Source organism: Cervus canadensis, chromosome 25 (assembly GCF_019320065.1).
Source record: "Cervus canadensis isolate Bull #8, Minnesota chromosome 25, ASM1932006v1, whole genome shotgun sequence".
Classification (NCBI taxonomy): Eukaryota; Metazoa; Chordata; class Mammalia; order Artiodactyla; family Cervidae; genus Cervus; species Cervus canadensis.
Genome location: NC_057410.1, coordinates 5,210,894 through 5,282,982, shown reverse-complemented (window position 1 = coordinate 5,282,982; position 72,089 = coordinate 5,210,894). Strand labels below are relative to the sequence as shown.

At 37.1% G+C, this 72,089-nt stretch overlaps 1 non-coding gene and 1 pseudogene across 1 annotated transcript; both read left to right on the top strand.

Moving 5' to 3' along the window:
- Window positions 1–48,422: 48,422 nt before the first annotated feature.
- On the top strand, window positions 48,423–48,493 carry LOC122427875 (annotated as a pseudogene).
- A 136-nt stretch (window positions 48,494–48,629) lies between these two features.
- On the top strand, window positions 48,630–48,702 carry LOC122427874. The gene has a single exon (XR_006265574.1). It is a non-coding gene; the product is annotated as a small nucleolar RNA U2-30 (small nucleolar RNA).
- Window positions 48,703–72,089: the final 23,387 nt, after the last annotated feature.

Below are 72,089 nucleotides of genomic sequence, written 5' to 3'. Positions count from 1 at the left end.
GTTCTTTCCTCATAGGACAATTTCCAGTAACAAATTATCATTATTTTAAAAATAATATTGATCTGTTAAATTGTTTTCCTGGGGGATGTGTCTACCAATCTTTTTAGTCTGACCTTCTGGAATTTCTGTCCTCAGTCTAATTTTTAATCCAAACATACATTTTAATCCAAATATATATTTTACTGCCTTCAGTAATGAAATGTTCATTCCTTCTTCATTATTATTCAAACAGTGTACACAATTAATGCTTCAGATGTGTTAGGTGAGTCATTGATGGTAGAGATTCAAAAGTGATTCAGATTATTTTTACTGCTTGTCTCAGAGTTTAGAACCATCTGGGAGACATACATGCATGCATACTATACAAAGGATAAGATTACAGATCTTCAAGATGTCAATGGCTGAAATAGAGTTAATACAGATCAAAGACTTTCATAAACCCTTGAGCCAAACATGACATACTTAGAAGTTAGAGTAAATTACTCCTTAAACATTACAAAACAGGAAATTAAAATTCCCCTTCATGAGTTACGTTGAAAATAGGAAGTATAGATTGCAAATAGGGATATGCAAAGATATCTTAAACAGAAATGGATATCTAAACAGAAATTAGATTTTCAGCATAATTTATTAATATCTATGAAATGCATATGCAAGAATATTTAGAGACTCCAGGAACATAGGAAAACTGTTGATGGTGATGATTGTAAACAAGTAGATCCTATATATATTGACAATATCATTTCTGGTGTTAACATGAAATATGGATAAGAAAATTTTAGTCACTAGTTTTTATTATTTTTTTTATTGACAAGACATATTTATTGTGAGATGGACAGTGTGTCTTAGCCTAGTTACTTTAATATTTGATTCAGTTAAATATCTCCTTGTGTTTGGTCTACCTGTTCGTTAAAGGACTTAGGATTATGATCTAGATTCCCATGTAGTTCTGTCTACCAGGTCTGAGCTAACTTTTCTTGTTCACACATACTCTATAAAACATGCTAATTTTATTTCCATTTTATAATTATAGGTTTATATTCAGATTTCATGTATCATGTACAGTTTTGAATAATATGGGCATGCCTCTGACAAATGAAGATATATTCATTATGATGATAAGATTAGGTTTCTGTTCACATAGAATTTCATGTTAGATACTAGATTATGATGAATGAATCATGGTAATGCAGAATGCAGGATATCTTGGGAGAGAGTGAATTGCTCGAATTCCCTTAGAAAACACACTTTACTCGGCACAAGGGAAGTGTTCAACTGCTTTCTTGCTTAAAATCTCTACACAAACTAAATTGATAAGTTAGATGATGATCATCATCATTTTGAATGCTAAGGTGTCTCAGGTTCTCTGTTAAGTTTTGTGCACCTCTCATTTAAACTCTAATACACTGGCAAGATAGTTTATAATGAGTTGTGAATTAACTTCCCCTTTTGCAAAAATGTAGGATGTTGATTTCTCTGTATGTTTCTGAGGTTTTGACATTAGTGGATTTAGCTTCCGTTGAACTTTCAGTTTCTATTTTAAAGCTTTACTTTTTTTGAGCTTGTCTGGTTTGGTTCCTTAGTGGATAAGTCATGTAAGCATTTTGTGAAGTCTTATGGGAAGTTAATATAAATTAGTTCAAAAACCTCACATTCAAATCAGGGGAACGTGCCATGGAGGATACTTCCTGAAATTTACCCTTGTACACATGTGAAAACATACAACACACAAAACCGATGCAAATATGGATCTCACCTGCAAGTGGAAATGGACATACATATGTGACACCTTCAAACTGACAGAGCCATGAACATATGTGTACAAGCAAATGTAAACTCAGATGTGTACATTAAACACATACAAACATAGTTAAACATATGGGCATAGACACATATATATGCATATACTCCCAAACATGAACATACCCCAGACACATAATCACATTCAAACACAACTACATACTCAGGCATATAAGTATATGCAGACACATGTATATATACACTTAAAATTCACTGTGATGTAATGGATACTTTCTAGAAATAAGTAAAAAAATTAAATAATTTTGAAATATAATAGAGCTTACATATTTAAATAGTTCATATTTTCTCTGATATTACCATTTTAATAATTACAGTAAAGAATCTGCCTACAGTGAGGGAGACCTGGGTTTAATCCCTGAGTCGGGACGATCCCCTGGAGAAGGAAATAGCAACCTACTACAGTATTCTTGCCTGGAAAATCCCAGGGACAGAGGAGCCTGGCAGGCTACAGTCCATGGGGTCGCAAAGAGTCAGACATGACTGAGGGAATAACACTTTAGAGGCCTCAACCTCTTACAGAGATATTTAGGTTTTAGAAGATGGTATTCTTACCTCAAGACCTATGTCCTGTCATTCCAAACTCAAGCCAAATCACAAGAATCAGAGGACTTCCCTGTCATCCAGTGGTTAAGAATTTTCCTTTTAATGCCAGGGACGTGGGTTCCATCCCTGCTTGGGGAACTAAGATCCCATAAGCCTGCATGCCAGTCTGCTTGCTGCAATAAAGACCCGGTCATAACAAAGTTATTTCCTTTTGTGGGAAGTGGTAAGATAGATCTGTCCTGTATGTAGCAAACAACCAAAAAGTGATTAAATCACAAAGTGAACAATAAAATTCTTAATTAAAGAATGGATTGTATTTTGTCTTTATGACTACACTATGTATAGCTGTAGGTAATTTTATGTCATATATGTGAAAAGTTTTACTTATATCAGAAGTGAGTGAAAAAGAGCAGTTAGAAATGAACATAAAAGGAAAAAGAAAACTTTATGAGTCAGGAGAATTGAAACTGGTTCCTGTCTTCCTTAAGAAGACACATGCATTCCTCATGGTCCTTTTCTCTTAATTAGGGTGTTGCTGTAGAGGCACTAGTAGTAAAGAACCTGCCTGCCAGTGCTGGAGACATAAGAGATGTGTGTTGGATCCTTGGGTGGGAAAGATCCCCTGGAGGAGGGCATGGCAACCCACTCCAGTGTTCTTGCCTAAAGAATCCCGTGGACAGAGGAGCCTGGTGGGCTTTAGTCCATAGGGTTGCAAAGAGTCGAACATGACTCAAGCAACTAAGCACGTACACACATTAGAATAATTTAAAACATCTCATGTCTTTTGCACATTTACTGGGAAATACGTTGAACCAGTCATGGCCTCCAAGTAAAGAAACGCTAGGTTAATAGAGAACTGAAAACCTGTTTTTCTCTTGTCCACAGTGTTAAAACTGAAATATCAACAAAGAGTATCAGCAGCAATGAAGATAGTGGAAAATTAGTTAGAAGATAATATTTTATGTAATTTCAGGGATTAACATATATGGTCAAGTATATTCTATCTATCATATACTTTTTCCTCTAATGTTGAAATGACTAATCTTATTTTTCTGAGAAAGTTCTTCAGGGAAGATGATTCAATGATCAAGAGAGCTTTAAAATGCTCAATTCCAGGTTAAAATAACTGTGACACTTCTGGGTAACTCACCATTCAGTGGCATAATTATTTTTAGTCAGTGCATTTTCAGAGTATAATTTTCAAAGAGTATTTGCATAAAATAGGGCACAGTGAAATTGTAATTAATGATACTGTCATTAATATAAGGAATCAGCAGTTATTCAGAAGAGAAGGTAAACAGGAACAGTTTTGAGTCAATGTAGGCCTACATGGAATTAAAATTTAATATAACAAGTATGCTACCTTTTATGTAAAACTGTTTCATGTTTAGTCTGTCTTCCATGACCACAAAAACAATATAAAACAAAACAAAAACAAGCTAAAACGTTTCTAGATAGAATGTGCACCTGTGATTTTGTGTTCAGGCAAGTGTTTGCTGTTTCTGAAAATGACTGTAGATGCTAGGTTTATGTTATCTTGATTCAAAATATGGATTCATTGGTAAGTATATTTTGAACTTAATTAAGTGACACAATATTTTTATTGTGCCTTTTCTCAATATTTTTGGTAACTAATCTAATTAATTTTAGCACTTGGAAATGATTTTCATCTGTAAGATGCATGTTTATATGTTGATCTCAATGCAATTGCCCTAAAAATTTAGAAACATAGGTTTTTTGGTCATTCCAGGGGCCTACTTTGTTGAGTGCCAGTGGTCATTTAGCTGCCAAAATCAAGTAGACTTTTTAGTGCCTACTATCTTAGTATTAATATTTATGCTCTATTTTGATACTTCTGTGCACACTCAGCTCCTTAAAACTCATCTGCTTTTCTTGCTACTGCATTTTTCTAGTTTTCCTGTGCTTACCAGATTCTTTATTTCCAATATTTGTCATTTTCTGACCTTCCTTTTAATATTGATGTCTCACAAGGCTTAAGTCTTAAGACTGTTGGTGTTTTATACCCTCCCTGGATAATCTTATCCATTCCATTCTCCTTTCCTTTACTATATTTTTATGATAATGATTTTCCTAATTTTATAGCATTTCAGTCTGAAAATATATACCTAAATTGTGTATTTAAAAACGGAATCTACATACCTACCCAATAACTGCACAGGCTCTATTTTGTCAAATTGTTACCTCAGTTGGAAACTCTCATAATCAGTTCTGATTTAATGTGTTGTTTATTTACTACGTCATATTTGCATAGATTATGGAAAACCTGCCTCCAAATCTACTGTGAGGAGATACAAGTGAATGGGACTTTCACTGTGAGGAACTAAAGGGTAAAAGAACAAGAATTCAGAGAAGCTCCTTTCCTTCTGTTGATCCTTGTGGCCAGAATGGTGATGAGTTGGGTACTCTTTTTGAGCAATCTGCTTATCTGTGTCTCTCTTTTCTTGTATTTAAATGGCAGAGCCGCAGTGGCAGCGGGTGTTTGCGGGGAGGACAGACTCATCCTGTAGCCTTGATTGGCTCTAGATTTCTTAGAACACAGTGAGGAATTGGAGGTGGAAGATCTGGGGTAGATGAAGAAGGAAGACTCACAAATTAGTGGGAGAGTGTGGCAAAACTCATGGATAGCCCCCACAAATACAGCAGCTTAAGTAAAGTAAAGGTTTATTTTCTTTGGATAAAAGTACTCCAGAGTTGGAGATCCAGGGCCAGTTGGGGAAATTCTGTCATCTCCAAGGTCATGGTGCTCATTTTCATTTCCCAGCCATTGGGAAACAAGATAAAATTACCCTTAAAGATGTCTGTATACAAGTTGAACACATTGCTATCAGTTATAATCTCATTTGTCCTGAATAGAGCCACATGAGTATAACTAGCTACAGGAGGCTCTGTGAAACACATTTTGTATGTAGGTAGTCATGAGTCCACTAGAAATGCAGGAGTTTCTATTACTAAGAGTACATTGAAGGTAGTTTACTAACTTCATCTGAGCAAGGAACATGGGAATATACCAGGTCAATACCTAGTCAGGAAAAATATAAAATCACTGATAGTTCAAATAGAGAGGGAATTAAAAAGGGGAATTTATACACACTTTTTGAAAAATCTGGAGGGCCCACAGGGAAAAAGAATATCTTATGTTGAGACTAGGAAGCCCCAGTCAGACCTGAGATGTAATGCAAAGCGGGGAGGTTGTGTATAACCCAGATGGAGAAGTTACTGTTCTCGTGAGCTGAAGGTGCAGAGTGGAAATAGAATGCTGCCCTGAGAAGAGGAAACGGTCACTGTTCCTGGGTTGGAAACAACAATCCCACACTTCTAGAGAAGTCGCTGCCAGGTGACACCAATGCACCCTGTTGTAATGGCTGGAGCTGCAGTCCTTGTTGTTAATACTACGGAGCTTCTGTCCCCAGCGCTGCTGAGATCACAGGCTGTTAGTATCTGTCTGTCACGAGTGGGCCATGGTCCCTGGGATTGTTGAGGCTCCTGCCGTCACTGGAAACATTATTCAAAAGTAGAGTGATTTCTACCTTCCCACCTTCTAATGGAGCACAAGTTGCCTCCCAAGAAAGAAACAAGCAAGAAGCTGGTCTGGCGGTGAACTGAGATACATGGTTTGGAGGTAATTCAGCTTCGGCCACATAGAGCTTGAGTGTAAAGCTGTGAGCTAACGGTTAATTCTGTCAGAGGGCTGTAGAGCTTTTGTATGTTCAGTGACCAGGAAGAGCATATGCAATGAAATGACATTTGCACAGAAACCTCAATGAAATTAGAGCCAGAATCATGTGGATAACTAAAGAAGAAAAAGAGTACTTGAAAGAATGTGGGGTAGGAATGTGCGTGGCATGGTGGACAACATAGTTGGACAACAGTGAATAAGATATTAAAGACAGAAAGACAGTTGAGGCTGCAAACTTCTAGGACATTATGGTTCATGGCAAGGACTTTGGATTTTATTCCAAGTGAAATGGGAAGCCATTGGAGGGAGGTAAGGACACTTTTTTTTCAGTTAAGGTAAGGAGGTGAGTCATAGGATCTTAACTTAGTTATTCACATGTATTACAGAGATTCAATAATGTTCCCATGTTACAAAATATCAACATGTAAATGGAATAGAAAAAATATGAAATAAATACTAGAGCACATAGGAACGTAATACATGAAAGATAAAAATATTATAATATTGAGATGACTGAAAATGGGAAATTATCTCAGTATAGATACTGAGTATACACTATAGATACAGTACAAATTGGCTAGACTTTGGTGTCCACTTATTTGGCCAAGCACTAGTCCAGATGTTGCTGTGAAAGGATTTATGGATGTGATTAGCATTTATGATCAGTTGACTTTACATAAGGGCTTCCCAGGTGGTGCTAGTGGTAAAGAAATCTCCTGCTACTGCAGGAGACCTAAGAGTTGCAGGTTCGATTCTTGGATTGGAAAGATCCCCTGGAGGAGGAAATGGCAACCTACCCCTGTATTCTTGCCTGGAGAACCCTATGGACAGGGAGCCTGGTGGGTCATGGTCCACTGGGTCTCAAAGAGTCAGACACAAGTGAAGTGACTTGGCACATACACACGCACAACTTTGCATATGTAAATTACCCTCTATCATGTGGTGGACCTCATCCAATCAGTTGAAGGCTTTAAGGAAAAAGACTGATTTTCTGAAGAAGTAATTCTACCTCAAGACTACAACACCAACACCTACCTGAATACATATCAAGACTGCCCGTCAGCCCTATCCGTTTCAGACTTGCCAGCCCCTGCAGCTGTGTGAGCCAGTCCTTAGAGTAAACTCCCGTCTCACTCTTTTCTTCTCCCCTTTCTGTACATACCCTGTTAGTTTTGTGTCTCTGGAGAACCCTGTGTGCGGTCTTAGCTCCGCAGTCACGTCTGACTCTTTGCGACCTCGTGGGCGGTAGCCTGCCAAGCTCCTCTGTACGTGGGATTCTTCAGGCAAGAATAATGGGGTGGATTGCCATGCCCCACTCCAGGGGGTCTTCCCAACTCTAGGACTGAACCCAGGCCTCCAGGAATGCAGGCATATTCTTTGCCATCTGAGTCACCAGGAGGCCCCTGTAGAACCCTAAGTAATACAGTTCTTCTCTTACACACAAACCAAAAAGAAATTCAGATGAAGTAAATAGTTAGATGTGAAAATGTAAAATTGCAAAACAATTAGTCACATGTATTCTATTTACAATAAGCTTCAGCGTGGTTTAAATTGAATTAAAATGTGGTTTAAATGTGGAGTAAAAGAAATCACAAGTAAAAAGATTAATCTACTTGACTAAAATGTAAAAAGAAGAGTAATCATTGTAAACATAAAGCTAACAACAAATGAGAGAGAAGGCCAAAAATGATTAATATTTTTAATATATTAAAAACTGCTAAAAGTTATAATATACTAATATTAAGAATTTACAATATACAAATAGAAAGGCTTAAGGGCATACATAATCTCTAAAAGTATGAAGATAAATTAGTAATAAAATATGATAAACATGGAATGTCATATAAGCAATTATATGAGGTGTAATATTCTTGACATATACTGTTGGTAGTGTTTTAAATGGGTGCCAATTTTTTGAAAAGCCATTTGGTAATATGTATTAAGGGCCATTGACACAATAAATCTGCTTTTAGAAATATGTCCTAAGGAAATAAACAGAGATATAGACAAAGACTTATGTATAATGGTATTCATGATAGAATTTTATAATAGTACAAAATTGGAAGCAGCTTGAAATAACCAACAACATGGAGAGTGTTAAATAAATTATTATACTTTCAAGTAAGGGAATATTATAAAGACATTAAAAATCATGCCTCGGGGAATATATATAATGACATGGGAAATGCACAAAATCTAGTTAATCGAGTTTGTTTTTTAAAAAACGATTCTGAAATTGTCTGAATCAAGATTGTGATTTATGCTAACACATTTAATTGCCTTTCACCCAAGTTCGGATTGAAAAGAACAAAGAATATAAGGGGTAATAATTTATTTCAGTACTGAACAATTGGGAAGAGAGCAGGAAACTGAACATTTTGTGTCAAGACATAAGTATTCATGTGAAACTTAAGTTCTCTTTCTTCAGTTTTCCTGTGTTTTTAGTTTAGATTTCATACTGCCATGGTGGGTGGGGTTGCAAATCCCATCTTTTACTAGGATAGAATGTAAATGTACCTCTAGAACAACAACAACAAATTGTGTTTCTCAAGTGAGTGCTTTCTCTGGACTTAAGGAAGAGCCAATATTTTTCATTATTACATATTCAGGTACAGATTAATGTGTGGCTTTCCTCTTCCTGAATATCCACTGCGAGTTACTATGGAAAAAAGAAGACGAGAGAGAGAAACGTGAAAGGGAGTGTGTAGGTGACTTGTTGTTTAGTCACAGCCGCCTTTAAATGCATTTGTACCAATGTGTACTGAAGTTCTATGTGTATGTAGTGGTCATTCAAATCATCTAAAATCTTCCAGTTTCTCTGACTCCCAGCTGGGGTCCTAACCATGTGGATCTCCATGGGTGGATCTAAACCCAATATGGAAATCCAATCAGTTAGGCTATTTGGTGGAAAACTAAAAAATTAGTTGTAGCTTAGAGCCTAGAATCAAATAAAGCCAAAAATATTATCTTAATTTTTACCCACAATCCTTCTCTCCCCAGCTCCAACTGCATACTTAGGCAATGAAGAAAACAATAGCCCAAACAGATCAGCAAGCAAAGGTGGCAAAATAAACAACCAGATCATATGTCATAATGACAAAGGCCTTTAAACGAACCCGTTCATGACAAGGCAGCAACTGCCCTTTCTAAGTTGCTTGGAAGAGATTTCGTCCTCAGAGGATCTATCATTCCTTTATTGATCATTTAATATTTATTATTATTGCTATGTGCCAGATGGTGCATGTATATGATAGTGAATAAGACAGATATAAACCCTGCTCACCCATGGTCTACAGGCTAATGTGAGATGTAAGTAGAGTAGGTGATGATGGTAGTGTGATAACAACTTTGGAATCATACAAAAGACCAATAGGAAATGTAAAATCATTTCAATTTTCTTTTCAATGCAGTAGGAATGTATTGCCTTGATGGAGTTTATCCAGTAGAGTATGAAAAGATTTTCATTATCCAAAGATCCCTCAGGCTTCCATGTAGAGGATGGATTAGAGTGTGGAAAATGGAACCAGTGAACAAGGGCGAAACTTAGTAATCCAGCTGAGAAGTGGTGATGGCTTGATTTAGGACAGTGGCAGTCAGAATGGCGGGAAATAGAGGCTTTAATATATCCGTAATAGAAATAGTTACCAGGACTTGGTAATAAGTTTAATGTGGGAAGAAGGAGAGTAAAGGTCAAAAGATATCTTCCAGGTTTCCGATTTATTTATATATCCCTACATGAAATATCCTTACATGAAATATCCCTACAAGGGGCTTCCCTCATAGCTCAGTTGGTAAAGAATCTGCCTGCAATGCAGGAGATTCAGCTTCGATTCCTGAGTCAGAAGGATCCCCTAGAGAAGAAAATGGCAACCCACTCCAGTATTCTTGCCTGGAGAATCCCTCGGACAGAGGAGCCTGGCAGGCTACAGTCTATGGGGTAACAAGAGTAGGACATGACGGCAAGTAAACCACCACCACCACATGTAGTGATTTCAATGAAAAGGGAAAAGGTAGGTGGAGGAACAGAGTGGCATATCAGTACTTCATGGGAGTCATGTTAAGATGGGATGCTTATGAAATATTTTAAGTGTATTTGTATTGGGTTGGCCAAAAAGTTCATTCAGATTTTTCCTTACCATCATGTGGAAGAACCCATACTAACTTTTTGGCCAATCCAGTATATAAGGTCTAAAGCTCAGAAAAAAGATTGACGTTTGAAATAAGTGTGAGGGTCTTGTCATATAGTTAGTGTTTAAAGCCATGAGAACAGATGAAGTGAGAAGATCTAAGTGAGACACGAGACCCAGGGGGATTTATATTATCCCTCTATCCTTCCTAAAAATGTTAGAGAAATCAGATGTCTCTAACAATACTCTCTAGTAATAGTCTTAATTCTTGATGAGGCTGTGAACATAGTTAAAGGTTCAGTTCAGTTCAGTTACTCAGTCGTGTCCGGCTCTTTGCGACACCATGAACTGCAGCACCCTGGGCTTCCCTGTCCATCACCAACTCCCGGAGCTTGCTCAAAGAGAATTCAATCATCTTTCCTTAGTGAACGTTTATTAATTGTTTTTTAGATTCTCTCTAAACTTAGTTTCATTTATATCATTGCTTCAGAATTGGTAGGAGTATTTTACAACCTTCCTAATTCTGCAAGGTTTCTATTAATTTTCTTGGTACTTCCCCAAATTGTGCTTTTAAATATTCTGAGATTATGTTATCCAGCCGTTAAGTCATCATAGCTGTTTGGTCCTTCTCCTATCAAATGACAATCCTTGTATCTCTGCCTTGGATACTCACTTACTCTTTCTATTTTTTTCAGGGGACCACCTTCTAACATCCCTCCTTCTTTTCTTTAGCTTCTGCTACCTCTCTCTTCTCTACTGCGGCGTTTGAACATGTTCAAATTTTTCTGGTCCTCAGAAACAAGCAAGTTAGTAGTGAATTCCTTCCACCGATCCCACGTTCCATTCCTGCTGCTGAATGCGCTCTTTTCCTTTGCAGCCACAATTCTTTTCTCTAACACCTTTTCTGTCTTTTGCCCTGACCACTTTACTAAACTGTGTTTGCAGAGTCACTCTGGATATTGCTGTTACTAAATCCAGTGGGCACATATCTTACTTGACATCCCTGAACCAATTCATAATTCCACTTTGGCTTCAGTTCCATTAAACTGTCAACTGTTTTCTTCCTGCTCAATTTCTCCAGAGTTTCAAACACATAGGTAGGGAGAATGGACAGTTTTCCCATAATTTTCATAAAGTCTCAAAGGGTCATCATTAAAGCCCTGTATTTACATTTTCTGATAGTCAACCAAGTCAGTAAAAAAATTCAAATCTTATGCAGATAGCACTAGGCAGATACTGATATTGGCTCATTTTGAAAATTATTTTATTATAGATGCTACATAAAATTATCAGTTTAAGTCAGTGTTTATTAATGAGTATGAGTTCTGTAACAGGCTTGAAATAATACACGCTTGTGAGATAGTTTCAGATTATGACAGCAACTAATGTTCATTTTCGTTATCTTTATATAGACATGTATTAAAATTAAGTTTTACTTGGATTAATGTTCTAGAAATAGCTGATTATTGTTGTGCTTCATGGTTTAGTGTACATTATTTGAAGATGATCATGTCAGAGTGCTCCAGAATTCAGTAATTGCTCCCTGCAGAGTGATCGCTGGTTTTTCTTTTGAAGTAGCTTGTCTTAGAAAAGTGTATCATGCAGAATGCATGATCATTTCCTTTTATTTTACTCATGAGTTTTAAATGCATGCAGTAAAGTTAAAAGTTGTGTTTTTATTCCAAAGCAAAGTGAAATGTCTTTTAAAAAATATAGGAATTCCAGCTATCACTGTTTGGAAGGGCTTGATTTTCTTTCTGAGATCATGAATCTTTGATAAAATATGCAAATAATTATAATTGTATGTAATTGCATAGCAGTTTTCCATAACTGTTTTTGATAGTTCATATTTTTACTACTCTCCAGTTGTCTGTGATTTACTCCTCGTACTTTTAATTATTAATGCATACTCAAATGTAGCATCAACATTTTAATATAAAAATTTTCACTTTGTTTTTTCTGATCTATTATTTTATGAATATTGAGATAATTTTTATTTATACAATTGTAAATATCTACAGAAAACACATACCTCCATCCTGTCAGGATCTACCACATTCAAACCATAAATATTGGAGGGAAATAGGACAATATATCCACTAAAATCCTATTTGGAATCAACACAGTTTAGAGTGAAAGTTATTATTCACTGTTTATTAAAGCCATTTGTGAAGATGGAAATATTTTAATAAATTACTGTAGCCAGTTCTCATACCATTGAGTCAGAATCTTTGATTAGCAAGATCTAGATGTTACTGTTAAAACAAAATCCCATAGATAGTCTTAATGTGCAGCAACTTTTGAGATATGCATAGCTTTACTTTAATAATAGAACACCTAAGTATTAAAATCAGGTAGAGCTTACCTTTAATTTAATAAACAGTAAGTGTTATTGTTATTAGTGGCATTGTTGTCATCATCATCATATCATCATTCTTCAGTTGTAAATTATAAAAATGAAATTTTTCATGTTAACTGTGCCACAGACATGCGTGAAATTGTTTTAAAAATCAGACCTATATGTGGACGTATTTATATATGTGAAATAATAGTATGCCCAGTAGAAAAAAATCTGGGGTAAACATACACCCATTAGGTGCATAGGGCTTCCCAGATGGTGCTAGTGGTAAAGAATCCACCTGCCAATGCAGGAAATGAAGGAATGTGCAGGTTCAATCGTTTTTTTTAGTGTTTTTTGCTTATTCTCTTTGTGTGTATCCTAAGATCCAATAGCATCATACATTTATTTCTCACTTGAGTTTTCAGATCTTATCTGTTTTAATTGAAAGTGACAGTTGCTCAGTCTTGTCTGACTCTGCGACTCCATGGACTATATATAGTCCAAGGAATTCTCCAGGCTACAATACTTGAGTGGAAATCCAATTCCCTTCTCCAAGAGATCTTCCCAACACAGGGATTGAACCCAGGTCTCCCACACTGGAGAAGGAAATGGCAGCCCAATCCAGTATTCTTCCCTGGAGAGTCCCATGGCAGAGGAGCCCAGCAAGGCTGCAATCCATGGCATCTCAAAGAGTCAGACACAACTAATGCATCTGAGCTCCCACATTGCAGGTGGACTCTTTACCAGCTGAGCCATCAGGGAAGCCCAAGAATACTGGAGTGGGTAGCCTACCCCTTCTCCAGAGGATCTTCCTGACCCAGGAATCAAACTGGGGTCTCCTGCATTGCAGGTGGATTCTTTCCCAGCTGAGCTACCAGGGAACCCTTTATCTGTATTAAGTGTGGTATGAAATATCCGAGTTATACATTGTGACTTTTCATTGGTGAACATGGCACATCCTATAATCTGTTATTGTCACATTAGACTTTAATTTAGGGTGGAGCAGATATTAAAACATTTATATTTGAGGATGTAAAGCCAATAAATGTGTAATGACTGAATAAATGTTTTTTAGGGCATTCTATTATGCACAGGAAGAAGACAATTCTTACTCTCCTTAATCCATCATATACACAAATGACGAGGAAGATTCAATTAACACACCTCCACTGGGAAGACATTAAAATCTGGAGAAGGAATGGTGTCATAGTAGTGTCTAACCAGAATGAAGCCTATTTTGAGAAATGAATATTGATTTTTATGTTTATTGGCATAGTGATGAGTTCTTCAAAATGCATAAACTGAAGAATTCATCTCGATGGTTGAATGTTATCTTTTTGAAGAAAAGTTAGTGCCCTCCAGCTTTATCGATTGTTGGTAGGGAATCAAAATCAAATATCTTATGACAAATATCAAAACATAAGTTAAAAATGAGGATGATACTTAAGAATAATTGTAAAAAAAAAAAAAAGAATAATTGTAAAATCTCTTTAATTTGCAACTGAAAGATGATTGATAGTACATACAGATTTGAAATTTAAAAATTTGAATAGATTTTTGGTAAAAATCAGTATTAATGAAAAAACACAATATTTTAAAGATATTTTTCTGCTCCCGTTATTATGTTTAAAGCAATTAAAAATATATAGTACCTATAAGTGTGTCTTGCACCCTCTATACTGTCAAATTACTAATATAGTAAATATCAAATCACTAATTTTTTAAATAAATTCAAATGTTTCAGTTAGCAGTATGGTTTCAAGTCCTGGTTACTTATGAATTCACTATGTTTCTTTAACTCATGACACTGGTTTTCCTTAGTTGTAAAAAGAGGTTGAAATAACTACCTCATAGCATTTTTGAAAAGATAGGGTTTAATTCTAAATTCTATTATTTTCTATGAGGGTGTTACATAGTCAACAATTATGCTGCCACCAAACATTGAAAAATTATCAGAATAAATGAAATAACTCCTCTTATATTTGAGCATCAGAAAGTGCAGAACCGTGATACCAAAGAGAAGAGCATCAAATGAGGCAAGCCCTATGAATGCCCTTCCTTTTGTGTGGAACTTTGTTCAGAATGATGTCTAGAGAACAGGAATCAGAACATCTCAATGTCCTTGGAGAGTTTAGGAGAGAGAGATTTAAATGAGGGAAGATACCTCGAGAGGAGAATACTTGAGTGACTGAAGCTACAAATGAAGATAACTCCAGAGACCTTCAGAGGGGTCTTCAATGAATACTGAAATATGAAGGCCTGAAGTGATACTTGATTTTGCCAAGGAGATAAAGGAAAATATCTGCTGAGTGGCATGCCTCAATCAATGAATTTGAGGTGAAATTATGTATGTGTTTATAAATATGCCTATTAGTGTAAATAGTTTAGTTGGGTTAGAGAAATCATTAAATGGACTGTGAATTTATAACTCTAATGACCTGTAGGTATGGAAATGCACATTGAGGGACACATACAAATGTTTTTGCTAATGAAGGATATAAAAACAGTGAGAATTATTAGACAGTGATAGAAACAAGCAGTAAAAGTCTTAAAAAAGAAAAAATAAGGGGGGTATTCACCAAAGAAAGATTTAAAAGTAGCATTGAGTGTGCTGACTGAAAGCATGATTTCAATTTAAGATTTACTGTGGGTGAGTCTGAGAAAGAAGCTCATTGTGCTTAATAAATCTACATAGAGGAATGGGAATTTACATTTAAAGAGATGAAATGTTGTTAATAGAAAATACTTATGGTCTGTTGGGGGGATCATTTATTCCTCACTCATGTTCCCATAGAGAGGGACATTGTTTAAAATGATCGTTCTTGTTCTCTCCATCTTATTTAATCTAGTAGGTTGACCTCAGTGAGTCAACTTAGGAAAATGAGCTGGATGTGTGTGTTGAGCCTCCCTCCGACCTCTTGTTTTGGGGACTGTCCTGGGCACAGACTGTGTACCATGGCCACCTTTGTTCTTCTGTATAGTAAATTTCATAAGATAGGTCCTTGGAGAGAAGTGTACAGTTGTTCAGTTCAATGTATAACTAGGGTGCATAAAACTAATTCTGGGTTAATATATTAGTAGACTCACTTGCCTGAAGGTCTTAGCACCATATTTTCCAAACTTGCTCTAATAGTTGGATCTCCAGCTATGTTACTTATATGTTTATCACACAATATTTTATAAATTTGAATATGAGGAAAGGGTTATTATTACTGTTCTCAAATTTCAAGAAAGACAAGGACTAAGGAGAAATAACTGGGGAAAAATAAAAAATCAATAAACATCTTATGAAAAGTAGGAGAAGAGTGAGTTTTGGGTTCTGGAAAATGTTGGAAGAATTTTGTCAGTGTGAGCTTATGGAAGATAAAAGGAGACTGGAGGAGAGAATATTTCATATTCTAGAAAATAATGGCCTCTTGAGCCTCAACAGAATTCACTAGAGACTTGGGAAAAGTTGTCAACAGTTTGGTTGAGTCATGTCTGCCGTTTTTCCTTTGGTCTGCAGTGGTGATGGCATTTGCCTGTGAACCTTGTCAATCAGTGGGCATTTGTAGATTAGAAGGGAGAGTGGGCAGGAGCAGTTGAGCATGAATCTCGTGGTTCTCTTCAAGACAGGGAACCAGGTGGAAACGATTCCCAGCTTCTGAAGGTTCAGTCTCTGTTAATATTTCCTGTCCAGTCAGTATTCTGAGTTAAGTGAGTATTCCTTAGAGACCAGGATGGCATCTTTAGAATAAAGTCCAAACTCTTTAATATATGAAAACCTATTAAACTCTATGCACTTTGACCTCTATTTTTCTTCTTCCTTTCTGCTACCTATGCATAAACCTAACTGAACCAATTGTGTTATCCTATTTCAAAACCCACATGGAAGGTAGTTTATACTTTGCCTGAAACTTCTCCATTAGTTACTGCAGAGACAGAATACCTTCTGGTTAGTTCATTCATTGTAAGTATGTTACTTCTCTGGCACTGAATTTTTACAGTCTTGCATTTTTGGGGTGAGGGGATGATAAATCTTTTTTTAAAGATTGAAATTCTACACATTCATTTTCTTGTTTTACTGGTACCTCTACCAAGGGCTTCCCTGGTGGCTCAGACGGTAAAGCATCTGCCTGCAATGTGGGAAACCCGGGTTTGATCCCTGGGTCAGGAAGATCCCCTGGAGAAGGAAATGGCAACCCACTCCAGTACTCTTACCTGGAAAATTCCATGGATGGAGGAGCCTGGTGGGCTACAGTCCATGGGGTCACAAAGAGTCGGACATGACTGAGAGATTTCACTTCACTTCACTTGGGACTTCCCTGGTGGTTTAGACGGTAAAACATCTGCCTACAATGCGGGAGACCTGGGTTCAATCCCTGGGTCGGGAATATCTCCTGGAGAAGGAAATGGCAACCCATTCCAGTATTCCTGCCTGGAAAATCCCATAGACGGAGGAGCCTGGTAGGCTACAGTCCATGGGGTTGCAAAGAGTCGTACACTACTGAGCAACTTCACTTTCGCTTTCACTACCTATAAAGGTGGCTCAGTGGTAAAAAAAATCTGCCTGCCAATGTGGGAGATGCAGGTTTGATCCCTGGGTCAGGAGGATCCCCTGGAGAAGAAAATGGCAACCAAGTCCAGTATTCTTGCCTGGGAAACCTCATGGACAGATGAGCCTGGTGGGCTGTAGTCCATGGGGTCACAAAGAGTTAGACATGACTTAGTGACCAAACAACAGTGTGAGTTAACCCTCTTGAAAAGAAGCTGAAGATGTAATAGTAAATAAACATCTATCCCAGTAAAAACACCTACATAAGAATCACTCAGGTGCTTTGAAAATGCACATTCCTGAGCTCTATCCTAGACCCATAAAACCAAAATATCTTGTGATGCAGCTGAAAAAAAGAAAAAAAAAAATCCTGCCCCTAAGTAAGCTTCCTAGGTGATTTCTCTTACCCCAAAGTGAAATAATCTCTGAGTCAATGTGAGAAACAGACTGACAACTAAAATTCAGTGTTATGGATCAAAACAAGGATGCATTTTCTAATGCGAAGGTGGTCTATCTCATGCAGTGAGTAAAATGAGATCTAAGATGTTGTATCAAGGATGATTCAACCAAATGAAGAGGCTGGGAGGAAATAGAAAATGTCCTAAGCAAAATTAAATGGGTATGCAAAGACTTGGTGATGAGGAAAAAGCATGGGCACCTATTAGAGGATCTGAAAATAGTTCAGCTTGGACAAAGTACATGTGTGTGGAGGCAGAGGAAGACCAGGGCAGGAATGCGTGTGTGCCTGCGGATGTGGGGAAAGACCAGGGCAGGAAGAGCAAGAGATACAACTGTAGAAATAAGCAGTGAGTAGCCAGGTTATAAATGGGCCTTGCAAAGCATCTTAAGGACTTTGTATGCCACCTTAAGGGGAAAAAAGAAGACAGAGAAGAGGATATGAACATGCTTACATTTTAGGAAGCTCATTGTTTGGGGGGAATTTGACCCAAAGCTATTTAACCTGGCAATAGGCAGGTGACTGTCATAAGACTGAAGGCTAGTCGTTCCCCAAGTGTGGCACGTGCTTCCTAGGAGATAAACAAGATCTGTGCCACCCATGCAGAAAAGAGTATTTGAGCTATTTATTTTTCAACTTATCTTTGTGTACTTTCTGCTTTATGCTCTCTAAATATTTAAAGATTGAATAATATAAACTTACCTGCTTAATTTATAAACAAAATAAATATATACATTTTAGAAGTACTTGCTTAAGGTTTCCACTGATATAGAATCATGGTAAAGACTTGATAAACACTGCTCTAGACAAGAAGTCAGAGAAAGACATGGCCGCCCACTCCAGTATTCTTGCCTAGAGAATCCCATGGACAGAGGAGCCCGGTGGGCTGCTGTCCATAGGGTCGCCCAGAGTCGGACATGACTGAAGTGACTTAGCGGCAACAGCAGCAAAGAGGTGATGTCAACCAAAACTAGAATACAAGCACAAGGAGAGAAATATAGATGAATTCAAGAGGCGTTTACAAAGTGCAATTGAAAAGATATAGTAATTTATTGCAAGTTCAAATTAAGAAAGAAGGAGGAGTAAGTGATAAATCTAGGTATTTGGCTTATACAGATGAGTGAGTAGTGTGCGGTGGTCTTTTTGGACATGGAAAAACTGCAAAAGTAAAAAATATGTTCTAGAAATATGTGTCACAGGAAAATGTGAGAAAATTAAATTGTGAGAGTTATTAGAATAAAATGGTGACTCTCACAGAGCTTTGTTTTGTGATATTTTGATGTACTCAGCATTAAAAACTTAAAATGCCTTTAAGAGAAAGTCAGTTTGGAGATTTGTTCCAATCTAATTACTAAGAAGCCCTGTTATACTTTGAATGATGATTAATTGAAGTCTTATTGGAATAGAATAACAATGAATCACCACTCCCACCAACTCAGCATTTTCCTTTCCTGTAATGAAACTAGGCTTTCATATAAAATGACAGATGTCAATTACTTGTAAATGTGCAGGTGAAAACTGGGATCAAAAGTATTATACTGAGTTACTTTTAAAAATGTATAGCAAACAATAAAATTACAGTAGGGACATGTGAATGCATTTGTATGATATGCATATATTGAGTACATATTAAAATAACTCCTTAACCTGCCTGTTTTCCTTTAACTTCAATTAACAGAGATTATACATCTCATGTATGAGAAAATTATTTACTCCAGACCAACACATTGTAGAGTTGTGGATCATCTTTCCAATTTTCTTCACCTGCCCACAGCATGATTTCTTTTAGGCTCTGAGCTGTGCTAATTTGCATGCTGAATTAAACCACTTTATCACTTTGACTTCTTGTCTATAGGAGCATAGCTGGGGAGGAATGAAAAAAGTGGACAGTGCAGCTAGGAGCTGGAGGCATGTCCTACTGCTCACAGTGAGTTATGATAGTCTCTAGTGAATCGTGAAATTATAGAATGTTAAAGTTAGGAACAACCTCAGAGATCATGAAGGCCAACTTTTTCCTTTACAGGAAAATAACCTGCATTCAGAAGGGATAGGCAACTTGTTCAGGCTCATATAATCTCCAATGGATAAACTTTTTTCTCTTCTTTTCTTTTTTGAAATAGATATATTTCACAGACCTTTTGTTTTCTGTTATGATCTATGTTTCAAGCAACTCAATAAATGTATTTTGTAGTAATTATTTATTAATTTGATGAACACATTGATATCATATGAAGTACAATATATTTGATGGGTGACTGTAATATACTGTAGTGTCACTGCGTAGATTTTCAGTAGGAGAGGCAAGATGCAAACAAATCACAACTATTCAAAAGCATGTGTAAAATGTGCTGTAAGAAAATTCAAGGTGCTGAAGGGGTTTGGAGAATATTAGGATTGTGCTGGAATTGGAAAATCATAGAAGGCCTCCTTGAAATCTGGTCTTCATCCCTGGTTTCTGGACTAAAGCTTCTTAAACTCTTGGAATTTTTTGTTATAGGGATGATAGGAAAACATTTTTTGTTACAATATTTTGTCCCTGGTTCCTGACAAAAGAGATTCTGAGACCTTTGATATTTCCAGCACAGTATGAGTATCCTTTTGTGGGTTAATGAGGTGACTGGAGGCCTGAGGTGGCTTCAGTGTGGAGACTGATCACCAGAAAGACCCAGGCATCCACAGAGGGTTGAAACTTTCAGTCCTACATGCTGACCTCTAAGGAGTGGAGAAGGGCTGGAGATTAATCAGCAGTGGTCAGTGATTTAATCAGTCATGCCTACATGGTGAAAGGGTTAGTCACTCAGTCGTGTCCAGCTCGTTGTGACCCCATGGACTATATAGCCTGCTAGGCTCCTTTGCCCATGGAATTTCCCAGGCAAGAACACTGGGGTTGGGTAGCCATTCCCTTCTCCAGGGGATCTTCCTGATCCAGGGATTGAACCCGGGTCTCTTGCATTGCAGGCAGATTTTTTACCATCTGAACCACCAAGGAAGCCCCCAAAGCGCTCAAATCCCTTTAACTACTGGGTTCAGAAAACTTTTGAGTTGGAGAATTTTTACGTGTCCTGGGAGAGTGGTGCATCTCAACTCCATGGAGACAGAAACTCCTGCTCTTTTGATCCTTCTGGACCTCACCCTCTTCATCTTCATTGTACCTCTTCATCTGGCTGTTCATTTTATCCTTTATACTGTCGTTTATAATAACCTGATAAGTGTAAGTATAGCAATTCCCTGAGTTCTGTAAGCTATTATAGCAAATTATTAACACTGAAAAGAGGATTGTGGGAAATCCTATTTAAAAGCTGCTTGGTCTCAGAAGTACAAGTGACAACCTGGATGAGACCGGCATCTGAAGTGTAAGCAGCCTTGTGGGGCTAACCCCTGAACCTGTGGATGCTGGGCTAACTCCGAGTGACTAATGTCAGAATTCAGTTTAATTGTAGGACACCCTGATGTCCTACAGAAAATTAGAGAACTGCTTATTGCTTAATGTGGAAAACTCACACATCTGGTGTCAGAAATGTTGATAGTGAAAACTAATCATAGTCTCAGAGAATGGGTAGGGTATCAGTGGGAATGCCGAGAAAAAAAATGTGGTGTTATGAATAAAGATGAAGTGATTGGGAAGGAAATAGACATGTTTGAGAAATATAGTTGGAACATTTTTTGGATCATTCGGGACAAATGGAGTAAGCCTAGAAAGGATAGATTAGGGCAGATTTGAAGAAAGCTTGACTGTATCAGGTTGAGAGAGGAATAGTATGAGAATGGTATTATCTGTGAAAGTGAGGCTGAGCTTTTAATTTCAGAAGTCGTGAACTTTTAATTTCAGAAGTAGTGAACTTTTAATTTCAGAAGTAGTGAGGTATGGAACAGAGATGGCAGTAGGCCCTATAGAAAGGGCAGAATTTGAGAAAAATGGCTCTTAATTCAGAATGGTGATAAGAGAGTCCAAATAAGACAGAAAAGAAGAACATGATGGATATTGAGTTGACAAGAATTGAGGCTTTATTCTATGTAAGGAGTGGGGTGGAAAGAACACCCAATATTACACCAAGTCTTTGATCTGGTTTCTCCAGAGGGGAAGAAGGGAAGTGTTTAAAGATGGAAAATGATTGAATTAAGATCTAGACAGGTTGAGTTTAAGAAGTAAATGAAAAATTAATGTGTTTGTGTTCAATATGCAGATGAAAATGCGAGTCTTGTTCTTGAGAAGTTTGGAATTATAGATGCATTTTGAAGTCCTTTGCAGAGAGGTATTGCCTAAAGTTATGATAAGAGTGGAAGAAGAAGGCAGTGTACATAATCAATAGATGCATTCAAACTTGGTGAGTAGAAGACAGGAGAGAGAGCAACAAGGGAGATCAAGGTAGAAAACACTCTGAAGAAGAGTTGGCTTAACAGCTGCAAATGAAAACATGGATAATTACAAAGGGTGGTGGGCTTCTTGGTGGCTCAATTGGTAAAACGTCTACCTGAAGCGGGGGAGACCTGGGTTTGATCCCTGGGTCAGGAAGATCCCCTGGGAAGGAAATGGTAATCCACTCCAGTACTCTTGCCTGGAAAATTCCATGGACAGAGAGCCTGGTAGGCTACAGTCCATGGGGTTGCAGAGTCGGACGCGACTTCACTTTCACGTTCACTTTTCACAAAGGGTGATGATGATTTGAAAGCCATTTTTAAGCTCCACGTGAGGTTATTTGATTAAGGCAGAACACATGTTTTTACCCAATGTGCTGTGGTGTTGTTCAGTGGCTAAGTCCTGTCTGACTCTTTCCAACCCCATTGACTGCAGCACTCCAGGCCTCCCTGCCCCTCACCATCTTCCAGAGTTTGCCCAAGTTCATGTCCAATGCTTTTATTATCACATTTACCATCCAAGGATCAGGGAAAAGCTTTAGTAACCTTATACTGCTAAAACTTACTTCAAACTATGACTTTAAAGTGCATCCCTCTCTAGTAAGCATTTATCCAATGTAAAATATACATTGAGCACATACTGTGTGTCAGACAGTGTTCTAAGAAGCACTAGGTATACAGTGGTGTACAAGACAATCAATTCCTACACTTTTCTTTGTTTAGGTGATGGAAAAAAAATTTTAAAAACTTATTATTTCCTGTGAACTGGTAAGAGGTGTTGGGGAGGGAAGGTATTTGAATATTCACTTTGTGTATGTTCACTTTGTATTTGAATATACACATATGAATATTTCAGTAGATTGTAGAAGACTTAAAATTCTTCAAACATCAACAAATCAGCAATAGAGATTCAGATAATTTTATCTAACTGAGAAACGATGGAAGGTTAGGACCTTTCTTGCATTCCTCTAATCAAACTGTGGAGATAGCTTTGCTTTTATTCTTCAGGTGCAAATTTCGTCACAGTTTGCACAACTGAGTATTATAAATTTAAGTGTTGTGAATCCCACACTGAAATATACATCATAAATGCATTCATGACTTTTCTCTATAAGCAATGCAGTCAAGAATTCCCAGGAAGTGATTTATTTTGATAACACCATCAATGCTGTACATAATGCCTTCAATGTATAATTTATTGTAACTTTTTTGCTAATTACTCGATGAAGATGTTTATTTAAAAAGCAGTGATTTTCCTTTCTAAACATATGTACATGTATAAATAGCATAATAGATACCAAATTTGATCTAAGAAATAAATTATTTAATGAGTATTTGTCACTTGTAATGAATAGTTTATTATTTCCTATAGGTAATATACAATTTAATGAAAATTGTTATTATTGATGATACAATGACAGTGCTATTGCTTTTTTATGAAAACATTCTTTATGCACACAGTCACTGTTATACACCTGCTATGCTACTGTGTTTTCATTGAGAGATGTGAAGCCTGTAATCTAGTTGCCTGGGAAATATAGGCATTTGACTGAAAAACAAGTTATTTATAATGTAGGGGATTTGCCCCTGGTTATTATTTCCATCTGTATGAGGCAGGTCTGTATAAGGATTGAATCTAATATTTTGGTTTCTCATTAGCAATACAGTCCAATGACCCTAAGTGATTTATTTAGAAAAGGCTGCTTAAAACCATGTCATGGTCTATCTAAGTTGCTACTCAAGATACCTATTGGTTATTTCGCAATATTTTATATTAGTATCATGAGGGCTTTCCACTACTGATCTGTTGGTTATTGTGAGATATGTGTGTGTGTGTGTGTGTGTAATTTTCTTGGGGAATAATCTTTCAATGACTGTATAAAATAATTTGCAAAGTTTATTAATGTGTTGTTGGAACTTGTGTCAGGAAATACTATACTGAAGAATAGTATCAAAGAGTTTCATAAATTAATAGTGCTAGTATATTAATTTTGATACAGACCATTATTATATGATCTTCCATTTCAACATAGGTGTATTTGGAAAGTCATTTTTCGCATACATTTTTTAAATTAAAATTCATAAGGAAAAACATCTTGGGTCCTGTGACTGGTAAAATAGTGCACCGCCTGTGCAACTAATTTTGTTTTTAGTTTACAGACACTTTGAACCGTGTATTGTTATTTTTACCAAAGTAGAGTATGTTCCATAACGTAGCAAGAGACAAGCAAAATCACAGATAATGTGATGGAAATTTTAGTTTGCTTTTCCCATGGGTAATAATTTCAAACAAGTAAAATGTTTAATCCGTATATATTACGAAGGAGAAAACAAAATTTCTAGGACTGTTTAAGATAAACATGAGACTTGAGATGATGTTTTCTTGCCCCTGCCTCATAGCTCAAGCTATGTAAACAGTCTACAGTGGAGAATTTTTTTTTTTTTAAGTGATAAAGTTATTCTGTTTTCTTCTGTTATTTTGCTTAAAAAATACACGGCATGAACTTTTGATGACAAATCCCTAACCTTAGCTTCATCTCGGGTGTGTGCTCAGTGGTTGTCATGTCCGACTCTGTAATGATGTGGACTGTAGCCCGCCAGGCTTCTCTGTCCATGGGATTTTCCAGGCAAGAATACTGGAGTGGGCTGCCATGCCCTTGTCAGAACTTCCTGACCCAGAGATTGAACCTGCATCTCCTACATTGGCAGGCAGATTCTCTACCCAGCTGAGTCACCTAGGAAGCCTGTTAGTTTCATCTTATATCTCACTTTTCTTCAAATTCTCACTTCCATTTTATCTTGTAATAATATACATCTTAAAAACCACTTCAAATACATATTTTAAGATAAAATGTAAAGAAGAAGATCATATTTAGTTAACTGAGGGTATTTAGGCAAATGATAATTGTAATAACATGCAAAGTCAGAAAGAGTTAAAGGATTGGTTCGTAACCATTTTAGCTGATGTTCAGTGTGGAAGGAAGGTGATAATGGTGTGGGAAATACGCTTTCATTACTAATACAGTTAGTGTAGTTCTTAAATGCAGTGCATGCTCTGGGGACTTCAGCTACATGGGTGTTGGTGAAGGGAATGCAGTTACCCTTTCACCCTGTTTGTTAAACTCAATTAAACAAAATAAAAGTTGAGGGAGGATAACAGGATTATTGTAGCATCGTCATTTCTTGCAGCCCATCTTTTACAAATTCCATCTTTGCTACACTTTATTATTCCAAAATTAATAAATCATGTTCATAGAAAAAAGTGATTTTGTATATCTGAGGGCTATACTGTTGCATAAACCAGCAATTTCATATATGCATTTTATAAAGATGTTCTTCCTTTTGTGCCAGAATCTTATGAAATTTTGTCCTTGGTATTAATTTCCACTCTTCTGCAATTGGAAAATCTTTTAGAATGGATTTAAGTGAATAAATTCTAGGATTCTAACCTACTTATATAGGAATTTACAGTGGGGTTTTAGACTCACATTGGAATAAAATCCCACGAATTGTAATAGTGGGAGTTATTGATGTACCTCATTCTTAATAGGTACATTAAAACAACACCACACCCCAAGTGTGTAAATTTATATTTTGCCTTTCTTATTTCTTAAGTTCTATTAAAAAAAATGCTTTGTATGGTAACATTTTTCATACATTTTATAAAAGCTTTACCTATTTATTATTCAGAAAAATAATTATTGATATGATCAAACAAATCTGGATTTTAGTTTTCATTTCGTGTGTATACTATAAATATACCCTTTCCTAAGTCATTTGAATCCTTCTCCTCCCTTTTTGATGAGTTATATTCACTTCCTCCTAAGTCTACACCTTAATTGCTGCCTCCCAAACTTGATGTGCTTCATTTGGCAACTTTCAGCTCTGGTAAACTCTCCCTGACTTTCTAGTATTTGGCAGACTTGAAATGAACTTAACGTTGCTCATTTTTGCTTTTAGCATTTATCAATGGCTCAGTTTAATTCTGTACTCCTTGAAGTTTATTTTTGGTTATCTTAATCCCCATTTCTTCTCTCTGGCACTATCTCCCTCACCCCTATCCCAGCTACACAACTGTGGGTAGAGGAGAGTATGCCGATAGGCAGAACCTCACTCCCAGATTGAAGCTTAAAGCAAAAGTGAACAGAGCAGCAGCTTCCAAAGTGTCACATGTAATCTGAAATTGTTGTCACTTTTAGGAGGAATAATATTTTCCAATAATGTACCTTTTCCTTCAGCTCCAAATATGCCCCAGTTCTGTAATCTAGGGATGAAAAGTGGATATTTTCCAATTGATGATTGTTCCATGTCTGTGTCACAGAGATGAAATCCCTTACTTTGAATAAATACTCTGTTTTTCTTCTTAAACCATACCCTCACACCACATCAAACAATTGCGTTAAAAATAAACAACAGCAGTAAAACAAAAACAAGTCTATAAATAAGTATCCTTACAACTCAGACTCAAAGATTCTACTAATAAAAACTCAGGAGGCAAACTGAATCGATGAATTCTTACAGAATTCAGTTTCGGTACAACATGAATCAAAGACACATGGGAAATTGTTGTTGTTCAGTCACTAAGTCATGTCTGACTCTTTGCGACCCGATGGACTGCAGCATGCCAGGCTTCCCAGTCCTTCACTATCTCTTGGATGTGGGAAATTAAGGTAAGTCAACACAGCTCTTTTAAAGGGAAGCAAACAAAGGGAAAAACAATCATGAAATCTTAGAAAATATCCTGGGGTTTAGAAAGAAGAGAACCACTTTAGGAAATTGAGTAAGTATCTATTTGAACGAATTTCTATTTAGAAAAAAAGAATGTATTCGACTTGTGTTCTCAACAAATTTCAAAAAATGTTGCATGAATTAGTCTAAAATATAAATCATGATGATGAACATGAGTTTGAGCAAGTTTCAGGAGTTGGTGATGGACAGGGCAGCCTGGCATGCTGTGGTTCGTGGGGTCACAAAGAGTCAGACACGACTGAGCAACTGAACTAATGAAGTATTTTGAGATAAGTAGAGCAAAACAATGATATAGGGATTAAAAATCACAATGACAGCATTAGGGGGGATAGAAGTTTGAATGGCATAAAAAATCAAATTAATAGGAGATATATTAGAAACATAGTCTAAGAACATAGATGAAAAGGATAAAGTAATGTTCAAAATGAGAGAAAAGATAAATGCCCTGGAGAACATATTAGGAAAAATAGAGAGGAAATAATACTTAAGAAATAACAGAAAAAAGCACCATTGACTTTTTAAGAAATGACTGTAGCAAAAACTATAGAACCCGAGTCAAGTTTCAGGACCCCATAGTGAAAGAGAAATATGTACTAAAGACATAAAAATGAACAAAAATCTTGGTGGGTTTACCAACTCTACAGGTAAGGAAAAAGACTCCACAATAATCCAAGGCTTAAGAAGTGATATTTAAAAAGAGAAAAATTGGGCTTACCTCTGACTTCTTGCATGCAATCGTGAAAGGTATAGCGTAATAATACATGGTAGTGAAGGAAAAAAATGTGACATAGAATTCTCCATATTACTTGTCATTTGTATGTGAAAGCAACAGATTGGTGTGCACAGATTACTGAATAGAACATGCACAGAATGCTCTTCATGAAAAACTTACTTAAAATTTTAGGATAAAAATAATTTCTAAATCACAAGTAATATGAAACAAATTGGGAATTGTTGTCTAGAAATAAATAACATAGAAAACGAACTGCTAAATTCTGAAGGTGTACATTGTCAGTGCTTCTAGGAATGGTTCTGCTTCTCCAGTAATTTTTGTCATGCCCTGTTTCTCCCATCTTTTGAGAATTGGACACTGGGCAATTTATCAAGCTGAGCAATATATCCAGTACTTAAAACTGGATACAGCCCTTAAGCTATTTTAAGCTTATTTTTGTGTATGGTGTGATGGAATGTTCTGACTTCACTTATTTGTATACTTGTCCAGCTTTCCCAACACGACTTGCGAAGAGACTGTCTTTTTTCCTTTCTATGGTCCTTCCTTCTTTGTCAAATAGGAAGGTTTATGGGTGTTGGGTTTGTTTCTGGGCTGTCTGTTCTGTTACATTGATTCATATGTTTGTGCCAATATCATTTTTTGATTACTGTAGCTTTGTAGTATTATCTGACCTCTGGGAGGTTTATACCTCCATCTTTGTTCTTTATCATCAGAATTGCTCTGGCAATTCTGGGTCTTTTGTGGTTCTATACAGGTTTTAGGATTATTTGTTCTAGTTCTTCAAAAAAATGTCATGGGTCATTTGATAGGGACTGAATTAAATCTATAGATTGCTTTCAGTAGTATGGCCATTTTAACAATATTAACTCTTCAAATCCAAAACAGGATATCATTCCATTTTTTGAATTGTCTTAAGTTTCCTTTATCAATGTTTTATAGTTCTTAGCATGTAAGTTAGAAGTACATATTAAAAACATCAATTCTTACCAAAAATTGATAGCCAAACCCCAAGCATTAATGTGATACTACATGATGTTTTTACACTAAATGCCATTTTCTAGAGAGTACAGAACAGAAGAAATTACTTTTGCCTCTTTGTTCTTTTCAGATTATTATTTGGTTTATATTCATTAAGTGTGATGTAATAAAACATACTTGAACTTTAGGTGCAGACAGTATAAATACTTCATTACCATTTAATGGATTTGTATAAATCCCTCACCAACATTTAATAGATTTCTCACTTGGGCAAGTCACCTTAATTTTCTATGACTCTGTTTATTAGCTTGTAAAATACAGGGTGATAGTATTTACTTTCCAGTTATTCTAGGGATTTAAGTAATATAATGAAAGGGAGGAAGAAAATAAGGATAGGAGAAAAGGAAGAACTGAAGGACAAGAGAAAGAAAAGGAGAAATGAAAGAAGGGAGGAAAGGGAAAACAAGAAAGAATTGAGTATCTATTTTCAGTTGCACCCAAGTTCTTTCCTTACCCCTTTCATTGCTTTTCCTAAGAGCAAAAATAAATATTTGTTTAACAACTGTTAATCACCTCCTATAAACTGAGTATAGTCCTGGGCACTGTTAATATAAATGTGTGCTGTGTATCAGTCTAGTCAACAAAGCAAAACCTACATTAGTTTCTTCAATAGAGAGAATGTAATTTACTTTAGGGAGCTGGGACTTGAGTTTCTGAAGGTTAAAAATGCAAAATGGAAAATCTGAGGTTACAAAGAAGCAGCTAGATCTCCTGGGGCTGAATGAGTAAAAGAAAAGGTGAGGCCCTATGGAGCTGAAACTGAAACTTCTAAGGAGGGGATGTAGCCCAGTTTCTCCTGGTACCATGACGAAGTAGTGCCGCAGACCAAGACTTCTGGGGAGAGGAGACTGCCTCACAGCTGCCGATGCCTCTGAGGGCTGCAGTGCGGCTAGCTAGTTTTGGCAGTGCCAAAATGATCAGGTGGCTGAAACAAGAGTGAAGAGTCGTGCCTCGGGAACAGGAAGCAATCCCTCCCTCCTCCTCTCATTCTGCCTTTTGGTCTTCCCCTAGTGTTCCCTGTTGGCAGAGCCTATCAAGAACGCAGCTTGATAGGAGCTGAGAGCAATGTAGTTTGAGAGAAGAGAAATGTAATTTGCAGGGTCATAGCCACAGAGTCACAAAAGTATAGAAAGGTAGATTTAGGGTTGAGAGATAATAGCCTAATAATTGACACAGATCTCACCCTCAAAATATTTATCATTTACAAAGAATATGTTATTACTATAGTTGAGCTGTTGTTCAGGATACTTACCTAAAAGTGTTAAGAGAAGGCAGTTGGATATTTGACTTGATTAACTTACTCAAGGTGCCAAGTTTTGCTACTTCTAAGAAGCAGTACATAGTAATTTTTAAAATTTCTTACGTAAACAAATACTGTATTTGGTTGCAAGGTTTCCCCACACTTCAAATGAAATTGGTTGTTCTTGCAGATCTATCATGAGTACAACTTTCAAATTTAAAGTTTAAAAATGAGTTTATATTAAATTTTGATTGCATATAAAGTTCTGATAATATCTTTTAAAAATTAACTTCAAATCCTCTCTTAAATATTAATCAACCTAAAATCAGTCTCCTTAACATTGTCCAAATCATTACTGCTTCATGTTTTTAAAAATAGTTTCAGAGAAACTATAAATCAGTTGTGGCTGTATTTTTGTTATACTAATAATAATATGTGATATCTGTCTAAAAATCTGACTTGCTTCTTGACTTTATGTAAGTTGATTCAGCTTTCAAATTATAGTACTTTGACAAATATTGCTTTAATATTTAAAATACATTGAGTCTGTAGTGGAAATGTATAAACAAGCCTCGATTTATCTGTGTTATTTATTAATATGAATAAGAAATACATAAGGCTGACACATTCTTAAAAACAAGTTATACATTAATTTTAGTAGTACTGTCAGATTTAATTAGGTTATACATTCCCATGTTACTGAATCTGATTATGCATTATATGAGACATAGGAATACAAAGAGTTTGTAGCATTTTTGGTGATCAATTTCTTGTAATATTTCACAGCTTATTCTTTTAGTCATGCACGCAAAATGTCAATGGGCCAGTGAATGTGTAAAAGAAAGAATAATTAAGTTTGACAATAAACTGTGTAACTAGATTTCTATTAACACCCACAGTCCTTTCAGAAACCTTGTGGCTCATCTTCCTTCAAACAAAAGACTGAAGAGAACATTCCCTGCTTCTGTCACCTGCCGTAGCTACCAACATAGATGGCTGAGTGATTAGCACACAGACAGCTCATATCCAGAGAGGGAAAAGTTATCTCTGAGGACAGTTGCAAAAGACTGTAATTAATGTTTCACTCCCTGCTTTCCAGATATCTTAATGACTTTACTGAAGTTTCTTTCTACATAAGGATAGAGACAGTTTTGCAAGCCCCAAGGAAAACGCTTTAAAATCAATGAACTGCTTATTCTAAGAAGTTATTTTAAGACTTAATTTAAATTTAATTTAAAGAATTTCGCCTTGCCATGCTAGCACGGAGTACCAAATCAACCTCAGTGAAAAGCAGCTTAACTTTAAGGGACGGTCCAAGAGTTTAAATTAGAACAGTGACCACACTTGCTGAGTGATCACTCTGGTCTGGTTAAATGGCTGTTGACCATCTGATTGTTTCCGTTCCCTGAGAGGGTCTGTTGGCCAGAAAGGACATTTGTTTCTCTGATCAATAAATCACCCTTCAACCTGGAAAACTGTCAAGTCAGTTAGGTGCCAAGTCGCTGCTTTATGATGGTTTAGCTAACTGCTCTGGGTGGCACTAGTGTTAAAGAACTGCCTCCGGTGCAGGAGACGGGAAGGAGATGTGGATTCAGTCCCTGGGTTGGGAGGCACACTGGTGGAGGGCGTGGCAGCCCGTTCCAGCGTTCTTGCCTGGAGGGTCCCAGCGACCGGCGAGCCTGGTGGGCAACAGTCCATAGGGTTGCAGAGAGTTGGATATGACCGAAGTGACAGCATGCAAGCACATAGCAAACCGAAATTCTCCCCAGACCAGGTTAATTATAGAGTAGTCAATCATGTCTCTCTGCTTTGAAAAGCACGAAAAGGTAATTTATTAAATATGTCACGGTGAAAAGATCTAATGGCTGTCATTGGTTCAGTTATGACATTTATGTTGATATATGGAGTATTTTAATTAGATATGTGTGTTTCTTTGGAAGCAGGTACAGTTTTGCAAAAAAATTAATTCATTAATTATAATTTTAGGTTACACAGATGTGTCCATTTTGAAGTTATTTGAAATGCTGAAGCAAAGTATAAAGATTTGTGGAAACTACTTTACTTACTCTTTTTCTAGAGTCGTCAAGCAAATTTCTCAATTTATAACTAGTCTTTGCTTTTAATGTGGTGGTAGAAACATGATACCTCTCTTAAACATTTCTAGAACTTCATAAAATGTTGATATATTTTCACACACATGTTTTCTTAGATGTAATGGTTTTGTCTGAAAATACACTTACAAGATTTTATAAATGCAACTCTATGTTGTGTTGCAAATTTATTTTCTTTCTGTAATTAAATCTAATATAGTTCCACAATTAAAAATTGCCTCCTAAATCTTAGTCTGCCAGGCTCCTCTGTCCATGGGGATTCTCCAGGCAAGAATACTGGAGTGGGTTGCCATGCCCTCCTCCCGGGGATCTTCCCAACCCAGGGATGGAACCCAGATCTCCCGCATTGCAGGTGGATTCTTTACTGCCTGAACCACCAGGGAAGCCCCTCCTAAATCTAGAGCTACTTAATTTCCATTTTTGTAGACAAAGACAGTGAGGCTCTGCTGTTAGAATGCTTGGGTCCAAGTTTCAGATCTGCCAGTTGTGGTTTAATTAATCTTAACTAGTTCTTTTTAACCCCTGTAAACCTCTTCTGCAATAAGGGAATCATAATGGAACAACCTCGTGGGTTTGCTGCGTAGATAAAGCGAGATGATAGTATGTGAATTGCTCAGTGTAAGGCTGTTAATAGGGCTCAATAAATGATAAAAACTCTTATCTTAATAACTTACTAAAAGTAAAAATTATCAAATGTTTGATTTCTCTATACTATTTTACACATTTCATTTGATTTTTTCTCTTATGTATGAATATATACCCTCTATATGAATTATACTTCATAAGATATATTACCTAACCCTTTTACATTTGTGAACTTATTTTAATCCTCAGAAAAATCTTATATAACACAGAATAGACATTGCTGGAACTGCTTCGTAAATAAATTGCAATCCTTAGAAATCAGAACTAGTCATAGTTACAGTTAGGTTATGGTTACCACAAAAGAAATCGGAAGCTAATAAAATTTTTCCCAAAGTCTTATAGAAAAGCAGATTTGAGAGACACATTAATGTTTTATAAACAGTATAATATGTATTACTTATATTGTGTCTAATTTGGGTTTCACTTTTAAAGTGACTCCATCTTCAGTTTTATTATAATCTTCGTCCTTCTCAATGGACATAGGATTTTTGCCCAGCTCTATTTTCTTGAGAAATCACTTGATATTCTTCCCATTGTCAATCACATCTGAATCTTCCCTTTGTTTTACCAATAAATAAATTAACAGTTGCCACAGATCTCAGGCATGAATTCCCCTGACTTTTAATAGATAATCCCTATAGGAGTGGGGTGTTAGTCATGTCTGACTCTTTGCGATCCAATGGACTCTAGCCCACCAGGCTCCTCTGTCCTTTGGATTCTTCAGGCAAGAATACTAGAATGGGTTGCCATTCCCTTCTCCAGGGGATCTTCCCAACACAGGGATCGAACCTGGGTCTTCCACATTGCAGGCAAATTCTTTGCCATCCACGCCACCAAGGAAGCTAGATACCCCTCTATTTGTCTACTAAGATTGGAAAAACAAAGACTCTTACCTTTCTCCAATTTTTAGTTCCTTTAGGACTTTTTTTGATTTCATGGCTTACTAATGTGTTTACAAAAAAGTAACATCCATTTTCTAGTGGCTGCTGAAAGAGCACTGTCTTGCCATACACTACTGTATTCTGCAACAAAATGTATATCCAGTTATTTTTACTCATCAAATACTGTATTAAAATATACTACTTACCCCCAAAGCAATTTAAACACCACCAGCCATTGGTGAGAGTGAGCAAATTAGATGGCACTGTCCTTGTAGAATTCTCATTCCTTCATTGCAAGGGCACTGAAAAAATGAATGTTGCACTTCCCCTGTATGAAAGCATAGCGTCTGTGGACTTGTTCATCACCCATCTACCTAGCTGGATATTAAAGATGGAGCTGCGACATATGTAATAGCTTACAGAGAGTGGGCTCCAGGGAGCGTTCATTCTCTTGGTACAGCCAGAATGTCAGCATTCCCTATGGGTTAAGTCAACTGTCTTTCCAATAGCTACCCAGGAGGGCTGCCCACCAGTCAGGGAATACAGCAGAAGCTAAGGTGACAGTTATAACCCAATCCAGTTAACTTTTTTCCCCCATTCTTCTTTCCTGTCTTAGATTTTTCATATTCTTGTATTACTGTCAATTATGTATTTTAACTTTGCAGTTATTTTTCACTCATAATGATTCTTGATTTTTACAATATCAATTAATATAATCATTTGTAGATATTTAGAATTGCAGTGAAATAATGGTTTTACTGAGGACTCATGCATTTGAAGGGGACAAGCAAATCGCAGAATACCTAAGTTACCATGTTGTTGGAGGTGGAAGTATAATTAGCTCTCTTTAGAAGAAACTAAGGTGTTTATTATCCAGCTTGTGGTCTCCAGCAATACACTCTAGGTGAAAATTCTGGAGCATCGGTAAAAATTAAACTTAATTGCCTATTATACTTGGAAATTGGGTTGTCTTCCAAGAGTTAAGTTATTCATTTCACTGGGGTATCTAAACTATAAGTTGAGTGAATTCACCTCTTTATTTTAGGTTTGTACCAATGCAGTTAAATATTGTCCAAGAATGTAAAAAAAAAAAAATATATTGTCCAAGAATGTTACAAACAAACAAAAAAACACTATTCAAATCTTTAAATAGGCACTTCCCATTATGTTATAATTTTATTTAGTATTCATGTATGTACTTATTTATGTAACTTGTTCTCTCACTTTCTGCATTGACTTCTTAACTATTCTTTTGCTTCCCCTCTGCACCCAAGACTTTTGGTTTCAAATGAGAGGAATATGCAAAGCTCAATATTAGCACAAAGAAAGGGAAGACAGATTTCTGGGGAGGGTATCTTCATCAGCCTAGAGATCCAGATTAGAAGTCAGTCTGGAACTGTGGTAGACAGAATAATATATCCCCAAAGGTGTCCTTATCATAATCAAAAAACCTGTGAATATCTTACTTTAATGACAAAAGGCACTTTGCAGCTGTGTTAAGGATTTTTCAGTGGAGAAGTTGTCTTGGATTATGTGAGTGGGTCTAGTGTAACCACAAGGGTTTTTACATCAGGGAAGCAAGAACATTGCAGTCACAGGAGGAAATGTGATAATGGACGCAGTGGAAGTGCTGGTCGCTCAGTTGTGTCCGACTCTCTGTCATCCCTTGGACTGTAGCCCACCAGGCTCCTCTGTCTGTGAGATTTCTCAGGCAGGAAGAGTGGAGTAGATAGCCATTCCCTTCTCCAGGGGATCTTCCCAATCCAGGGATCGAACCCAGGTCTCCTGCTTTGCAGGCAGATTCTTTATCATCTGTGCCACCAGGGAAGCAGAGAGGAGAGCAAAAAGGGGAGAGGGTAAATAGAGTGAAAGAGAAAGAGAGAAGAGAGAGTTGACTGGAAGATGCTATGTTGATAGCTTTGAAGATGGAGGAAGGGGCTATAAGCCAAGGAAAGCAGCTGGCCTCTAGAATCTGGAAAAGGCTAGTAAATAAGATTCTTCCCCAACACAATCTTGTAGACACCCTGAATTTAGATCTTATGACCTCCGGAATTATAAGAAAGTTGTAGTTGTTGTATTAAGCCATTAAACTTGTGATAATTCTTTCTAGTAGCAATAGAGAATTGTTATAGACACCAAGAGGGGCATCATATAGCCAAGCCCCAATCATGGGAATTATTTACTTAGGGGGCAAAAGCTTGCTCAGTAGCTGTTCCACACTTGTCTTAATAGCATTGTCAGCGCCCTCTGTGTTATTCCTACCTGTTCCTTTAGTTACTGTCTTAGGACTGAAAGCTCATGTGAAAATATCATTTTGAAAAAAAAAGAAAATATCATTTTGGCTGAGTCTAGTTTAAATTCCCACTTCCTAGTTGCCAGGGCACTTGGAGAATGAATCTACCATGACCTTATGTGGAAACCTTAGTGACAGCATGTCTTCCTTGGTTATCAATATACTCCTTTCAGAAGAAGGCTGTTCTGACTCTAATCAGCCCAAAGAAATGAGCATCTCATTCAGCTTCTGAATACACACCCCTCCTGTTCCTTTAAAGACATTAGTGATCTTCCTGGTGCAAAGCAAGTGCACAGTTTTCAGTTTTAATTTTATTTTATTTTCTGCTGTATTCCATTATGTGGATCACTCTGTTCTTGAGCCACACGCTCATATGTTTCTGTGAGTTCATGCTCCGCTACCAAGTTAACCAGTAAATAGGCCATTGTTATTCTGCTGTCCCATCTTAGGCTCATTCGACTCCTTATCCTCCTCTTCTAACCTGTCTCTGAATGTTGAAATTCCCAGAGTTTATCCTAAATCTCCACATCTTTTTCAGTTGTCTCTTTTTAATGACTCATCAATTTCCATGGTTTTAAAATATCATATATATGGTAATGCTCCCTCAACTTTTGATTAAGTCTCTATTTTTAACCACTGAACACTCATTTCCAACTGCTTATCAATGTCTCTTTACACATCCCACAGACACCTCAAACTAACATATCTAGAGCTTCATTCTTCACTTTCATTCACAAACCTCTCTCAGCCCCATTACCCACTAGCTTAGCGGCTGTTTCCTCAGGTGTTTAAACCAAAACTGGGAAATTGTAGAGTTCTTTGTGTACAAACCACAGAATCAGACTCTGGCTAACACAAATGCCAAATTATTCCAAGTAAACTTAGACTTTCCAAATCAACCAAATAACTGATCCAGACAGGAAACAAGAGCTGTAGCTGTGGTCTCATGGCAGGAGGGTCGTCTAGTCAATGAACAACATCCATTCCAACCTTTACCACTCCCTCATGATGGAAATATCTGGAAAACTGTGCCTTGTGGGTTATGCCTTTAGCTTTGCCTTTAGCCTTTGACTGTGTAGATCACCACAAACTGTGGAAAATTCTTCAAGAGATGGGAGTGAATACCAGACCACATTATCTGCCTCCTGAGAAATCTGTATGCTGGTCAAGAAGCAACAGTTAGAACTGGACATGGAACAATAGGCTGGTTCCAAATAGGAAAAGGAGTACGTCAAGGCTGTATATTGTCACCCTGCTTATTTAACTTACATGCAGAGTACATCATGTGAAATGCTGGACTGGATGAAGCACAAGCTGGAATCAAGATTGCCGGGAGGAATATCAATAACCTCAGATATGCAGATGACACCACCCTTATGGCAGAAAGCGAAGAGGAACTAAAAAGCCTCATGATGAAAGTGAAAGAGGAGAGTGAAAAGTTGGCTTAAAACTCAGAAAACTAAGATCATGGCATCCAGTCCCATCACTTTATGGCAAATAGATGGGGAAACAATGGAAACAGTGAGAGACTTTATTGTCTTGGGCTTCAAAATCACTGCACATGGTGACTGCAGCCATGAAATGAAAAGCTGCTTGCTCCTTAGAAGAAAAGCTTTGACCAACCTAGACAGCATATTAAAAAGCAGAGATATTACTTTGACAACAAAGGTCCGTCTAGTCAAAGCTACGGTTTTTCCAGTGGTCAGGTATGGATGTGAGAGTTGGACCATAAAGAAATCTGAGTGTTGTAGAACTGATGCTTTTGTTTTTGCTTTGTTTTTTGCTTTTTTAAAAATTACTATTTTTTATTGAAGGATAATTGCTCTACAGAGTTTTGCTGTTTTCTGTCAAACCTCAACACGAATCAGCCATGGATATACATATATACCCTCCCTTTTGAAACCCCCTCCCACCTCCCTTCTCCCTCCCTCTCCCTCCCTCTCTGTATCCTTCTAGGTGGATACAGAGCCCCTGTTTGAGTTTCCTGAGCCAGACAGCAAATTCCCACTGGCTCCCTATTTTACATATGGTAATGTAAGTTTCCATGTTACTATTTCCATACATCTCACCCTCTCCTCCTCTCTCCCAATGTCCGTAAGTCTGTTTTCTATGTCTGTTTCTCCCTTGGAATTGATGGTTTTGAACTGTGGTGTTGGAGAAGACTCTTGCGAGTCCCTTGGGCTGCAAGGAGATCCAACCAGTCCATCCTAAAGGAGATCAGTCCTGGGTGTTCATTGGAAGGACTGACGCTGAAGCTGAAACTCCAGTACTTTGGCCACCTGGTGAGAAGAGTTGACTCACTGGAAAAGACCCTGATGCTGGGAGGGATTGAGGGCAGGAGGAGAAGGGGACGACAGAGGATGAGGTGGCTGGATGGCATCACTGACTCAATGGACATGAGTTTGGGTAAACTCTGGGAGTTGGTGATGGACAGGGAGGCCTGGTGTGCTGCAGTTCATGGGGTCGCAAAGAGTCAGACATGACTGAGCGACTGAACTGAACTGAAATGAACTGTGGGTTATGCTTCATGTATGTAATCCCTGGCTGATAAATCAGGAAGAAAGGATCTGACAAAAGGAACCTACAGGAATATGTTCAATTTCCCAGTTATGATGGAATATGTAGTTTTGTTTTTCTGTAAATTCTATGCACTGTGGGAGTCTTATAATACAGTGAAAGGCAATTTGAATGCTATTAGAAAACAGGGATGACTTCTGCATAATCACAAAAATATGTTATCTGCTATACAACTCTAGTACAATTCAGCATTGTATTATCTGACTCTGTAACTCAAAACAACTCTGTTTTCTCTGTTCCCATTTCCAAGTCACCATCATTTTTCAGCACGTTAATGGCCGTGGTCTACTAACTGATTCATTTACTGTTCCTCTTACTTATCTCTTAATTGACACTACATTCAACAAGAACGTGGCTGTGCAAAAGTCTAGAATGTATTACATCCCTTCTTAAACTCTTCCATATTTTCAAATTGCACTTAAATAGAATCTGCATTTCTTAGTGTCACCTATGAGGTTATATGGACTTAAAACTTCATCTCATTCTAGTCACTGCAGTGTTAGGATATTTTGATCATTTCTTAAATTATCTGCAGTAAAATTTTATTCTTGTCTCTGGAGTTTGACTTTGGATTCTTCAGGCCGAATGGATATTGCATGTCCTCTCCCAGGAGATAGCCTTTCTTAGCTTTCACTCTGTGTTTTAGGCAGAAAATTTTGGATCACTCAACTGATATAAGGTTCACTCTAGTCTCGTCACTTTTTGTAATTTTTATGCTAGAGTACTTATCATAATTTGTAATAATTTGTATTTAGCTTCTTTCCTTCTTTCTTTTAAACTACATAATAACAGGAACTATGTCTATTTTTGTTATTTCTGGCTGGTAGCTTCACATCTAGCAGGCAGATAGCACTACACAAAAAATTTACATGAACAAATGTATTCATTTCTTAGGACGCCATTAGCAACGTACCGCAAACTGAGTGGCTTAAAATAACAGGAATCTATTGTCTCACAGTTCTAGACGCTATATGCCTAAAATTAAGGCGTAAGCCGTGCCATGCTTCCCTTGAAATCTATAGGAAACAATCTTTCCTTTCCTCTGCGGAGCTTCTAATGGTTGCTGACAATCCTTGATATTCCCTGTTTGTACATATACACTCCAGTCTCTGATGCTGTCCTCTCACGACCATCTTCCTGTGTCTTTACATCTCTTCTTATAAGGTCACTGATCAGACTGAATTAGGACATATGCTATTTCGGTATGACCTCATCTTAAAGTAACTCATTATATCTACTATGATTTTATTTCCAAATGAAACCACAATCTGATGTACTGGGGGTTAAGGCTTCAAGTTAACATCTTTGGGGACACAGTTCAGCCAGTAAAAATGGATGATAGGAAATGTGTAAACTCACTTATGTACCGATGAGTTTTTCTAAAGTGGAGTGAGACTTACCTATACCAAGTCTTTAGAGTGAATTTATCAACCAGGAGTGATGATTAACAATAAAAAATAGAAAAAGGGAGAAAGAAGGCAAGATTTTACTGTTTCTCTATCCAAAACAGAAAATTTTGGTCCAGATATAGATGTTCCACTTCCCTAAGATTTTTAAACCTGGATGCCGTGTCCACAAGTCCACAGTGTCTGTTGTATTATTTTCTATATTATCCTCTTTGATACGCTGCTACTGTTGTTGTTCAGTCGCTAAGCCGTGTCTGACTCTTTGTGACCCCGAGGACTGTGGTGCGCCAGGCCTCCCTGTCTGTCACTGTTTCCCAGAGTTTGCTCAAATTCATGTCCATTGAGTCGGTGATGCTATCTAACCATATCATCCTCTGCCAGCCCCTTCTCTCTTGCCTTAGATATTTTCCAGCATCAGGATCTTTTCCAGTGAGTTGGCTCTTCACATCAGGTGGCCAAAGTATTGAAGCTTCAGCTTCAGCATCAGTCCTTCCAATGAGTATTCAGGGATGATTTCCTTTAGGATTGACTGGTTTGATCTCCTTGCAGTCAAGTGGAATCTCAAGAGTCTTCTCCACATCACAATTTGAAAGCATCAATTCTTCAGCACTTAGCCTTCTATATGGTCCAACTCATATCCATACATGATTACTGGAAAAACCATAACTTTGACTATTTGGACCTTTGCCAGCAAAGTGAGGTATCTACTTTTTAATACACTGTCTAGGTTTGTAATAGCTTTTCTTCCAAGGAGCAAGCATCTTTTAACTTATCTTTGATACATTTGATGATAAAGGAAATATCTGGAGAAAATGATAGCTGTCCTAAATGCGTACAAGTGGATAGAAGCATAGAGTCTGCTGGGAGTAAGTCAGAAGAAGGTACCTGAAGCAAAACTGTGGGAGTATCAGAAAAATATGACAAATCTGTGACACTTTCCTTGTCTATTTGTTCATTGACTTGTGCATGTGTAAATATATTCCAATCTGTTTAAGAGTTTGAATAGCAAGATTTAAATTCAAACTAAAGTCTATTTTCTAGCACAAAAAGGCTGATCAGTCTATCAGCTAATACAGATTGTCCCGGTTTATGCAAACCTGTAGAGCCTTTGTGAAGATGAACCTTTTTTGGTAGCACCTTTAATCTATTATTTGTCCATAAATTTTAAAGACACACTTATTGAAAATCGATTATACACTATTTAACCACTTCAGTTCTCAATATTGCATGAAAGCTGACTATACATTACTATGCTAAAATTGTTTTTGTCAAAAACATCACCAATATTTCAGTATTTATCCTAGTCCATAGGTGCTTAGTCACTCAGTTGCATCTGACTCTGTGACTCTTTGGAGTCATAGCCTGCCAAGCTACTCTATCCATGGAATTTTTTTAGGCAATAATACTACAGTGGGTTGCCATTTCCTTCTCCACGGGATTTTCTGCACCCAGGGACTGAATTTGCATCTCCTGTGTTTTCTGCATTTCAGGCAGATTCTTTACCTGCTGAGACATTGGGAAAGTCAATAGAGATGATTCCATTTTTAACTGTATTTATCTTCTTTGATACACTAAAGATTATCACTTACATGCTCTTTTTGAAATACTCATCTCCTTAGGATTTTGTGATACCTACTACACTTTCTAGTTTCTCTTTATTCTTTGCCCAGTTCTCTGCACTGAATCTTTTACTATGATTTTAAAATGTTAGTGTTTTATAATGTTTTATCCTTAGCTTTCTTCTCTTCATCTGTGTTGTTGGTGAGGAAAAAAAAAAAAAAAAGCTTACTCATGGCTTTATGTCCTGCCTATAATCTGATGATTCCCCCATTTTTATTCCCAGTCCAGACATGTGTCCTGAGCTTTCCCTCATAGAACCAGAGCTTTACTACACTTATTCTAATCCTTGGTGTAAAAAATTCCTAATATCTAAGTTATGATTCATCATTTCCCCTGTAAACTTTGTCATCCTATTATATATTCAACTGTAATGGAAGGTATAAGCAACCAACTGAGAAGGCATGAAATCATTTTCTGAGTTCAGTTATTCATAACATTTTGTTTTCACTCTTTTTTTAAAAAAATTTTGGCTTCACTGGGTCTTCATTGTGGTATGCACGCTCTTTGCTGCAGTGTGCAGGCTTCTCTTGTTGAAGAGCATGGGATCAGGGCATGCGAGCTCAGTAGTCGCTGCATGTCAGCTCAGTTGCTCTGTGACATGTGGGATCTTAGTTCCCTGACTAAAGATCAGACCTGCACGCCCTGCTTTGGAAGGCAGATTCTTAACCACTGGACCACCAGGGAACTCCCAGTTTTAAATCTATTTTGAGTAACTCTCTTCCTTTGTTTCCTTTGCTTCTATCTTAGTTATGACTCCTATTATCTTGAATTATCTCAAAAGGCTTTTATTGCTTTTTATGCCGCAAGGATGGATAGCCTCCAGCCATCCACCTACCTATGAGATGCTCTCAGAGTTAAAATATTTATAACAAAAATATGAGAGTATCTCTCTTCAGCTGCATATCTTTCTATGTCTTCCATAATTTACTCAAAAAAAAGGTCTAAATTTTTATTATGACACACAGCTCATTACTTGCTGTTTGGTCATTACTTCTCGCTGCTTATGAAAATTACTGTTTGGTTTTGCAATACAAACTGTTTGGAGTTTATTGCAACATTGGCTTTCTGTCTTCCATAAATATATTCTGTGTCTTTACATGTTGTGTTTCTTTTTACTTGGACAGCTAAACCTAAATTTCATCTTTATTCACCAATAAAAGCTTGTATTTATGGCTCAAGAATCTCCTGACATATCCCTTCTCTTACTGTCTGAGAGTAGTCTGTACTGCTTTCATTTTCGCTTCTAAAGCAGCCTGACCCATCTTCATCACAGTCTTTAGAATTCACCATAATCGTCTTCTGCATTAGATTGTGAGTTCATGAGTGGTAGTGTTTATTTCCTTATCCTAAACAATTTTCACTTCTGTTGCATTTTTCAGATAGTCAATATTTATTGAGTTAAAAATTAAAGCATAGTTCTAACTTTTAAATATGATCATCTTATTTTGAATCTAATCTATGGGAAAACATCGTAAATGATTCAGTTATATTGGACACATAAGCCTATCTTTGGACAGAGTTTTATTGCAGTTAAAATGAAAAACAGCGAAGTCTCTTTCTATTACAAAAAAGTTAATAGTAACTTCTTTCCTGTTTTATATATCTGACAATTATGTCATATAAAAAATGAGCACAAGGGAATGTTATGCTTGACAAAAAGTAACTAAAGTGCTTCTTTGAAAGCAGTTTCACATATTTGAAGAGCCGACAAGGGAAAGAATGATCGAACTTGTTTAATGAGTTGATTTTAATTTTCACCAGAAAAAAGAACTAACATTATTAGATGAAAGTAAGCTTACCTTGTTTAAAGAGAGGATGTAACTTTCTGAGAACTGAGACTGTGTAACAGTGGGATGAATAGCATGGTGAAGATGATGGAAGTATGAAAATAGAATTGTGAAAATTGTAGGCCAAAGATGCTGTAAAGTAAACTTCTACTATGGCTTGTAATTTGTTTTAAATAATCCTTATGTCTCTCTTAGTTTATACCTTATAACCCAGAAAAATTAAAACATAAGGTGATTTTAATTTTTGTTAATTATTTCATAAACTACAGATCTGTTAATATTAGAGTTCTTCTTAATTCTTTATATTATTCTCCAAAATATGAAATTGCATAATTTCCAGACACTGGTAGGATATATATATATGTGTGTGTGTGTATATATATATACACACACACACATACACATAGTCAATATACATTTGGAATATATGTATAGAAACATTTAAAGAAAGGTTCAGATAAAAAGTAGATATAGTCCACACAAACTTCTCAACCAAGAGTTAAACTATTGAAGAACATTATACCAGTTACAAAGAATTAATTCTTTGAGTGATAACTTCTTTGTTCCTAATCTTTGCATCATAGGAAAACATTAAATCCCCAGATGACCTGCTTTTGCTTAATGAAGTTCTCATGGCCTCTTTCCTGCTCTGCTATCGCGGAGAAGCCTGCGCTGGAAGTGGGCGATCGCCTCAACCCGACTGGTGCAGGGGCCCTGACTGCCAACTTGCAAGCCTCCAGAACTATGAGAAATACATTTCTGTTGTTTATAAGTCAGCCAGTCTATGGGACTCTGTTATAAAAGCCTGAACTAAGATAGTATCTACTTGCATATCATATTAAATAATTCATAATTTCTTAAGTATTTAGAATATGTTTATTAAAGTCCTTTTGACAGGCATTGTTGAACAGATTATCTTCTTCATTTCTACCCTATAAAAGTGGTAGTAATCATGGTAGTGGTTTCAAATGTACTACACTATATCTTTCTGCTTTATTCTCTGGTGTGCACAGTGAGAATGAGACTAAGAAGTAAAAATGTGAAGGAAAAGAAAAGCTTTACTTAGAGTGTACTTTAAAAATCTGTGCCTAACTTAGAAACACAGTTGCAATTATATTACAGTCTATCAGTTTATGTAACAAAAGAAAGTCAAAATGCAAAGACAATAAGGTATTTAGAGTTATAAAAATAGAAAAGGTCTAGACTGTTAAGGTTTTGATTTCATTTTGGATATAACTTATAGAACAAAGGTGCATGCATTTAGTTAATATATCCCATTTTAGACAAGAGCAATTGCATTTTAATTATAGCATTTAGAATAAGATCATGTTTTACTGACTCAGGTTCCCCAAGTAAAGGTTTTAACAAATGTCTTGAGATAGAAATGAGTAAATGGAGGCTATTTCTAGGCAAAAGGAATATCCCAGATGGCCAGCTTTGAAACAGCCACAAAATAATAAGGGACTAAATCTTTAAACATCTTTTGTGGCTCAACTGTTGTGCAGTTATAAATTTGAGATCATCTTATAAATACATGAAACTATGTATGCAAGTCCAAAATATCTTCATGGTTATGGCACATTTTAGCTGTAAGCATCAAAATGGCACTCTGTCATGTTAGTGATTAAGTGTAACCATCTGTGGAAAAGACCCTGGGAAGTCCAGAACAAGTCTCCAGGTAATCTGAACCTCAGGAGCTGGGAGAGAATTAAGGAAAACTGATAGAAAAGTATTGTGGAAAAAGAAAATATCCACTAAGAAGAGGATGTTTGGACCCTGATAACCTGAGGGATCCACACACAAGTTCTATTACATGTTTGCTTGGGCAGGCTCCAGAAGGACATTTTGGATGAAGCAAACTTTGAGTCATCATACATTGAGCTTGATCCTAGCTACCTTGCAAGTAAGGAGTTGCACCCTTCTGAATAGTAATATGTGGTGGTTTAGTCACTAAGTTGTGTTTGATTCTTCTGCGGCCTCATGGGCTATAGCCCACCAGGCTCCTCTGTCCATGGGATTTCCCAAGCAAGAGTACTGAAGTGGGTTGCCATTTCCTTCTCCAGGGATCTTCCCGACCCAGGGATGGAACATGGGTCTCCTGTATTGCAGACAGATTCTATACCATCTGAGCCATCAGGGAAGCCCTGAATAGTAATATAAATAGTAGTAGTAATAACAGTAATACTACTACTACTACTAATAATAATAAAGTAATAACTTCTAGAGATGTGCCAAGTTGTGTTCTAAGTGATTCACGGTTAATCTTCACAACAATATTAGGAGGTGGAATTACTGTTCCAATTTTATATATGAGAAAAATGAATTATGAAAGTTAATTTGCCCTCCCACATATAGCTAATGCATAGTAAGGGACAGAATATGAACTCAGGCAGCCTGCATCTCAAAATTAAAACCCCAATGACTATGTTTTACAGCCTTTGCAGAGGACCAATTTTAAAGGACCACTTGGAATTGCGCTGGAAGAGGGTGCATCTGAATTTAGCAAAAAATAGAAGATTCAGAAACTCTTGAAAGGGATTGAATTTGCTAGTCAGTGCGCAAAAACCCTAGAGACACTGAAATGGAGATAGTGAAGTCGTGACAGATATATTTCTGTCCTTTCATGCTCCTAATACAGCTTTTATAATACTGGTTTATAACACTGTATTCACTGAAATGCAAAGAGTCTGCTTCCATATAAAAGGAAAAGCAAATAGGAAGGGATGGAAATGAAATGTCTATGCATGCTACATTACATACTGTATCCTTTTTTGACACAAGTTCAACTATATTTATACTTATTTTCTCTTCTTACACCACACAAATACAGCTGAGCTGCTTTTCATTAAATTCTGTGCATACATCTGAGATGACATGGCATTGATATGTGACATATGATGTCTGTAATCAATTTGGGGGCCACACGGGCACCTCAGAGAGTTCAGTTCAGTCACTCAGTCATGTCCAACTCTGTGCGACCCCATGAATCACAGCACGCCAGGCCTCCCTGTCCATCACCAACCCCCGGAGATTACTCAAACCCGTGTCCATCGAGTCGGTGATGCCATCCAGCCATCTCATTCTCTGTCGTCCCCTTCTCCTCCTGCCCCCAATCCCTCCCAGCATCAGGGTCTTTTCAAATAAGTCAGCTCTTCTCATCAGGTGGCCAAAGTATTGGAGTTTCAACTTCAGCATCAGTCCTTCCAATGAACACCCAGGACTGATCTCCTTTAGGATGGACTGGTTGGATCTCCTTGCAGTCCAAGGGACTCTCAAGAGTCTTCTCCAACACCACAGTTCAGAAGCATCAATTCTTTAGTCACTGGCTAGAGTGGAGTTTCTCAACCTTGGCACAACTGATATTTTGAATAGGATATTTTGTTGTGAGAGTCTCCTGTGAATTGTAGAAATTTTAACAGCATTTGAAGTTGCCAGTAGCATTGCTCCCTGTCACAACAAAATTCCCCCCGAATTGACAAATGTCCCCTCGAGGGCACGCATTACCCAGTTGAAAACTACTGTGTTGTAGCACCGTTAAATGAAGTTTTCAGTCAGATTGCTTCTCACTTAGGCAACTCTAGTCATAATCTGTGGCGAGTAGCAGTGATTTTTTAAAAATAAAGTTAGTAAAATTTCTCTCAGAAGAGATCTGTAAGGAAAGCTGTAATTGTGTGAATGTATGTGTGTTTCAAGATAAACAAAATAAGTTGATGAAGAAATGATAGTTTATAGGTTCATAAGAATTTCAAATATTCCCCTGAATATAAACAAGCAATTGTATGATTATCTGGTATTATCTTTCATCTTGAAATAATTTTAGATATACTTAAAATGTTTTACATAGTAGATTTTTTTTAATTGGAAGATTATTGCTTTACATTGTTGTGGTGGTCTCTGCATACATTAGTGTGAATCAGTCACAATTTTATATATATATATATATATATCCCCTTCCTCTTCTGCCCCCCGCCCCTGCCATTCCACCCCTGCAGGTCATCACAGTGAGCTAGTCTGGGCTCCCTGCATTACGCAGCAACTTTTCGCTGGTTATATGCTTTACACATGATAGTGTAGATATGACAATGCTACTTTCTCAATCTATCCTACCATTTCCTTCCCCTCCTGTGTCCACTAGATGATTCTCTATGTCTGCATCTCCATTTCTTCTCTACAAATAGGTTCATCAGTGCTGTTTTTTTCTAGATTCCACATATATGTGTTCACATATGATGTTTGTTTTTCTCTTTCTGACTTGCTTCACTCTGTATAACAGGCTCTTGGTTCATCCACCACACTGCAACTAAGTCAAATTCGAATTCGTTCCTTTGTGTGGCTGAGTAGTGTTCCATGGTATATAGGTACCACATCTTCCGTATCCATTCATCTGTCAGTAGACATCTAAGTTGCTTCTCTGCCCTGTCTGTTGTAAATAGTACTGCAATGAACATTGGGGTGCATGTACTTTTTGAATTGTGGTTTTCTCAGGGTATATCCAGTAGTGGGATTGCTGGGTAATATGGTAGTTTTATTCTTAGTTTGTTAAGGAATCTCCCTACTGTTCTCCATAGTGGCTTTGACAATTTACATTCCCATCAACAGTGCAGTAGGGTTCCCTTTGCTCCACATCCTCTCTAGAATGTTTTGTCTGTAGTGTTTTTGACGATGGCCTTTCTGGTTGATACGACGGGATACCTCATTGTGGTTTTGATTTGCATTTCTCTAATGTTGAGCAGTGTTGAACAACTTTTCATGTGTTCATTGGCCATCTGCTAGTAGCATTACAGAAACAATGAAATTAGCATTGTTGCAATTCTGATAACTAAGAGTCAGTATTGGAATTACCCACTAGCATTCTTTTGCTGGTTCCAGGGTTCCATCTGGGCTCTCAGATTACAATTAATGTCATGGTTTCTTAGTATTTGCCAATTTGTGAGCATCTGTCAGATTTTTGTTTGTTTGTTTGTTTTTTCATGACCTTGACACTCTTGAAGAGTACTAGCCTGTTATTGAGTGGAATGCCCCTCAGTTTTGGTTTGCCTGATGTTTTCACATGATTCAAGTCATGTGTTTGTTTGGGGTTTTTTGTTTTGTCTACAATACCCTAGAGGTAATCAATGTCCTCCTCAGTACATCATATCAGCAGGCACACGATGTCTCATTACTGGTGATAACACTGATGGCTTTGTTAGGGTGACATCTTCTGGGTTTTTCCACTGTAAAGTTATTTATTTTTCTGCTTGGAATTCATTTGTTGAGAAAAACTCTAAGGCCATGCAAATATCCTGTTTCTTATACTTTAATCTTCCAATTCACCATTTATTGATTATTCTTGCCTGCAGGTATTAGTACTGTGCTGGTTGCCTAATGGTGATTTGGGAATTCTACGGTAAAGAAGCATTATCCCACCTTGCACATTTATCCATTAATTCAATTTTTTATATCGGTTGGACCCATAGATAGTAATTTTATCTATGGTTTAATCTGAGCATCAGAAGACCTTTTAGTCTACCTGATACATGATCTCTATAGTTCTGAGAAGCTAAAGAATTTAAAATAAAGTGTGTGTGTGTTTGTGTGTGAGTAAAGGTGACAGTAGATTACTGAGAACTTTATTGATGGGTGAGTGTGTGTGTGTGTGTGTGTGTGTATGTGTATGAAAGGCTGATGAGTTCTGAGCAATGATGAAAAGGTTTTATTACTATGGACCTTTATAACTGTGAAGGTTTCTACACTTGATCTGAGCTCAGAATTAAAAAAAAAATAAAATGAAATAAAATCCATTACACTCCTTATTATTTTGTCCTTTGAGAAGGCAAATAAAGTAAATCTTGAAAATTGAAAAAAGTCAAACACATTTTGGGTACCAACAGAAGATATAATGCAGAGGGTTTTATAAGAGAACTTAAGAGCATTTTAGATTTGTCACAAAACAACTGAAACAGTTAATAACATTTATCTCTTCGGTTGTCAAGGTTATCAGATAAATTTAAAGGGGCTTTTTGACTCTTAGGCATAGTGAAAGCCACTAAAAGAGACTGAGACATCTGTTAAGCAAGACACATTAAAACCACAGCAGAAGTATAGTATCTATATTCTAAAGAAACTGGTATTTAAAGTTTTGTAAAAAGTAGTTTTACTTTTTACTTTTTTAAACTTTTTGTTTGTATTGAGGTATAGCCGATTAAAAATGTTGTGATAGTTTCAGGTGAATAGAGAAGGGATTCAATCATACATTTCAGTTCAGTTCAGTCGCTCAGGCTCAGTCATGTCCGACTCTTTGTGACTCCATGGACTGCAGTATGCCAGGCTTCGCTGTCCATGACCAATTCCCGGAGCTTACTCAAACTCATATCCATTGAGTCAGTGATGCCATCTAACCATCTCATCCTCTGTTGTCCCCTTCTCCTTCCACCTTCAATCTTTCCCAGCATCAGGGTCTTTTAAAATGAGTCAGTTCTTCGCATCAGGTGGCCAAAGTATTGGAGTTTCAGCTTCAGTGTCAGTCCTTCCAATGACTATTCAGGACTGATTACCTTTAGGATGGACTGGGTAGATCTCCTTGCAATCCAAGGGACTCTCAAGAGTCTTCTCTAAGACCACAGTTCAAAAGAATCAATTCTGTGTGCCAGAGGGAAGGGTGAGGAGAACAGATTGGAAGTTTAAGGAAAGTAGAATTTTAGCCAGGAATACTTCTTTTTGGCATGCTTCAAAATCTTTTGCTTGAGAGTGTGTAGTATGGGACGTTTGTTAAGAGCATGGATTGGAGCCAGATAAGCACAGTTAGTATCTAGATTCTACCCATGAATTTTCTAAAACTATTCCAAGTTAATTAGCCCCTTCTAAACTTCAGTTTCTTTGATAGTAAAGAGAGACAAAATAGTACCTATCTCATGTAGGTGTTGCCTGGATTGGAGGAGATATTAAATATAAAGTGTTTGTTGATATATTTGAAATGTACCATGATCTTTAGACTTCCCTGTAGCTTAGACGGTAAAGAATCTGCCTGTGAGGCAGGAGACCAGGGTTCAATCCCTGGGTTGGGAAGTTCCTCTGGAGAAGGGAATGGAAATCCACTCCAGTATTCTTGCTTGGAGAATTCCATGGACAGAGAAGCCTGGTGGGCTACAGTCTCTGGGGTTGCAAAGAGTCGGACACAACTGAGTGACTAACACAGTCCTTGCTCGCTTAAAAGTAATAGATAAAACTATTGTAATAACTTTTTATGTAAAGGCATATCTTTTTTTGCCTTTTCATACTGTTCATGGGGTTCTCAAGACAAGAATACTGAAGGTTAGCCATTCGCTTTTCTAGTGGACCACATTTTGTCAGAACTCTCCACCTCCATCCATCTTGGGTGGCCCTACATGGCGTGGCTCATAATTTCACTGAGTTAGAAGGTTTTTTCCATGTGATCAGTTTGATTAGTTTTCTGTGATTGTGGTTTTCATTCTGTCCGCCCTCTGATGGAGAAGGATAATAGGCTTATGGAAGCTTCCTGATGGGAGAGAAAAATGAGAAAACTGGGTCTTGTTCTGGTGGGTGGGGCCAGGCTCAGTAAATCTTTAATCCAATTTTCTGTTGGTGGGCAGGGCTGTGTTCTCTCCCAGTTGTTTGACCTGAGGCTAAACTATGTGGAGGTTATGAAGATAATGGCGACCTCCTTCAAAAGGTCCTGTGCAAGACATGCCACACTCAGTGCCCCCAGCGCTGCAGCAGCCTACCACCGACCCACACCTACACTGCAGAAAGCAAAGAAGAAGAAATAAAGAGCCTCTTGATGAAAGTGAAAGAGGAGAGTGAAAAAGTTGGCTGAAAACTCAATGATCCAAAAACTAAGATCATGGCATCTGGTCCCATCACTTCATGGCAAATAGATAGGGAAACAGTGGAAACTGAGAGACTTTATTTTTTTTGGCTCCAAAATCACTGTAGGTGGTGACTGCAGCCATGAAATTAAAACACACTTGTTCCTTGGAAGAAAAGCTGTGACCAACCTAGACAGCATAGTAAAAAGAAGGGATATTCCTTTGCCAACAAAGGTCCATCTAGTCAAAGCTATGGATTTTCCAGTAGTCATGCATGGATGTGAGAGTTGGAATATAAAGAAATCTGAGCACTTAAGAATTGATTCTTTTGAACTGTGGTGTTGGAGAAGAATTTTGAGAGTCCTTTGGACAGTAAGGAGATCCAGCCAGTCCATACTAAAAGAAATCAGTTATGAATATTCTTTGAAAGGACTGATGCTGTTGCTGAAACTCCAATACTTTGCCCACTTGATGCGAAGAACTGACTCATTGGAAAAGACCCTGATGCTGGGAAAGATTGGAGGCAGGAGAAGGGGACAAGAGAGGATGAGATAGTTGGATGGCATCACCAACTCAGTGGTTATGAGTTTGAGCAAGCTTTGGGAGTTAGTGATGGACAGGGAGGCCTGGCGTGCTGCAGTCCATGGGGGCGCAAAGAGTTGGGCATGACTGAGTGACTGGACTGAACTGAACTGATTTAAAGGTAAACTCAACTAAAAACATTAGAATCAGATAGAAGCCATTTTGCTTGTCCTTGAATCAATTAGAATTACTTTAAAATCATACTTTGATCTATTTTTTTCAAGAAATCATCACTGCTGCTGCTGCTAAGTCACTTCAGTCGTGTTCGACTCTGTGCGACCCCATAGACAACAGCCCACCGGGCTCCCCCGTCCCTGGGATTCTCCAGGCAAGAACACTAGAGTGGGTTGCCATTTCCTTCTCCAATGCATGAAAGTGAAAAGTGAAAAGTGAAAGTGAAGCTGCTCAGTCGTGTCTGACTCTTTGCGACCGTATGGACTGTAGCTTACCAGGCTCTTCCGTCCATGGGATTTTTCCAGGCAAGAGTACTGGAGTGGGGTGAAATCGTCACAACCATCTTATAAAAATTACCTAAAGTTACAACCTTTGATCACTGGAACCTTTTATTTGCTCCATCCTTTTTATTCTCTCCCTTATTATAGTGTTCTGTTGTCTTCCATGTCTATATTATCTTGTGTGTATTCATTGTTTTCTCTGTGGGAGCTCAATTTGTTTTTATAGTTCTCTAATATTTTATATACCTATGGCTAGTCATTAATTCAAATAATACCCTAAGATTTTATTTTCATTGTTAACCTCAGTGACTATAGTTTTCATTTCTTTAATTCCTATGTGGTTCATTTTCAAGTCTGCCTTCATTTTTCCTTCTCTTTGAACATAATAAGCTACTTATTTTGAAGTCCTTTAAGATATTTTTTTTCTAATATTTACCCTTTGAGGGTCAAGTTACTCAAATTTTTTCATACTTCACTTTCTGTGGCAGTTCAATTCTTTGCCATGTTTAAGGTCTTTGATCCTGAGTCTAACCTCTCTTGGTGTTGCCTTCCATGGGATTGTTGTGTGCTCTAAACTGTGGGATGAACTCTAGCATTGCCAGGGCCTTATAGACATGGATCGTTGTTTATACTAATTTCTTTGTCTTCTTAGTGTGATTTTTAACCCTGCAGTAAGATGCTGGCATGAAGCTCCGGTTTTTCAGAGGTGGTGATTTTCACTTAAAGTCATAAAAGGTGGCAAAAATTCTTGCTGCTTTCTAAAGTGGTAGGTTGAGGTTGTTTTTTCTGTTTTTGTTTTCTTATTGTTTTTGTCTTTATTCAGATAATCTCACTGAAATGTTTATAGCTTAAAGCCCTGACTTTTCCCCCTTTCTGTTGAGCTTTGGTGACACTCTTAGGTGATTAAGTACTGGCTATTAATCTTGTCTTCATTTCTAAAACAAGGATTTTGCTTTCTTGTTATCAAATTCAGTTATGTATACATACTTTTAAAAAAATTTATTATTTTAGCCAACATTTGCATTGTTTAAAGCATAAAGTGTGTTCTTCCACATAAGCTCCTCAATCATATTTACTGGAGTTCTAGCACCAGTTTCTGAGATTGGTTATAATAGGGCTAAATTCATTAGAGTTATAAAATTGAATTTACAGTATTATTTTGAGTACTCATTTAATCTACCTGTTGTTGAGTATTCGCAAAGACTTTGTAATTTGAACTCAAAATGAACCTGATATCCATTGAATTGCTTTATGAAAGGGGACACTTTCTCCTTCTAAAATGTGCAGAATTTACCCCTCTGATGATCACCAATATTAGAAACCAACATAGTTCTATGAATGTTAGAATGGTTTTCTCACTCTCTCTGTCTCTATCTATGTTTATATATAATTATATGATTTACAATTATGTGATATATGGTATAAATATAGAGAAACTCTAAGTTTTGTGATTATAACTGTACTCTCACTTGCCTATTTGTGAATTTATTACAGAACTATTTATTCACATCCCATCTTTTTTAATAAAGGTTTTTAAGTAAATGGACAGTATTATCCAGCATTTGAAAATTCTTATGTGATACAGAGGACAGATTGGTGGTTGCCAGAGGTGAAGGATGGGAGTAGGGGGTGTAGGCAAAATGGGTGAAAGAGGTCAAAAGGTACAAACTTCCAGTTAAAATAAGTTTTAGAATATATAAGATGTGATATACAATGTGGCGACTGTAGTTAATAATACCATATTGCATATATGAAAGTTGCTAAGAGAGTGGATCTTAAAAGTTCCTGTCACAAGGAAAAAACATTCTATGAATATGTATGGTGGCAGATGTTAACTGGGCTTGTTGTGGTGATCATTTCACAATATATGCAGATATCAAATCATTATATTGTACAGTTGAAACTAGTATAATGTTGTATGTCAATTATCAGTTCAATTCAGTCTCTCAGTCGTGTCTGACTCTTTGCGGCCCCATGAACCGCAGCATGCCAGGCCTCCCTGTCCATCACCAACTCCCGGAGTTTACTCAAACCCATGTCCATTGAGTCGGTGATGCCATCCAGCCATCTCATCCTCTGTCGTCCCCTTCTCCTCCTGCCCCCAATCTCTCCCAGCATCAGGGTCTTTTCCAATGAGTCAACTCTTCACATGAGGTGGCCAGAGTATTTGAGTTTCAGCTTCAGCATCAGTCCTTCCAATGAACACCCAGGACTGATCTCCTTTAGGATGGACTGGTTGGATCTCCTTGCAGTCCAAGGGATTCTCAACAGTTTTCTCCAACACCACAGTTTAAAACATCAATTTTTTTGGTGCTCAGCTTTCTTCACAGTCCAACTCTCACATCCATACATGACCACTGGAAAAACCATAGCCTTGACTAGACAGACCTTTGTTGGCAAAGTAAAGTCTCTGCTTTTTAATATGCTATCTAGGTTGGTCATAACTTTCCTTACAAGGAGTAAGCGTCTTTTAATTTCATGGCTGCGGTCACCATCTGCAGTGATTTTGGAGCCCAAAAAAATAATAAAGTCTGACATTCCTTCCACTGTCTCCCCATCTATTTCCCATGAGGTGATGGGACCAGATGCCATGATCTTAGTTTTATGAATGTTGAGCTTTAAGCCAACATTTTCACTCTCCTCTTTCACTTTCATCAAGAGGCTTTTTAGTTCCTCTTCATTTTCTGTCATAAGGGTGGTATCATCTGCATATCTGAGCTTATTGATATTTCTCCCGGCAATCTTGATTCCAGCTTGTGCCTCATCCAGTCCAGCGTTTCTCATGATGTACTCTGCATATAAGTTAAATAAGCAGGGTAACATTATACGGCCTTGATGTACTCCTTTTCCTATTTGGAACCAGTCTGTTGTTCCATGTCCAGTTCTAACTGTTGCTTCGTGATCTGCATACAGGTTTCTCAAGAGGCAGGTCAGGTGGTCTGGTATGCCCATCTCTTTCAGAATTTTCCACAGTTTATTGTGATCTACATAGCCAAAGGCTTTGGCATAGTCAATAAAGCAGAAATAGATGTTTTTCTGGAACTCTCTTGCTTTTTCGATGATCCAACAGATGTTGGCAATTTGATCTCTGGTTCCTCTGCCTTTGGGTTACCCAAAGGGAATGTGTCTTTGATAGCTATAAAATCTAAAGGTTAGTTTCTTACCTTTGAAAGAATTAAAATAACATGTATCTCTCAGATACACTTCAAGCCATCACAGGCATCAAGGCAGTATAGCCAGAAAGTCACAGAACACAGGTGAACTTTCAACTAAAATGGTATTTTATTTTGTTGATAGAGAATTTTCCATAAAGTGATAGGCATACACAGTATCTCAGATCTTTTCCATTATTCCCCTGCTGAGAGCCTTTTACTTTACATTTCTCCTGCTCACTTTTTCCCATGAAATTTTAATATCATAAATATAGTGTGTGTATGCCCAAGTGTATGTGTGTGTGCTTTTGTGTGTATAGCATAGTTGTGCTTTATACATAAAAAAGAGTGCTTTTTTTTTTTTTTAACATCATAAGAACTACTTTGTTTTTTCCTTTGGGGCAGAAATACCCACTTGAGAATAAATAGCTTACACTGATATTCTGAAGTGTTGGCTTTTAGAAGTGCCAAAATGTTCTAAGAATGAGGGAAGGTACAAGATGTGGGCAGGAGCTTCTCTATAAATGTATGTGTATTTGAATGTAAGGGTGTATGCATGGAGTTTAGTGGTTCATAGTGAAACTCTCTGTGAATGTGATGGGCAGGACTCTAAAAGCTTGAGTGCAAAGCACTGGTCAGTATTTGAAGAGTAGTTTTACTATGCTTGTCTTAACTGGATCTTTGCAGCTGTATCCTCTCTTGAGTAAACTTGTCATCAGAATTGAAGAATAACAGCATCAGTTTGTAACTTGCTCCCCTTTGGAAACTCTAAGAAAGATGGGAAGAAAATGCAGATTAGCAGTTAAATTAAGAAATCACACCTTGGAAAGAACCAGCATTGAAAAATGACCATGTTTTTACAGAGAAGATAACAGCAATCCTTATGAAAGATAACCAGAAGTATAGCATGCTCCTTTTCATCCTAATAATATAATTTAAAAAATAATTAGGTAGAGGCTGAGATAGATATGCATCCTCCTGAGGAGTGGGCAATTCAGTGGGCATGAGGAAGGGTAAAACGTGGGCAAGGCCCTGCATGAGTTGTCAGAGCTCAGGAAGGGAGTGGAGATGCTAATGGGGGCAGGGAGTCAGTGATGCCTATTAGAGATTAGTTCCATATTCTAGAGACTAATTCAGTAAGTAATTATATTGAGAATAGTGAGAACTAACTTTATCATTGTCAGAGAAAGAAGATACAAATAGGAAATGAAAAACCATGGATTAGAATTAGAACTACTGATACACACATTTAAATATAAATATAGAAATATGTGTATGTGTTGATGCATGTATTCTCTAGCTCTGTCCAAAACTGATGTGTACCTACCAGTTTTTCAGTTGATTTCTAAATACCATTCCCCAAAAAAATGAAGCAGGGCTCCTTGGAGAAAAGGCAGATCAAAAAATATGGAAATATGTCAGAAAGACACAGAATTGATCTTGAAGAGGTCCCTACTGAAAAAAACCTAAAAAAATCTGTGTATCCAAGTAAGTGACCTATTGATTAAAAGGCAACTCATGAGTTGATACTGATGTAAATGAATGACTAGAAAGATATTCTTTGCAATAAAATGCAACAGATAATGGTAGGAAATAATAATGAAATTAGAAAAGTACTGTTAGGTAACCATCATAATAATAGTTAATTCAATCAAGAAAAACCAAAGAAGATAAAAAATATTTAAGAAATAGGATTCTTATAGAGACTTAATTTGTCTCTCATAAAAATGATAATTGCAGTGGAGAAAATGTAGTAATCTCACAAAGGAAAAAAAATGGCAGAGGTGGATTTAATCAAGTGAACAGTGTTAACATTTCAAGAAATGAGAACATTGAAGTCACATGGGACTTGATAAGATGCAAGTCCAAATATCTGTGACCCGATGGACTATAGCCCACCAGGCTCCTCTTCCATGGGATTCTCCAGGCAAGAATACTGGAGTGGGTTGCCATTTCCTTCTCCATGGGATCTTCCCAACCCAGGAACTGAACCCATGTGTCTTATGTCTCCTGCTTTGGAAGGCAGGTTCTTTACCACTAGTGCCGCCTGGGAAATTGTGTGTCAAAAATGTATGACCTGAAACTAATAATAGTGAAAGTTCAGGTAAATCCTAATTGAGGTATATTCTAAAAATTATTTACACAAATGCAAATATCTCAAAATCATGAATGTCAAAGATTGAGTAAGAGTTTCAGATTGGAGAATAATAAAGAGACATAACAAATGAGTACACAACACCTGAGCTTGGCACAATTTTCTGTGAACATTATTGCAGCTATAAGCAACAAAGATTCAATAGATCTATGGATTAGATAGTAATAATGTAGCAAACTTATTTTTTTATTTTCATGGTTTATTGTCTAGACATAGAATAAGATCCTTATTTGTACAACTTATAAAGTATTAGGTCGAAATGAGTCATTACATCAGCAGTCTACTCTCAAATGTCTTGGGGAAGTAAAAGAGCTATCTGTTTTAATTTTGTAGCTGTTTTGCAGTTGAAAATTATTTCAAAAGAAAAATTATCTTCCTTTTTTAAAATGTCATTTTTTACAAATATTCTTTTACTAAGTACAAAATTATAGCAAATCCATATTAGTAGCATAAATTTTTTTCTTAAAGAGAGTCTCTGGAGACATATTTAGTTCTATTTGTCACTGATTATATATGTCAGTTTGGCCATATCTTTTAAGTTTTATGGACCTCATACTTTCGATTAAGTCAGTGCTAAAGTTTTGACAATTTTACTCTTTTTTTCAGTCTTTCCTTAGTACCAAACTCATTGCAAATTATTCATAAACTGAAGAACACTTTGGAGTTAGCAAAATAATTTTTGTTGCTAATTAACTTGGAGTTTCTATACTGATAATTGAAGTTTACTCCATTTCTCTGTGCCCCTTCCTCTTCTTAGAGAATTTTCTAGAATTTTAGTACTTCTGCAACTGAAATGTTGTTCTTATCTTCCCAATTTACCATTCTAACACAATACAACTTTTTAACCACACCCTCCATCCAAATTAGACTTCTGCTCCTTTTTGACCCCCTAGTCTCTGTTAGACTTCACTGATACCGTGTCTGCAGGTCTTAGAATCTTTGAGGATTGCTAGCCTTGGATTGATCTTAATGCTTTACTCCTTATTTTACTATACCTATTTTCCATACTCAGGGCAATCTGAAACACCAGCATTATTGCCGTGCTCTTTAAAGGCTGTGAGTTCGTTTGTTTTGAATTTTGTTTCAACAACTGCAGCTGAGAATGTGAACCCTTCCCCACCCCACCCCACCCCACAGGTGTGCCTTAAACAGAGACAAATCTAGTTGAAACCAATGCTCTTCAGTTTTTCCTTTGTTATCATTAAAGTTTAGTATATGCAGTTGAGTTGTAGCAATTCATAAAACAATGTGTTTCCTGTATTTCAATTTCTAGCAGGATGATTTCAAAGGAAGAAAGATGATGTCTGACTAAAAATATATCTTGATCAATTTTTCTACAAGGAAAGCCCTACTATTGAATATATATAATGAACTTGATAAATATTTAGGAAATCAACACAAATGAAACATCATACATGCCTTTTTTGGGGGGAAAAAAGGTCAAATAAGAAAATTAAAATAACTTGCAAAATATTCTGCATTGTTTTCTGAAATGCCAAATCTTTGGATTCAGAATCTCGCTGTAGAAGGCTTTGTCAAGAAACTGAATAATAATTGTATTACCTTGTTCAGTAGAAGGATGCACTTTATGCCTGTAGGTTTATGTCAGGTGTTTTTCCTGTTTCAATTATTTATTGATCATATAACATTGAAATATTCATTCATTAATTCCCTGAATAGTTATTAAATAATGGGCCAAGTCCTTTGCCAGGTGATGAGCATATAAAGATAAATGAAATAAGTACCTACATTCTCAGAACTCACAATCTGTCAGAGAAGCAGATTCCTGTATATTCTTCAAAAGACAGGACCATGAACAGTGTGAAAGAAGGCACTAATATTTTTCAGGGGCCGTGCGTTTGATCATTTACACAAGTCATGTAATTTTATTCTCGCAAGAACCTTTGAAACAGAACTGTTTTATTTGTTCAACAAATTATAAATATGATCCCTTACTATGTGTTAGGCAATATTCTAGGCTCTAGTTATAAAGCTGTTGGCAAAACAGACAGAAATACTTTTTCTAGTAGAGGTTGCATCTCTTTCAGGAACAGAAACCAAAGTAAAATAAGTAAGCAGACTATTTATTGGATATAATGATGATAAGAGCTATGGAGATAAGATGAGAAATTTGAGTTTGGGTGGGTTACAGTTTTAGCAGGGTGAAAGGGATATTTTTTGTTATGTTATAGTTAATAAATTATTAGATCATTGTAATTAAATTTAGAAACCAAAGTCCACAGCAGGTAATTAATCTGCCGAAGTTCACACAGAATCTAGAAGAGCCCAGAGTTAAACTCAGACTGCCTGTTCTTGTGATTTCCTGTTGTAGTCAGTATAGCTTATAACCTCCCAAGTGCCTGTTCTTACCTCTACCCCAATTTTACGTAGTTTCTTTTTAAAAGCATCACATTTTCCTCACCTTTAATATCCTTTCATCAGTTAGGTTGAAAAGGAGAGTAACTTAGTGAATTGACTTTCCTGTCAGCAATGAAAAATCTAGAGACCTTGGATAGTGCCAGAGCAGGCGTTCATAAAGTACCTCAGTCAGTTAAGTGACTGATGTGAAGGTGACTTTAGGAAGTCCAGGTGTAGCACTGGGCTTCTCACATCTTCTGACTGCATGCCTTTCCTAAGTACCACAGAGCACACTGTAAGACATTTCAGACTTTCTACCTCCCTCTAAGCCCAAACACATCTGGAGCAAACCCAGTAAATTTGGCAGTCAGCCAGCACGTCAGACAGCAATTCCTATTTGAGAGTCAGCCTGGTAGAGTGTGAATAAGGGAGGTTCACCCTTACTTGTATTTATCTGGTAACCTGCATCACCTTTATGTCCACTTCTTCAACCCTCCTTATCGTGTCTTTATACATAGAACAGTGATTTCAAGTACCTCAGAATTTATCTAGCACTTCTTATTCAACCCTAGAGGATTAGCATTCTACTCACACCAAAGGTAGTTGCAGGATCACCCCTTAGCCCCTCAGAGACCTCCTAGCTGATAATTACTGCTATTTTCTTTATGTCATTGAAGGATTTGTACTTTCTTTTTGGTCATCTGTCTATCCAGATTGAATAAGATCTTTGGCCCAGTATCACTGCCGTGAATTTTTCAAGGACCACACAGTGCTACATTGTCTTGAGTTAGTTAATCCTATAAAACCCTTTCGGAAACCATTTGAAACACTGTTGTGTGGAATGCCCTGTAAAAAAGAAACTGCACATTGTCATGTTTTCAGAAGCATTGAGTAAGACCACCCTTGGTATTTCAAGTCAGGAATACTCTAAATGAGGTTATGATAGAAAAGAAAATCCTACTGTTCCATTCCATTGCTTTTTCTTCCCCCCGGTAGAGCTTACACTTTCAGGAGTTTATTAAAGAACTGTGTTTTCTGGTAAAACTGCTAAACTTTCTCTAGAGAAGTTTGTTGCATTTATGTTTTATGTATTCTCTCATCTTTCTAATATTAATATACTACTACAAATATATTTCAAGTCAAGCTTTATAAACCATTTTATTAGCTTGGAAATACAATTTTATAATATGACAGATTACGTAGCAATATTAGCTTGTCATTTTAGATGCGAGGCCATTAAAATTACCTCAACTTTTAGAGTTTTAGTCAGCTTTACTGCCTCCTATGTCAAACCTCTCAAATTTCTAAATTTCCATAATCATTATAGTTCAATGACTACTTTAATGTCCCATGTTATGTTTTGAATCCCATAGCATTTGCATGAGGATGTGATTGGCAATAAATCTGTACTCTGAATTCATTTAAAAACTTACTCTTGATGTCTTTATTTACTTGCTTAACCACAACTTTCTGAATCCAAGGCAGCTCCTACAACTGTTGCCAGAATCAGAGAGCACTTTAAGCTTCCAGAAATCTGCGTGTGTGTGTGTCCCTTATCACTGTAATTTTGGACTGTCTCCACATTTTAGAATCTTAGAATGTCAAAGCTAGAAGGGTCCTAGATGGGTTATTTAATGCAGTTATCTGACTTTACAGAGAAGTGAATTGCTCAATGTTACACAGATAAAACATAATGGATATTGGACTATAAATTAAGCAGGATTCAAAGGTGGTTTCCAAGATTCTTACCTCCTGGTATACATGTCTTGTAATGTAATCTTCTACATTTTAGCGCTGATGAGTTAAGTACTAAGTTATCACTTTCTTGATAAGGTTACAATATGTGGCAAAGGTGAACAGATTTTTGAAGATATAATTCAGATCCCTAAAAAGTTTATTTTAAATTAATCAAATAGCAGATTAACCTTACTGGGGTTGACTGAATAAGATGAACGCTTTGAAAGAAAATCTAAAGGTCAGAGGTAAAATAAGCTAGAGAGATTAGAAACAACAGAAATTCTCCTATTAGTGTTGAAGAAGCAAACAGCCAAAACCCAAAGATGGCCTATGGAAGCTGAGTGGCCCCCAGATGATAGATCGCAATTAAGCAGGTTGATTCAGTAAGGCAAGAGGCTGAATGCTGCCAACAACCAGGTAGTTTTGAAGAGAATCCTGAGTCTCACGTGAGACTGAAGCCAGACTGACACTCCTACTTCAGTTTGGTGAAACTCTGGGTGGGGAGCCGGGTGATCTATCCTAGGACTCCTAGCTCAAGAGAGTCGTGAGATGATGCAGCTGTATGATTTTCAGAAACTAAATTTTTGTTGCTTATTACACAGCAATAGAAAAATAATACAAAGCATAACTCAGGATTTTTTTCTTAATTCCCCAAATCAGTGATGTTTCTTGTATATTACTCAATGTTAATATCACATGTGTGATAAAGTTAGTGTTGCTCAGTCGTGTCCGACTCTTTGTGACCCATGGACTGTAGCCCACCAGGCTCCTCGGTCCTTGGAATTCTCCAGGCAAGAATACTGGAATGGGTTTCCATTCCCTTCTCCAGCAGATCTTCCCAGCCCAGGAATCAAACCTGGATATCCTGCATTGCAGGCAGATTCTTTACCATCTGAGCCACCAGGAAAGCCCTGTGTGATAAAGTTGAGAACCGCATTATCCAATCTAGATATTACTTCTTTTGGTAGAAAGGACATCATTTTCATGTCTCTGGGCACTTATGTCACATGTCCAAATTGTGATAGAATAAAATCTGTCACAATCTGTGAATCCATATATATCCATATTTGTAAATTTATTACTAAAAAACAAAAAAAATGACAATATCTATATTTTCTTTGTTATTTTTCTAGTACCGGATGACAGAAGTACTAAATGCAATGTAGTCTAAAGAATATTTGGTTTCCATTCAAGAGTTTAATTTGATTTCCCGGGGTAAATATAAAAAGAAAGGAAAGTTTGACAGAGTTAATAAATTGATAAATTGAACTCAGAAAAGGAAGTTTTCCTTATTACTCTCAATGTGCAAGCCTGGTTCATGTTTCAAACCATACATATCTGTACTGTTTTTCCAAATTTGCCAGATATACCTTTAGGGAAATCAGTTGTTTTTTATTCTCCTGAATTCCCTGTGTGTCTTAGAAAAATATCCCTTTCTATTTTCTGTCATACAGATAAGTTTCAGCACAGATATAAAACTATAACAATTTCTTACATCTGTAAACATAAGGAGGCCTAGACTCTACCCTAATTGATTTAAATATGAGAAAAAGGCCACTTTACACAATATCTGTACTTCGGTAAAATTCAACAAGTGATCACATTCATTGCTACCAGAGTTTGCATTCATGTAGGATGACAAACTTGGAACGTGGGAGATTTAATCACACATTGTAGTCACTATGGGTGAAATCTCATTTAAATCCAAGGAAATGGTGTGAAAAAGCACTGATCTAATATAAATTGTACTTCCTTTTTTTCCTTTCCTGATGATGGCCATATAATCTCTGCCTGTGTTTAGAAAATTATTTGGTGTATTTCAAAACTCAGGATGTTGTATACTTGCCTGAAACAAATAAGAATAAAAACAATTCTACTGGCCTTTATGTTCAAAAAGATTAATTCTCATTTTAATTTTCCTTTTAATCATTATGTATTTATATGTAATATAAATATTAAAAAAGAAAACTTTTAATTTTATAACTGCATCTCTTCTACACAATAGTCAAATGGAGAAAATTGAAAAAGGCATGTGCATCAGGACACAGGAATCTTGGACTCCATCTGAGAATTCTGCTCACCATACCATCCAATATCCATTATATTTTATTTAGTGGGCTTTGATTAGTGTACTTCTCTTGCCATCTGTATAATTGGGTAATTCAATGTTAATCTTAAACTCAGGTTTTTAGAAATCATGTGCCTAAAGACTAAAAATTTGCAAATTCTTCATCATAACTTAATATATAGACCCAGACAGTAGTGTGCCGGAGCCCTGTTTTGCTAGCTCTCGAGAGCTGGTTGTGTACACTGTTGTCCAACTTTGCATTCAGTGATGTTACCCCAGTGGCTTAAAACTGGCCATAGTGGTGGTGTTCAGTCTCTCAGCTGTGTCCTGCTCTTTGCGACCCCATGAACTATGGCATGCCAGCCTTCTCTGTCCTTCACCATTTCCTGCAACTTGCTCAGACTCATGTCCATTGAGTTGGTGATGCCATCCAATCATCTCATCCTCTGTTATCCCCTTCTCCTCCTGCCCTCAATCTTTCCCAGCATTAGGGTCTTTTCTAATGAGTCAGCTCTTCACATCAGGTGGCCAAGTATTGGAGCTTCAGCTTCAGCATCACTCCTTCCAATGACTATTCAGGGTTGGCCATAGCGAGACTATGGTAAATCGTAAATGTGAAAAGCTGGAATTTTTTTTATTTATTTTTTTTCTCTTTTAAATATCACATTCAAGAAAAAAAGAGACACAAAGAAAGGATTAGGAAGAAAGCAAATTACTAGATCATGGTTATAGTTTGTTATGATTGGATTTAGATATACCACTTTATTATTTATTTGCTGTTGGTGCATTTTTATCTTTCTGTTTTTTCCTATCTTCTTTTGGATTATTTCAGCATATTTTAAAATTTATGACCATTAGCTATACATTTTTTTAACTTTAAAAAAATTATTTATTTATTTTAATTGGAGGCTAATTACAATATTGTAGTGGTTTTTACCTTACATTGAAATGAATCAGCCATGGGTGTACTTGTGTCCCCCTTCCTGAACCCCCCCTCCCACCTCCCTCTCCATCCCATCTTTCAGGGTCATCCCAGTGCACCGGCCCTGAGTGCCCTGTCTCATGCATCGAACCTGGACTGGAGATCTGTTTCACATATGATAATATACATGTTTCAGTGCTATTCTCTCAAATCATCCCACCCTTGCCTTCTCCCACAGAGTCCAAAAGTCTGTTCTTTACATCTGTGTCTCTTTTGCTGTCTCGCATATAGGATCACTGTTACTATCTTTCTAAATTCCATATATATGCATTAATATATTGTATTGGTGTTTTTCTTTCTGACTTACTTCACTCTGTATAATAGACTCCAGTTTCATCCACCTCATTAGAACTGATTCAAATGCATTCTTTTTAATAGTTGAGTAATATTCCATTGTGTATATGTACCACAGTTTTCTTATCCATTCTTCTGCCAATAGACATTTAGGTTGATTCCATCTCCTGGCTGTTGTAAACAGTGCTGTGATGAACATTGGGATACACATGTCTCTTTCAATTCTGGTTCCCCTGGTATGCATGCCCAGCAGTGGTATTGCTGGGTCATATGGGAGCTCTATTTCCAGTTTTTTAAGGAATCTTCACACTGTTCTCCAAAGTGGTTGTACTAGTTTGCATTCCCACCAACAGTCTAAGAGGGTTCCCTTTTCTCTGCATCCTCTCCAGCATTTATTGTTTGTAAACTTTTTGATAGCAGCCATTCTGACCAGCATGAGATGGTACCTCATTGTGGTTTTGATTTGCATTTATCTCATAATAAGTGATGTTGAGCATCTTTTCATGTGTTTGCTAGCCATCTGTATGTCTTCTTTGAAGAAATGTCTGTTTAGTTCTTTGGCCAATTTTTTGATTGGGTCATTTATTTTTCTGGAATTGAGCTGCAGGAGTTGATTGTATATTTTTGAGATTAACTCATTGTCAGTTGCTTCATTTGCTATTATTTTCTCCCATTCTGAAGGCTGTCTTTTCATCTTGCTTATAGTTTCCTTCGTTGTGCAAAAACTTTTAAGTTTCATTAGGCCCCATTTGTTTAGTTTTGCTTTTATTTCCAATATTCTGGGAGGTGGGTCATAGAGGATCCTGCTGTGATTCATGTCAGAGAGTGTTTTGCCTATGTTCTCCTCTAGGAGTTTTATAGTTTCTGGTCTTTCATTTAGATCTTTAATCCATTTTGAGTTTAGTTTTGTGTATGGTGTTAGAAAGTGTTCTAGTTTCATTCTTTTACAAGTGGTGGACCAGTTATCCCAGCACCACTTGTTAAACAGATTTTCTTTTATCCATAGTATATTCTCACCTCCTTTGTCAAAGAAAAGGTGTCCATAGGTGTGTGGATTTATCTCTTGGCTTTCTATTCTGTTCCATTGATCTATATTTCTGTCTTTGTGCCAGTACCATACTGTCTTAATGACTGTAGCTTTGTAGTAGAGTCTGAAGTCAGGCAGGTTGATTCCTCCAGTTCCATTCTTCTTTAGCAAGATTGCTTTGGCTATTCAAGGTTTTTTGTATTTCCATACAAATTGTGAAATTATTTGTTCTAGTTCTGTGAAAAATACCGTTGGTAGCTTGATAGGGATTGCATTGAATCTATAGATTGCTTTGGATAGTGTACTCATTTTCACTAAATTGATTCTTCTGATGCATGAACATGGTATATTTCTCCATCTATTTGTGTCATCTTTGATTTCTTTCATCAGTGTTTTATAGTTTTCTATAGATAGGTCTTTTGTTTCTTTAGGTAGATTTATTCCTAAGTATTTTATTCTTTTTGCTGCAATGGTGAATGGAATTGTTTCCTTAATTTCTCTTTCTGTTTTCTCATTGTTAGTGTATAGGTATGCAAGGGATTTCTGTGTGTTAATTTTAAATCCCGCAACTTTACTATATTCATTGATTAGCTCTAGTAATTTTCTGGTGGTGTCCTTAGGGTTTTTTATGTAGGGGTTCATGTCATCTGTAAACAGTGAGAGTTTTACTTCTTCTTTTCCAATCTGGATTCCTTTTATTTCTTTTTCTTTTCTGTTTGCTGTGGCTAAAACTTACAAATCTATGTTGAATAGTAGTGGTGAGAGGGGGCACCCTTGTATTGTTCCTGACTTTAGGGGAAATGCTTTCAATTATTCACCATTGAGGATAATGTTTGCTGTAGGTTTAGCATATATGGCTTTTATTATGTTGAGTTATGTTCCTTCTATGCCTGCATTCTGGAGGGTTTTTATCATATGGATGTTGAATTTTGTCAAAAGCTTTCTCTGCATCTATTGAGATAATCATATGGTTTTAATCTTTCAATTTATTAATGTGGTATATCACATTGACTGATTTGTGAATATTGAATAATCCTTGCATCCCTGGAATAAAGCCCACTTGGTCATGATTTATGATCTTTCTAATATGCTGTTGGATTCTGTTTGCTAAAATTTTGTTAAGGATTTTTGCATCTATGTTCATCAGTGATATTGGCCTGTAGTTTTCTTTTTTTGTGGCATCTTTGTCTGGTTTTTGTATTAGGGTGATGGTGGCCTTATAGAACGAGTTTGGCAGTTTACCTTCCTCTGTAATTTTCTGGAAGAGTGTGAGTAGGGTAGGTGTTTAGTTCAGTTCAGCTGCTCAGTCGTGTCCGACTCTTTGCGACCCCATGAATCGCAGCATGCCAGGCCTCCCTGTCCATCACCAACTCCCGGAGTTTACTCAAACCATGTCCATCGAGTCAGTGATGCCATCCAACCATCTCATCCTCTGTCATCCCTTCTCCTCCTGCCCCCAATCCGTCCCAGCATCTGGGTCTTTTCCAATGAGTCAACTCTTTGCATGAGGTGGCCAAAGTATTGGAGTTTCAGCTTCAGCATCAGTCCTTCCAATGAACACCCAGGACTGATCTCTTTTTAGGATGGACTGGTTGGATCTCCTTGCAGTCCAAGGGACTCTCAAGAGTCTTCTCCAACACCACAGTTCAAAAGCATCAATTCTTCGGTGCTCATCTTTCTTCATAGTCCAACTCTCACATCCATACATGACCACTGGAAAAACCATAGCCTTGAGTAGATGGACCTTTGTTGGCAAAGTAATGTCTCTGGTTTTTAATATGCTATCTAGGTTGGTCATAACTTTCCTTCCAAGGAGTAAGCATCTTTTAATTTCATGGCTGCAGTCACCATCTGCAGTAATTTTGGAGCCCAAATTTAAAGTCTGACACTGTTTCCACTGTCTCCCCTTCTATTTGTCATGAAGTGTTGGGACCAAATACCATGATCTTAGTTTTCTGAATGTTAAGCTTTAAGCCAACTTTTTTCACTCTCCTCTTTCACTTTCATCAAGAGGCTTTTTAGTTCCTCTTCACTTTCTGCCATAAGGGTGGTGTCATCTGCATATCTGAGGTTTGCAGGGAGCCGGCCTGAACGTACAGGCCCCTTAAGGCCCTAAGAGAGAACAAAGGGTCTCTCTTTGTCCTGCCACCCCTTCTTGTTAAAGTATAGACTGGCATTTGTCTCCTTCAGGGAAAAAACAGCCCGGTGACCTTTCGCTTGTTTTCCTGGTGCTGATAAACTCGTCATGCTTGAAGCCTGTTTTCTATCTAGTTAATGTTCTATTGATCTTAATCATGTTGGGCGCTAGGGTAATGCTTTACTGATCTTAAGTGTAGGAATTTAAAACATCTGTGCCTCTGCACGTATGCAAACCTTTGATCTAATTTTAGTAACTCCTGTTAGCATATATATAGGTGTGGTATTTTTCAATAAAGTTGTCGGAATCAGACGCAAGCTGACTCTGTCCCTCTCAACCCCATCTTTCTGAGTCTTATTTCCTAGGTACTCTGGTAATTGCATTCTTGACCAGTTCGTTTGCCAGCAGGCTCCGGCAGAGGTTATTGATATTTCTCCCGGCAGTCTTGATTCCAGCTTGTACTTCATCCAGCCCAGCATTCCTCATGATGTACTCTGCATATAAGTTAAATAAGCAGGGTGACAATATACAGCCTTGACATACTCCTTTTCCTATTGGGAACCAGTCTGTTGTTCCATGTCCAGTTCTAACTGTTGCTTCCTGACCTGCATACAGGTTTCTCAAGAGGCAGGTCAGGTGGTCTGGTATTACCATCTCTTTCAGAATTTTCCACGGTTTATTGTGATCCACACAGTCAATAGGTGTTAGCTCTTCTCTAAATTTTTGGTAGAATTCACCTGCAAAGCTGTCTGGTTCTGGGATTTTGTTTGTTGTAACATTTCTGATTACAGTTTCTATATCCGTGCTTGTGATGGGTCTATTCAGATTTTCAATTTCTTCCTGGTTCTGTTTTGGAAGGTTATGCTTTTCTAAGAATTCATCCATATCTTCCAAGTTGTCCATTTTATTGGCTTATAGTTTCTGATAGTAGTCTCTTATGAGCCTTTGTATTTCTGTGTTGTCTGTTGTGATTTCTCCATTTTCATTTCCATTTTTGTTGAATTGCTTCTTCTCCCTTTTTTTCTTGATGGGTCTGACTAATGGTTTGTCTATTTTATTTATCTTCTCAAAGAACCAGCTTTCAGTTTTGTTGATTTTTGCTATAGACTCCTTTATTTCTTTGTCATTTATTTCTGCCCTAATTTTTATGATTTCTTTCCTTCTACTAATCCTGGGGTTCTTCATTTCTTCTTTTACTAGATGCTTTAGGTGTAGATTTATGTTATTTATTTGATTTTTCTCTTGTTTCTTGAGGTAAGGTTGTATTGCTATGAGCCTTCCCCTTAGCACTGCTTTTACTGAATTCCATAGGCTTTGGGTTGTTGTGTTTTCATTTTCATTCATTTCTATGCACATTTTGATTTCTTTTTTGATTTCTTCTGTGATTTGTTGGTTATTCAGAAGCGTGTTGTTTAGCCTCCATATGTTTGTATTTTTAATTGTTTTTCTTTTCCCTGTAGTTGATGTCTAATCTTACCTCATTGTGATCAGAAAAGATGCTTGAAATGATTTCAAATTTTTTTGAATTTACCAAGGCTGGATTTATGGCCCAGGATGTGATCTGTCCTGGAGAATGTTCCATGTGCACTTGAGAAAAAGGTGAAATTCATTGTTTTGGGGTGAAATGTCCTATAGATATCAATTAGGTGTTACTGGTCCATTGTATCATTTAAAGTTTGTGTTTCCTTGTTAATTTTCTTTTTGGTTGATCTATCCATTGGTGTGAGTGGGGTATTAAAGTCTCCCACTATTATTGTGTTACTGTTAATTTCCTCTTTCATATTTGTTAGCATTTGCCTTATATATTGCAGCACTCCTATGTTGGGTGTATATATATTTATAATTGTTATATCTTCTTATTGGATTGATCCTTTGATCATTATGTAGTGTCCTTCTTTGTCTCTTTTCATGGCCTTTATTTCAAAGTCTATTTTTATCTGATATGAGTATTGCTACTCCTGCATTCTTTTGGACTCCCATTTGTGTGAAGTATCATTTTCCAGTCCTTCACTTTCAGTCCGTATGTGTCCCTTGTTTTGAGGTGGGTCTCTTGTAGACAGCATATATAGGGGTCTTGTTTTTTAATCCATTCAGCCAGTCTTTTGTCTTTTGGTTGGGGCATTCAACCCATCTATATTTAAGGTAATTATTGATAGGTATGGTCCCGTTGCCATTTACTTTGTTGTTTTGGGTTCACATTTATATATCCTTTCTGTGTTTCCTGTCTAGAGAAGATCCTTTAGCATTTGTTGAAGAGCTGGTTTGATGGTGCTGAATTCTCTCAGCTTTTGCTTGTCTGTAGAACTTTTGATGTCTCCTTCATATTTGAATGAGATCCTTGCTGGGTAGAGTAATCTGGGTTGTAGGTTTTTCTCTTTCATCACTAAGTATGTCCTGCCATTCCCTTCTGGCCTGAAGAGTTTCTATTGAAAGATCAGCTGTTATCCTTATGAGAATCCCCGTGTGTGTTATTTGTTGCTTTTCCCTTGCTGGTTTTATTATTTGCTCTTTGTGTTTGATCTTCATGAATTTGATTAATATGTGTTTTGGGGTGTTGTTTCACCTTGCTTTAATCCTGTTTGGGACTCTCTGGGTTTCTTGGACTTGGGTGGCTCTTTGCTTCCCTGTTTTAGGAAGTTTTCAACTATTATCTTCTCAAGTATTTTATCATGGGCTTTCTTTTTGTCTTCTTCTGGGACTCCTATGATTCAAATGTTGGGGCATTTGACATTGTCCCTGAGGTATCTGAGGTTGTCCTCATTTTTTAAAATTATTTTTTCTTTTTTCCTCTCTGCTTCGTTTATTTCCATTCTATCTTCCACCTCACTTACCCTATCTTCTGCCTCAGTTATTCTACTGTCGTTTCCCTCCAGAGTGCTTTTGACCTCAGCTATTGCATTATTTATTATTGATTGACTCTTTTTTTATTTCTTCTAGGTCCTTGTTAAATATTTCTTGCATCTTCTCAATCCTTGTCTCCAGTCTATTTATCTGTAACACCATTTTGTTTTCAAGATTTTGGATCATCTTTACTATCATTGTTCTGAATTCTCTTCTAGGTAGACTCCCTACCTCTTCTTCTTTTATTTGGTTTGGTGGGCATTTATCATGTTCCCTTACCTGCTGATTATTTCTCTGCCTTTTCATTTTGTTTAGATTGCTGTGTTTTGGGTGGCCTTTCTGCAGGCTGGCAGTTGGTGGTTCCTCTTTATTGTGGAGCTTGCTCCCTGTGGGTGCGGTTGGACTAGTGGCTTGTCAAGGTTTCCTGGTTAGGGAAGCTTGCATCAGTGTTCTGGTGGGTGGAACTGGATCTCTTCTCTCTGGAGTGCAATAAAGTGTCCAGTAGTGAGTTTTGAGGTGTCTTTGGGTTTGGTGTGACACTTGGCCACCTGCATTTTAATGCTCAGGGCTATGTTCCTGTGTTGCTAGAGATTTAGCGTGGTATGTCTTGCTCTGGAACTTGGCTCTTGGGTGGAGCTTGGTTTCACTGTAGGTATGGAGGCTTTTGGATGAGCTCTTGTCGATTAACGGTCCCTGGAGTCAGGAGATCTCTGGTGTTTTCAAGTTTTGCGTTTAAGCCTCCTGCCTCTGGCTTTCAGTCTTATTCTTACAGTAGCCTGAAGACTTCTCCATCCATATAGCACTGATGATAAAACATCTAGGTTAATGGAGAAAAGATTCTCCACAGTGAGGGACACCCAGAGAGGTTTGCAGAATTCCATGAAGAAGGTCACCATAGAGGTGACCAGGAGGAGAGGAGGAGGAATCAAAACGGGGGAGATCAATCTAGCCAGTAATCAGTTTCCTAAGTGTTCTCCATTGCCCAGAACACCCAGAGAGATTCAGAGTTAAGAAGAGAAGAGGGAGGAAGGAGATAGAGGTGACCTGGGGGAGAAAAGGGAGAGTCAGAAGGGGAGAGATCAATCATCCAGTAATCACACCCCTAAGAGAAAATGGGTACTGAAGATTAGATTCTTAAAGGTACAAAACTGATAACAAATACCAGAAAGCAAAGATTAAAAATCTAGAGTAGAGGTTAGAATCTCAACAATACAATATTAAAAATACAAAGCAAAATCGATCACAAAATTTATAAAAAATATATATGTGAATTTTGCTTTAAAAATAGGGTCTTTTTTTTTTCAAGGTTATAAAATGAAAATTAAAAATCAAATGGTTATAAAAATGAAAAAGGAGTAATAAAAAACTTGACAATAAAAAATAATAATAGTAAAAATATATCTAGGAATTTCTCTGGAGCTGTTGAGGGCAGTGTGGGGTCAGTTCAGTTTCAGATAGTTCCTTGTTCCAGCTTATACTTCTTCTCAAGTTCTACAGGCCCCTTCCAATGCTTAATCAATGCTAACTACAGGGTTTTAAT